This window comes from Physcomitrium patens, chromosome 1, assembly GCF_059467195.1.
Source record: "Physcomitrium patens ecotype Gransden chromosome 1, ASM5946719v1, whole genome shotgun sequence".
NCBI classification, from domain to species: Eukaryota; Viridiplantae; Streptophyta; class Bryopsida; order Funariales; family Funariaceae; genus Physcomitrium; species Physcomitrium patens.
In genome coordinates this window covers 13,283,629-13,355,717 of record NC_143410.1, presented here as the reverse complement: position 1 = coordinate 13,355,717, position 72,089 = coordinate 13,283,629, and the positions used below count along the sequence as shown (strand labels likewise).

At 33.4% G+C, this 72,089-nt stretch overlaps 2 protein-coding genes across 3 annotated transcripts; one reads left to right on the top strand and one right to left on the bottom strand.

Annotated features, from left to right (window-relative positions):
• The first annotated feature begins 46,512 nt into the window (after nt 1-46,512).
• LOC112280344 (BTB/POZ domain-containing protein At5g48800) lies at nt 46,513-52,610 on the top strand. 2 transcript variants are annotated; one of them, XM_024515746.3, is made up of 8 exons: nt 46,513-46,854; nt 47,185-47,872; nt 48,216-48,285; nt 48,794-49,182; nt 49,519-49,822; nt 50,231-50,548; nt 50,872-51,084; nt 51,607-52,610. In XM_024515746.3, the coding sequence occupies exons 2-8, from the start codon at nt 47,751-47,753 to the stop codon at nt 52,168-52,170; spliced, it is 1,980 nt and encodes a 659-aa protein (XP_024371514.1). In that variant the 5' UTR covers nt 46,513-46,854; nt 47,185-47,750; the 3' UTR covers nt 52,171-52,610. The 2 variants fall into 2 exon arrangements, with proteins under 2 accessions (XP_024371514.1, XP_090106621.1); XM_090250495.1 differs by having other exon boundaries at nt 46,523-46,662.
• Nucleotides 52,611-52,896: 286 nt separating this feature from the next.
• On the bottom strand, nt 52,897-62,036 carry LOC112280336 (uncharacterized). Its single transcript, XM_090250484.1, has 28 exons — nt 61,895-62,036; nt 61,264-61,399; nt 60,874-60,945; nt 60,623-60,694; nt 60,360-60,431; nt 60,181-60,252; nt 59,974-60,045; nt 59,756-59,827; nt 59,503-59,574; nt 59,203-59,271; nt 58,851-58,922; nt 58,651-58,722; nt 58,386-58,457; nt 58,107-58,178; nt 57,752-57,823; nt 57,532-57,603; nt 57,128-57,199; nt 56,861-56,932; nt 56,592-56,669; nt 56,377-56,400; nt 56,147-56,218; nt 55,941-56,012; nt 55,758-55,829; nt 55,510-55,592; nt 55,147-55,275; nt 54,625-54,963; nt 54,068-54,441; nt 52,897-53,703 (listed from the first exon to the last, which is right to left on the bottom strand). Exons 1-28 carry the CDS (start codon nt 62,001-62,003, stop codon nt 53,347-53,349), a joined length of 2,994 nt encoding a protein of 997 aa, XP_090106610.1. The 5' UTR covers nt 62,004-62,036; the 3' UTR covers nt 52,897-53,346.
• Between the last annotated feature and the right edge of the window lie 10,053 nt (nt 62,037-72,089).

Below are 72,089 nucleotides of genomic sequence, written 5' to 3'. Positions count from 1 at the left end.
TTTTTCTAAGCCATTTTTTATAGAAACAGACGCATCAGACTTTGCTTTGGATGCCGTATTCTCACAAATGGGAACAAATGATAAACTTCACTCAATAGCTTTTCATTCCAGAAAATTTTTAACAACCAAGATCAACTATGAGATCCATAACAAAGAACTTCTTACAATCGTGGATTTGTTTAAAAAATAGCACCATTATCTAAAAAGTGCTTCTAATCCAATCACAGTGTATACGAATCACAAGAACCTTGAATATTTTATGTCAGCACGTGTTTTGAATCATCACCAAGTCCGTTGGAGTATGTCTTTGTCAAGATTCAAATTCAAGATCACTTATCGACCAGTAAACCAATAAGATTTGTCAGATGCACTCTCTAGATGATCTTATCTTACACCAAAGAAAGGAGATGCTACTTTTAATCAACAACGAACAATTCTCTTGAAGTTAGAGCGTCTTCATCTTCGAGCAAATCAATACTAACTGTTGATTCAACTTTCATTAAGCAAGTTCAGTCAAATATATCTTTTAATCCTCTTATTCATGATATGAAGAAAAATCCTTCAAAGTCTCATGATACTTTCAAGTTTGAATTCAAGAAGAATCTACTATATTTTGAAGGACGCCTATATGTTCTAGAAGGTAAAGCTCGATTATGTGTTCTTTAAGCTCGTCATGACTTTCCAACAATAGGACATTTTGGGTACAATAAAACTTTGGAACTAATATCCGAGGACTTTTGGTGGCTACAAATGTGGAAAGCAGTCAAAGATTTTGTACAATTTTGTGATGTTTGCTCAAGATCAAAAACTCCTCGTCATCGACCTTACAGACTTCTTCAACCATTATCCATTCCAGAACAACCATGGTCTTCTGTTTCTATGGATTTTATCACAGAACTTCCAATCTCAAGTTCTTATGACTCTATATTTGTGATAGTAGATTGTTTTATCAAGATGGCATATTTTATACCATGTACAAAATCTATCACAAGTGAAGAAATAGCTAAGCTCTTTCTTGACAATATCTATTACTATCATGGATTACCCAAGGATATTATATCTGATAGAGGAACTCAATTTGTATCAAGATTTTGGCGGACTCTTTTTAAGATTCTAAAAGTGGATATAAAACTATCTTCGGTATTCCATCCTCAAACTCATATACAAACGGAGCATGTTAATCAAGTTTTGGAGTAGAATTTAAGATGTATCATTAACTACCAACATAATGATTAGAGAACTCTTTTGCCATTGGCAGATTTTGCTTATAATAACACGATACATTCTTCTATAAAATAAACACCTTTCTTTGCTAATTATGGTTATCATCCATGACTTGATACTTTTGACTTTTTAAAAGTTGATAATCGTGCTGTGAAAGATTTGGCAATTTATTTGTCAAAGCTACATGCAACAATGAAGGCGCAGTTAAAAGAAGCTTAAGAATAATAAAAGATCAATGTGGATGTCTATCGAAAGGAACAACCACCATTCTACATAGGCAATAAGGTATGGTTACTTTGAAGCAATATCAAGACCACTCGTCCTTATGACAAGTTGGACTATCAAAGGCGTGGATTATTTTCTATTTCTACACAAATCAATCCAGTTGCATATTGTTTACATTTATCAGAGTCAATGAAAATCCATCCAGTATTTCACGTGTCTCTTCTTGAACCATACAAGACAATGGACATACCAAGAAGAAGACAAGGTCCACCTCTTCCTATAGAAGTAGATAATAATGAAGTGTTTGAAGTGGAAGAAGTCTTAGATTCAAGGCGACACTGAAATAAATTGAAATATCTTATCCATTGGTGGGAATATGATATTAGTGAACACACATGGAAGCCAGTAAAAAATCTTGCAAATGCAGCAAAGGTAGTGGAAGCTTTTCATTGACAACATCCATCAAAATCAAGATGAAAACCTTCCTTATAAAAGAAACAAGATCTAGGCAAGATAACATTCTACTTTCAATCCTTGTTTGTAGCTTATTTGTAGTTGTGATACTAAAGAAATAGAGAACCAATAACCAGTGGATTCAACTCAAGAGCCTTCGTTTGCTAATCTATTAGATGAGACATTACGATTGTGACAACCTTCAAGACGATGCAATCAAGATGAAGATCTTCAAAAACGACATCTTTCTCTTGGAATAGATGGCGAGATACAACGCGTTTAGTATCACGACTTTGGAAGGGACTTCCGATGTTTGATGATTTTACTAGAGGTAGGAACAACTCCTGATGGTATTCCAAATATTTTATTCGAAGGAAGTTATGAAAGCCTCAACAATGATCAAATAACTAGGTGGTCTTTCCGCCCTAGTATGGAACACTACCGATGGTTGAAAGGCCCTATCAATCATCTTCGAAGAGAACAAAGATCAGAGTATGTGGCGAATATAATTTGTCGCATCATAGATTTCCTCAACATATGATTATTGCTCTTCATGGAACTCGTCCCTTGAAGGAGGGGATAATATCACGGACATACACATATAAGCCAATAATTACATGTATAAATAGGTAAAAGTAAGTATAAGTAGGTAAAAGTAAGTTAATTCTATAGTATTTGATATGAAAGCTTCCTAAAAGCTTCATAGACACTGCTTTGACTTTATAGGTGTCTTTAATTGACTTTTTGGATTAAAAACGTCGTCAACAAGTTGGCCTTGTGCCACACATATTGTTAGCTTGAAGACCAAGCTAACAATATGGTCCACACATAGAAAAACTTGCCTTGTAAGTCAAGGCATGTGTCCTACAAAGTCAACACATATTGGAGGTCTTATAGAACATCGCCACATAGCCCCTAATTAGATAGTATATATAGAGACAAGAGTGAAGTCTTCTTCATTCTTATCAACTCCTTTCTTGCTTCCAGTTTAGTTTCAAGGCTCTCTAGTTTTCTTGGCTTTTGGCAATAGCCATTCTAGTTTCTTTTTTAATATATATATCAAGTTATTTCTATTTTTTCATCTTTCTATGAAAGAATTCTCACTTGTTTATTTGTCTTTATCATATTCTTATCCTTCAGAATATGCTTTTATTTAAATCCTTTAATCTAGAAAAATATGTATGTTGGTGCCATTATGCACCCTTCTAGAAATGAGTTCTACAAGAAGAGATGATTACATGTTGGAAAAGTTTAAGAAACAAAAAATTGTATCTGCTACATATTTCGACTTTTGTTTCTTTTCTATATTTGTGGTTATCAAAATCTCTTGATATTACTTCTAGGATCTTATTATATTAAAAAAATTCTACAACTAAGAAATTTTAATAAGCTTGAAAAAACATATAGTTATGCATTATTTTTTAGCATCTTTTGAAATAGAGAAGATTGTTTTTAAATACAAACTTAGAAGTATCTTGAGATTTAAAAAGTTTAAATTTAATATCATAAATAAGAAGATCTAAGGATATATTTAATTGAACTTACTTAAAAAATATTGAATCAATAATCATTGTAAATTTTGAGGCTTGAAGATGGAATTCTTTTGTCTTCAGAAGAATTATTTGTTATTAATCAAAAACCTAGGTTCTAGCTTTATAAGTAAGTTTTTGAAAAATTTGGAATTATTTTCATGACTTAATTTATTTTTTCTATCTAAATCTTTGATCTTAGAGTCTTTTAAAAAGATAATTTTTATATAGAATGGCTTGAGCAATAATATATTCTAATGAATTTTTTTTTATCATTATCAATAATTAGTCTTTGAATATTTCTATTATACAATATTTTAATTCATATTAAAATTAATTGAAAAGAGCTTTTTCATTCCAATCTATGTTGCAAGTAAGGTTTTATAATTTAATAACATATATGGTAGTTGAATAGAAGTTTGGTCTCTATTACTTCTTCTTTTTGATAACTTTTTTGCACATATGGCTATCAATACATTAAAAATAAATTGAGATTATATAAGAGTTGTAAATAATTTTCTATCAAACATAAAAACCAAAATAGAGCATTTCTAGATGGAAATGCATCTGTGAATCTAATTTGAGTGAATCTATGATAATATTGTTAAAGATGCAATCTTAAATAGGACTTGACTTATTAGAGAAATCTTCAAAATTTTGATCTTATTCTGTTAAACTTCTTTGATATGCTAATTAATATTTCTCTCATATTTGTAGTAGTAAGACTTCTTGGATATAATTATAAAATTGACTTCCTTGCTTCTCTCTATTGCATAAATTTTTAATGCAGATATTAAATTTTATTGTTAACATCTATGGTTGACTTTGGTAATACAAGAAATTCCAACCTAAAAGTATTAATAAGCTTGTAAAGATTTGTAACAGTTTCAAATTTATTCTTACTTCCAAGTGTAGTATTTATAATTTGTTCTTCCACTTTTATAACTAACTTAAGAAATCTACAAGTCAAACTAAAAGAATATAATCTGTAATTTTTGATATTAAATGAAAATTTCTACAAAAAAAAATTATTATTTTTTATTATAAAAATAAATATTAAAAAATAATAATTAAAAGATAGATAGTTTACAATCTTTAATATACAATAAAAGAAGTAGATAATTTACTCACTTCTAAATAAAATAAAAATAATAAATTAACATTCTTATCAAATTATCAAAGATACAGTGACAAACAAAACCGAGTACAAAATCTGAACACTCATAGTTCATTGATCCTTCCAACTGACACATAAGTCAATTGATAGAATTACTTTTTTATTGTGTCTATTCATCCAGTCCTCTACATGGATAAAAAATCTCATTATCATTTGAGGTAGGGTTTATGAGAAAAGTGTTGTAGAAGCACATAGACGTATATACTCTGTTTTGGTTGCTTCTTCTTACTGAATTTCGAAATTTCAATGTACACTCCTTGTTGCAAGATTTGAGGGCATTTTTTGTTTGTTGTGTTGCTCTTGTTGTGTACTATCTATAGTAAAAGTTGATTTTTCAATTGTATCTCTATGCCTCGGTTGTGTGAATCATTGAAGCACTAAGCATTGGTGCAGCTTAGGAGTAGTGTTTTTATAAAAAAAGTTGCAGACTCACTTGGAATGAGTCAGTCTTCAGTAGCTCATCTGAGGAGGGAGATTAGTGGTGAAATAGAAAAGCAAAGAGGAGGACGTCCAAAGGTTTTAAGAGATCAAGAGAAGCGACTTGGTGTGCACCTTGTCACTGCTGGTTGTCTCAAAACGGCAAGTGCAACTGCAAAATAACTTCGAGAAAAAATAGGTAAATACTTCTCAGACATCACCTTGAGGCATCGTTTGAGAGAAGCTGGTTTGGGTGCTTGTGTGCAACAAAAGAAGCCTCTACTTGCCAAAAGACATGTTCTTGCAAGGTTGAGTTTTGCTCATAAATACAAAAATTGGACCGTTGATGATTGGAGACGGGTTATTTTCAGTGATGAGACAAAGATTAACCTAATCAACTCAGATGGTAGGTCTTGGTATTGGTTGAGAGAAGGAGAACGACCTGGACCTAAACATGTTAGTCAAACTGTCAAACATGGTGGTGGTTCAATTATGATTTGGGGTTGTATGACTGCTTTTGGGCCGAGTGCTTGGTATCAAATTGAAGGTAGAATGGAGCAACACTTGTACAAAAAAATTTTAGAAACCTACTTGCAAAGTACTACACAAAATTACAACTTAGATCCTACTAAAGTGGTTTTTCAACATGATAATGATCCCAAACATATGGCAAAAAGTGTTCAATTTTGGCTCTCTTCACAGCCATTTCAGCTCCTTCGATGGCCAGCTCAATCTCCAGATTTGAATCCAATGGAACATTTTTGGGTCCTTCTCAAACAGCGTTTAAGCCAAGTCACTCCAAGGCCAAGAGATGTTCAAGAATTATAGGAGAATGTTTGTAGTATTTACCCTAGTTTTGATGCAAAAGATTGTGAGAAACTATACAAAAGTATGCCAAGAAGGATTTCAGCTATTTTGAAAGCAAAAGGTTATTGGACTAAATATTGAAGTTTGAAGATTTTCTTTGAACAATACTGAGTACAAGACATAGTTGTTGATTTGACTTTGTAGAAGGATGTTTAGTTATCAATTTGATGTGCAACTTTGTACATGTGTACAAGACTGTGTGTATTATTCCATATAACTTTCAGATTTATAAAGCAATCATTGAAATTTCTGTAATTGCTCTTGAAAGTTGGCACTTCAGATTTTGTACTCGGTTTTGTTTGTCACTGTATGTATCACAAAGAACCAAAAAATCAATAAATTTTTGTATTACTAAAAAGAAAATCACTTAAAGATGGTATAATATTAAGAGTAGAATGGCTATTATCAAAGATAAGAAAACTAAAGATTCTTGAAACAAGACTAAGAATAAGAAAGGCATTGATAAAAATAAAAAAAAGGTTTATTCTTCCTCGTATATATACTATTTAACTAGGAGCTATATGGTTATAAAACTTTTAAAAAGTTGTATTGCAAGATATTATCAAATTTACTTATTTCTACTTACTTCTACTTACTTCTATTAAATTCCTTTAATTTAGATAAATGTCTATATCTATGATAAGCTCTAAAAAAAATGATGTAGTAGAATGCACTTTTTTCTACATAATATGAATACTAATGTTTCCTAAAATTGTTGTTGAATCTATCTAAAGAAGTGGCTTTTACAAAAAAATAAAAAAAAATAGTGTTAGAAAGAGCTAAAATAAATCATTAAATAATATAATTAGAATTAAATTTATTATAAATTTTATTTCTTTTTTAATTTTTTAAGTTCTCATAAATTTTTGGAATAGTTGAAATATAATCTATATTTGGGAGAGCAATGCTGAACCAACTTTTGAAACCCAACACATATAATTCATCTGTAGAAATCATTCTCGTCAGAAGACATGAATAAAAGCCAAGCCGAATCCCGCGTGCAGACAACCTGGACTCTGCTAGTTTGCTGGTTGTCTTCGACAATGGTATTAGGAAACGTCTTCTGCATCTGTGAGCGGTGTAGCGGATGGTCAATTTAAGCTCTCTAAACCGCCAATCCCCACCACTCATAGTTTAAGAGCCAATGATGCCGTTGATCAGAGTACTAAATAGTTAAATACGAAAACCTACAACTGCTCCTCTTACGCCAGGCTTTTCTCTTCCTACGCCACCTTGAGTTTTAAAACCTACACGAGTCCGCATTAAAAAAACTTCGTTTTTTCTTGAGAACAATCACTGAATCCGCTCCTCTAATCACATGAGCAGGCATACGATCGTTTCAATAGCAGAATAGAAGAAATTCTACAGGTTCCTCATTGACGTTTCCACCAGAACTGTTACCCTTCACTTCAACTTCTGCCTGCTCACCTCCACTAAACCCGTAGATTTCCGGTTCGTGTGTCTTACACTGCCTTAAATTAGACTGGGGATCATGCACTTCAAAGTGCTGTTAACTCAGCAACTGAAACATTAATCAGATTTATCAAACATGTGACAATCGACGTCTTCTCACCTCTTTTCATAGAGCTGAAGAGTCCCAACCACTGACCGCTTATGTTTCTCACTATGAGAGAAGCCATCCAGTCAAGTATATCATTCAACAACGACGAAGCAACTCTGTGTTGCATTCTGATCAGATTAGACATTGCGGAGACAGTCAATCATAATGTGTTTGAATGAGAGACGGAAACACGGAGGGGATGCGGTGTTATGGATTGGATATTGAATAGGCTCCTCTCAGTAGCGCAGCTGGTGTAGTGGTTTCACAGTAACCTCCCACGGTACTGACCGGGGTTCGGTTCCCCGGCTGCGCACGAAGATGGCTTGCAGTGGCAGACGTAGAAGCTACGCCCAACTGTTTACTGGCTGGGATTTTCCTATTGGTCGCGCATCTTGCATACATCCCCCATCGGCAGCGTGCAGAAGACGCTGCGCCCGGCGGCTCCCCGGCTCCCCGCGCCGTTTCGGGTTTTGCTGCTCCAGCAAGGGAGCAAGACGTAGGGCTCTTGCGGCACTGCGTCTTCCAATCGTACTGAAGCTTTGGAGCAGGTGGCGCCCTGGAACCGTGCCCGATCATATCACCCCCTACACTGACATGACTCCCCCCAGCGGCTCGAAACTCCAGTTCCGAGCACTCTCCGCAAACGCTATGGCTCATCTACCCACCGTCCATCCTCACCTCGCCGGCTTCGCTCCTGCTATCTACAACATCTCTCGTTCCGGCTATCTTCACCCCAAGCTTGCACAATATTCCTAATCATGATCACAAAACACATCAACCACCGTTGTCACGCATATGGAATACATTGTAAGTCATTTACACTCCTATTGTGGAGATCATCCTCCCAGATTACACGTCTCCACGGTCTGGCGGATCCAGAGCACACTAAAGACTTGCGGGTTTTGTCGCCATATTAGGCATCGCCAGTGACGCTTGTACAGAATCTCGAATTGCTTGATTAAGCTAAAATCGTCAACCCTACACATCAAGAACCCTCGGAATAAATTTTGATAGCCTATCAAATAAGGCTATCAATTTTTTATTTTTTTATTTTTTTTCTTTAGAAAATACAAAGAACTTGCAAGATTGTCATGCAATCAAATTAGTGACATGTGCATTGTTGTACCGTAGTTGCTTGTAGTATGTAAAAATTAATTAAAACATATATTACGTTTATAAGGATGTGGATTAGAGTGGTTAGTAAATAAATTTAAAGAGAGTTGATATAAGAAAATTTATTTAGAGGTTTATCTTTTTTGATTATAGTTTTTATATCATGTATGACTTTGATATTTAGCATAAAGCTTAAGAGAAGATTGGAGTCTAAAGATGAAAGTCTAAACTATTAAAAAGCTTATTGGGAAGGATGAAAGGAATGTATGATTAGGTGAACGCAAGGAGTGAAAATCTTCATCCCTATTGGTCAAATGTCATATCCAATGGACTTCAAGGATGCTGCCCAAGGCCTTATTAGGAATTAGGGTTTCTCTTTCAAGAATATTTGAGCTTTGGAGGCTAGATTCACCAAGTTTAAGTTTTTGGATATGGTTTTGGTACAAAATTTGTGTGATTTGGAGTTTTTATGAAGGAGTTATAGGCACTCAAAGTTAAGATATCAATTTCATACCTACTATTACTCTTTGGGGCATAATATATGCTTATGAAGAGTAACAAAGCATCAGCAACTAGATTCGCAGAGAGTACTTTCTTGGCTATATTTTTCATGTATTGTTTGATGAATTCTAAATCTAAATGAAGGAATTAGAGGGTGTTGAAGACGGCACATGTAATTCAAAGACAATAGGTGTAAGTCGTTTTATTGATAGTAATAATTGGAGCCATATCTTAAATATCTAGACGAATTTTTAGCTCAAAATTTCTATAAGTGCGTATTATTAGATTAAAAAGAAATAGATTAAGGTTTCATGGTATTTGAATACTTGATTTGTGAGATATGAAGAAAATTGCATTCAAGTATATGTAAGCAAGGATTTGAAGCTATTTTTAGGATTTTGGCAATATTTCAAGATTCGTAACGAATTTGCAGTTGAAATTTGTTTTAGTAGTTGTTGAAAGTATATTATTACTTTGTGTAAAATTTTAGTTTGTTTAGAAAGTCCAATCATGAGATATGAACTATTGAAGTTTAGAATTTTTTTTCTATAAGCATATATAAGGATTTAATTTATTTTATTATATATTTGGATATTTTTTTTTATACTTAGGCTTATGTATTGATATAATTGATCTAAAAGAAAAAATATTATATATATAAACTTAGAACTTTAATATCTTAGACTTGATTGAGCATTTAGTAGCAACTAAAAGCTCAATGCTTTCTTGAGGCAAAATCTCTCTTCTCTACAATGTCTTTTTTATCAGCATTATTTATAAACAAAATCCTTTGCACATAATCAAATATTATAATTGCAAACAATAAACCACATCTTAATGAAGGTTTATAAATATAGTGACTTTCAAAGAAATAATGTTCAAAGCAAAGGTTTGTAGCATGATTGTAGATGAAAGAAAAGAGAGCAAAGTAGAGATTGAGTAGAGTTTGGAGGAATTGAGGGAGATTAGTGTATGCAATATATAAGTAACGAAGCAAAAACAAAAAAATCAAGTCAACAACATATTAATTCAATAATAGTATAAGAATTAGGCAAAGCCAAATCAATATACATTGTTTTGACAACAAGAAGATATGATGATAGAAGGAAGAGACCACATGGAGATGACCACTACTTTTAATCTCATAGGAGATTCTATAGAAACTCTCACAAGTTTAACTTATTTCTTATATGCAATCTTTCACTAATGTTTTGAAAAAATAAAAGAAACATAAATTAATAACAACAACAACAACAACAACAACAACAACAACAACAACAACAAGTATTTGTTATATTGAAATCATTTAGCTTAAAAATTAATAAAAATTATAAAATATTTGAATAAAATATTTATATCATGAAATTATATAATACAACTTATGTATATATAAAGAGATTAAAAAGCTTTTTGATTGGTTGTAAAAAAAAATACAAAAACATATAAATATAATTTATATTAAAGTTTTTTTAACTTAATTATTTAAGTGGTTGTAGTAAATAAAAATTATGTATATAAATTATAATAAAAAACATAAATAATTTTTATTATTATTATTATTATTATATATATATATAAAAATTAAAAATTAAATTTTTATAATTTTTTTATCGCTGACAACACATGTTTCTATTAGTATGAATAAAATAATAACATCAATTGTTAAGACTAAAAACTCAATCTGAGATAATATTTTTATTATTTTTTTATTTTTTTTACTAGCAACATTCCAAGCAGATGTATGTTGATGTTGCCAAATCAAGATGACATTATATATTGTTGAATAGTTGTTCCAATGTAGACTAGATAATTAGATACACATCTCTTACTTTTATCATTGACATGGTTGACTACTCCTTGATGTCTTTCTATTATCTAAAGATTTTATAAAAACTTTTTAAATGTCATGGATGCTATAACTTTAATAGTAAAGATAAGTAGATTAGACACTTCTTTCAATATCTTTATTCTTAGATTCAATAGGCTTCCCTTCAAAATATTTTATGGTGATTGAAAACAACTTTAGAAAGAATGTATACAAGTATTGAGGAGATTATGACTTAAGATTTTTGAATGATACTTTATCCTTGATGATATCTCAAAGTATCACATGATATTTCAAAATATCACTTGATACTTTAAAATCATCCACCTTGTAAGGTGAGTGATTTTGAAATTAAAATATCACAAGAAAGATACATGAAATATCACAAATCATGTGGCTTGCTTCAACTCTCTACTTTCTTTGACTCTATACCATATTACTAATTTATCAAGCTTTTATATTGTTAAAAATTTGAAATCCTAAATCTCTTTCATTCTATACTATATCACAACCTTGCTTTTTCTTTATGCTCAAAAAATAACAAATTCTAAAACTTTTGGATTGTATACTATACTACAATCTTATAATGCCTCAATACTTTGAAAAAAAACGAATCCTTTATGACTTAGAAATATTTTCTACTTTCTTAGTTGATGAAGAATTTGATGAAATATTTGAAAAAAATAAAAAATAAAATAAAAAACATATTTGAAGACAATTTTTTTGAGTTCAATGATATAAAAGAACTTGCAATGGTTCATGGCACAATCAAAAACACTTGATATATGTTTATGTAAAATATTATACTCAAATTATCCAATTGGATTATGAATTATTTTTTATGTATTTAATTGTATATGATATATTGGCTATTTTAGGCAATGTATAGATAAGTGAATCCACAAATTTTGATTAAGAGCCATCAATGAATTTTAGTGCTACATAGGAAGTGTCTATTCTTTTTTTAAAAAAAATCCAGATAAACTTGTAAGATATATTTATGTATTAGAAGTTTTATTAATGCATGAATTAGACTAGTTTATTGCAATCAAGTTTAGGATTTACAATCTTTAGCCATCAGAGTTTTAAACACATGGTATTCTTTGTATATTATACAATTGAAACTAAAAAAATTATTTTAGTTCTCATCTCAATATTGTTTATCTTTGCTACTATATGCATAGATTGCAACCTTCTTTAGACGCATAATGAATAGTTTAAAAGAGTTACAAAGTTTATTCTTGAATGTTAAGTTGATATGTTAGGTCAACTTAATATCACTTGATATGTCACCAAAATATTAAATGATACTTCAAAAACTTAAAAGAAATATTTAAGTCTAAATTGTAATATTTGAGGTTGTGATATTTTGAATGATCCATGATACTTGGATTTCCAAAAACCAAAAACATGTGATATTTCGCTGCCAAAAAACATTAAGTCTAAATCCTCTTATTGTTTGTCTTTATTTAGATTTTTTTTTAATATTATAGCAACTATATTTATTATAAATAGATAGAATCAAAGTTCATATGCTATATATTGGAAAAAGAAATATTGGAACCTACAAGATAATTGATAATCAATAAGTGTATGTATTACAAAATGCAGTATGAGTCTAATTGATCTTGATTAAAATATACTTTTATCAACCTAGACGGCTGTATTGTTCAATATAAGAATGAAGTACATTGGTTTCTTAGAATTGATTTATTCTAAAATAGGTGGGCTAAATTTAGAATTTGAGATAATAGAATAAGTGGCCAATCAAAAGTTTTTATTTTATTTATTTGTTTGTTTTTTTTTTTTTTTGTCAAATGAATTTGAAGTTCAAAGTAAAGTGGATTTATTGAATGGCACTTTGTTGTCGTATTGTAATTATTTAAAGTATGTAAAAATTAACTAAAATATATAATATATTTATAAGTGTTGATGTGTATTAGAATGGTCAGTAGATTAATTTAAAGAAAATTGATATAAAAGAATTTATTTTGAAATTTATATATTTTCATTATAATATTTAAATTATATATAATTTAAATATTCAATAAAAAATTTAAATAAAAATATTAAGGCCCAAAGCTTATTTGGAAGGATGAAAGTAAGATATAGATGGATAAATGCAAGAGGTAAGGATCTTCATCTCTATTAGTCAAAAACCATGCCTAATAGGTTCTCAAGAAGTTGTCTACAACCATAATAAGGATTTTAATAACTTCAAGAGGGGCATTTGAATATCAAAACTAAGAGTCATAAGGTTTAGGATTTAGGCTATAATTTTTGCATAAATTTTAGAAGGTTTGAAATTAGAATGATGAAGTTATAGCCATTAGAAGTTAAGGTATCTTTTTACGATATATTGTTGCTCTTTTGAAGATACAAGGAATTATATGACAAATTTTGGAAATCAAAAGATGCGGCCATAAGGAAAATTTTAAGACCTATGTCTTTTGAAAAAGATTTATTATATTTGAAGTTTATATAAAGGAGTTATAGAGAGTTGAAGACAACATATATAATTCAAAAGTAGTAAATGAATCGTTTTGTTGATAGTGATGGTTGGAGCCATATCTTTAGTATCTAAATGAGTTTTTGGCTCAAAATTTCTAAAATTGTGAATTATTAGGTTAAAAAACTATATATAAAATTTTGTAGTATTTGAATTCTTAGTTTATGAGATATAAAGAAATTTCATATAGATATATGTAAATAAAAGTTTGAAGCTACTGGTAGGATTTTGATGATATCTCAAGGACCATAATGAATTTGTAGTTGAAATTTATTATGGTAGTTTTTTAAAGTACATTAATACTTCATATAAAAATTTAGTTTTTTTGGATAGTCCAATCATAAGGTATAATTTGTTGAAGTTTGTAAAAATTTCACCTTAAGAATATATAAGGTTTTAGAATATTTTTTTCACACTATGGATGATCTTTGGTACTTAGGACTTATGTATTGATTTAATTACTCCTATAGGAATAATTTTATATATAAACTTAGTACTTTACTATCTTGAGACTTGATTGAGTAATTAGTGATAATCAAAAGTTCAGTGCTTTCTTAAGCCAAATTCTTTCTATCCCCACATATTATGCTTCTATTGAAAGAGCTTTAAGGCACGATATTTTTCAACAAGTCAAAATAGAAGTTCAAATCATAGGATTAGTATTACTATATAGGATGGATGTTTATAATTTATTACTTGTATATGCTCAATTTATAGGAGAGAAGCAACAAGTGCATAGAAAGCATAGAAATACCTCCAAAGCTTTATAAGTAGTAGTGAATAAGGTTAGAAGATTTGATAGAAGGGACATTGGTAAGTTTCTAAAGATTTACACATGTAAAATGGAAGTACATCAAATTTTAGAAATGAAAATGATTACTACTTTTGATTTAGTAATGATACTAGAAATTAGAGAAATAATATAGGAGTTATATACTAAGGCTATATCATAGAAGAAAATTAAAAAACTCTTAAAAGATAAATTTTTTGTAGAAGATTTTGAGAGAATGATAAAATAAACCTTTTTGGAATGGATTGAATAAAGGCTAGGCAATCAAATGGCTCTAAATGAATTAATCAAGGACTTTGAAACTAAGTTTGAGTAATTATTATGTCAAGAGAAGTAGCTCTTGAAAAGAAAAAAAATTGGATTATTCTTGTATATAACTAATGAATATTTGGAGAACAAGTTACTCTTTTATCTAGCAGATAAGTTATTTACAAGTGATTTTATGAATAATTGAAGATTAATAAGAAAGATAGTGGAACTTTTGGCTAAACAACAAAAGTTTAGGACTCAAGGTTCAATATCAAGGCTAGAGCCAGTGCTTACATTCTAAAATCTAGTGCTACATCAAAAAATAATTAAGACTGTTAAAAACAACACTCTTCAAAAATTGATGAAGGGCATACATGATTTGAGGGTAGAAATGACTAAGTTGAAGAAATCCCAAATGGCAAGTTCATCAAAGAAAATTCAAAGCTCAAAAGGATTTATAGAAAAATGTATATGGTGTGACAATTCAAACTACAAGCATAGTGAGTGTGATAGTTAATAAGCTGCAATTAAAGATAGTAAGATAAGACTTACAATTCTCAAAAAGGTGGCATGAAAAAATTGGTAGAGGAGCAAATACCGAAGAATAATGCCATACAAGGAAAAAAAAAATTAAGTCTTATTATATTATAGTTGAGCAAAAAGTAGTTAAAGCTAATTCTTTACTAGCTATAGAAGCCATGATGAAGAAAGTTGAAGCTATTAGAAAAATAAGTAGAAAGAATGATTCAATTGATGCTATTAATATTAAAGATTTTTTATTTAGAAACAAATTTAATGATGATATGCATGATGCTATATTTGAAGAAAAAAAAATAGAGCTATTCATAAGGAAGATGTTGTTGAGCTTAAAAATAAGAGGATGTCTCCAAAGAACAAAGAAGCTTCTTGGGAGTAAAAACTAGAGAAGATGCCTTCTTCTACTTATCTTAGTTGTGCATCAATACCAAAAGAGTTGTAGAAGAAGAAAAAAGAGAAGAAAAAAGTTCACACAAGCAAATCTAAAGATAAGAATCTTACTTATAAGTTTCAATTTGATATTGAGACATTTAAAGATATGAAAAGTATTTTAGAAGAGAAGATCTTGAATGCCAAAATTAAATTTTTTCTAAGCGAGGTTCTTAGTATAGCCAAGAAAGATTTTTATAAGTTGATTATTAATGTAATAAAGAAGAAAAGATAGATGATAACTAAAGCTATTATAGTAGAGGCATTGAATATATAAATAATTATAGATGAAGAAGAAGAAATAAGATAAGTATTTGTATAATTTATAATACCAAAAATTAAATATAAGACAAATATAGGAGACGAGGCTTTATTTAAATATATTGAAGCTATAAAAGAGCATCAAATGGAATGCACATTTATGAGATCTATGAAAATAAAGAAGAATGCATAAGAAGCATGTATAAATACTTATTCTAAATATGATAATGATGGAATGAGAAGTAGTAGCTATTCAGTTTCTTATTAGATTAGAGCTACTATAAAAACATATGTGAGATTGGAAGATTGTAAAGATCCAATTTTGGCCTTAATTGATGATAGATCTGAAATCAACATCATGTTAAGGCATATATATAAGAAGAATAAGTGGCCAACTAATATCAATCATGGTTGGATAATTAGAGCTGCATACAATCAATAAGGTGATTTATATAGAACTTATTTAATTGCAAAGACTAGAATTAGAGATAAAAAATTAGATCAAATTTCTTTTGTATAAAATTATCTTACATATCCAATAATATTTGATCAACTATATATTACAGCTATTAGAATGGAGACTACAGTCCTAGATGATAGTATATATTATGCCAAGATTTGTAATTGGAATGGAAGAAAATTTGTATAATTTATTAATATGAAACTTATCCCTAAGAAGTACAAGGAACAATTAAGAGAGATATCTTTGGAATCAAGAAACAACTTTGTAGATTTTTAGAAAGCACCCTTCTAGGATGGAAATACATGAATGCAAATGAATTATTTATAAATTTTAGTATAAATAATATGAATTTTGAATTTTTAAACATGACTAATAATGGATTTGTGAGTATTCAAAGGATTAAATATTTAAGTTCTATAAATAAAAGAAAAATAAAGAAATATGATTTTTTTTTAAAAAGAATGGATTTAATTTCAAATAATGAAGCTTTAGTTGGAATAATAGAAGAAATAGGTTTAGAGGATGATTTGATAAAAAATTGGAGAATTTAGATAAAAGCATGGATAGAGATTCTAAAGTAGAAATATACTTAAAAATGACTTATGACGAATTAAAAAAGATGGTAGCGAATGGTGGGCTTGCTATAAGCTATGGCTTAAAATATAAGGTTAGTATTCAAATTAAATATAAAGCAATGATAAGAAAGATAAAACCTATAGCTACCTAGTTAGTAATTGATACTATAAAAGATATCAAGGAGGTAGTTAAACAGCCAAGTTTAAGAGAGATGTACAAAATTAGATATTAGTTTATTCAAGAATCATTAATTAAATTGAAGATTGGAAGGAATGATTTCTTGACATCAATAGAAGAAAATATGTTTCAAGAAATGCTTATTGAATATGATAAGGCATTTGTCTTAATTTCTAATAAAATTGGATGTATGGATCCTATTATTGTAGTACCTATAGTAATTTTCACAAAGCTATATGTTATATGGAATTTAAAGCCTATGTATGTGTCTAAAGCTTTATTTTTAAAATTAAAAGAATTAATAAAAGAGAAGTTGAAGATGGATATTTTGGAACCTTTAATTGCTCCCTATTTTAATAGATGATTCATAGTATCTAAAAAGTCAAGGGCATTAAGGTTCATTCAAGATATGTAACCTACAAACAAAGTGATTATTTGAAACATGGAGACAAGTCTTGTAGTAGATGAAGTGGTTGAGTAATTTTCAGGTTATGCCATTTATTCTATTAGAGACTTGTATTTTGGGCATGACCAATTTCAATTGGTTGAAGAAAGTAGGAATTTATTCACCATAAAAGGCTTCTTTGGATTTAATGAAGATGTGTACTTTACCTCAATGTGCAACTAATTTAGTAGCTCATATGTTAAATGTTATAAACCAAATATTGAAAGAATTTGTGCTTGAAAAAATCATTCTATTTTTGAATGATGTACTTATAAAAAAAAATAGAAAAGAAGACAAGACTAAGACTATAGAAGTTGAAAGTTGCAAAAAATTTGTCAAGCATATTAAAGATGTACCAAGAACATTGAAGAGATTAGAATCAGTTAATCTCATATTATCTTTGAAAAAATTAAGCTTTAGATTTGATGAGATTTTAGTAGTGGAATACATATGAGTCAGATATGATAGGAAATCAAACCTTGATAAAATTGATGCTATATCTAAAATGAGGGCTTATAAAAGTGTTACAAAAGTCAAAAGGTTTTTAGAGGTATGTATATTCTATTACATTAAATTGCCGCACTTTGTCCATATCTTAGAGCCACTATACAAGTTATTAAAGAATGGTAATGTCACAAATATATATAAATATTCTAGTAAATATCTATATGATTAGGTAGAAGTAGATAAAATAGATAAAAGTAGATTAATTTCATAATACCTTCTAGAAAAGCTTCTTAGAAGCTTCATAGATGTTGCTTTAACTTTACATGTGTTTGTAATAATTGATAGGTTAGAAACTTCATCAATAAGTTAAACAAGTATTGGTAGCTTATAAAATAAGCTAACTATGTGGTGTACATATAATAAACTTGCCTTGCAAGTTAAAATATGTGTCTTCCAAAGTTGACGTGTTTTGGAGGTTCTATAGGACATCACCATATAGCTCTTAGTTAAGAATATATATGGAGGCAAAAGTGAAGCCTTCTTCACGCTTGTCAATACCTTTCTGGTTCTTAGTCTTGTTTCATGATTTTTTAGTGTTATTTTTTTTAGAAATAACCATTCTAATTCAATATGATATCATCTTTGAGTGACTTTCTGGTTCTTTTCAGTATCACAAGAGTATATTAAGGATTTCTTTCTTTGAGATTTTTGTTCTTAAAAATTTGATAAGAATGCTAACTTATTGTTCTTATCTTGTTTTAGAAGTGAGTGACTTCTATTGTTGTGTTTTGAAGGTTGCAAACTACCCACCTTTAAACAAAAAAATCTTATTTTTTAATACTTATATTTTTTAAAAAGAGAGTAGATTACCTCTTATTATGGAAATTTTTATTTGATATTAGAGGTTGCAAATTATCCTCCTCTTATTTAACTTTTTGAACTTATTTGAATTGTTTATGGAAGGAAAGATTATGGATGCTATCCTCAATGGAAGTGAAAATAGATTTATAACTATTGTACATCTTCATGAGCTTGTCAACACTTTAAGAGTAGAAATCTTATATATTTCTAATAAGAATTATAGAGGTACTATTCCTACATCCATAGAAATAGTTCATAATCTGTGACAAGAAGTTGTGCAATTAAAGGAAGCAAGTAGATCAACCTCACAACCAAATCTAAGGAATTTTGCTTCTACAAGTATGATGGATACAAGAATTAGTATGCCTAAGAAGTTTGATGGAACAAGATCAAAATTTTGAAGATTTTTGCAATAAGTCAAGCTCTATTTAAGGTTGCATCTCTTCCAATACCTCAATGGATTTACTTAAGTAAGATTCATAGATGTACTTCTATTAGGAAGTGCTCTCTTTTAGTTTTTACTTTTAATAGAAAAAGATTTTAAAATCTTTTATAATTTGAATTCATTCCTAAAAGTATTTATGGCTACATTTAGAGAAAGTGATTGAAAAAGAGTAGCAAAGACCAAAGTCTTATCTTTGCAATAAGGATTACGGTTAGCCACCATATATGCTGCTGAATTCTAAAACCTAGCTTATAATAAAGAGTGAAATGACAGAGCCCTTATCAATGATTTTTGATATGAATTGAAGGATAATACCAAAGTTTTTTTTACTAATAATAACAAATATAAAATCTTTGAAACAATTTATTGTTCAAGATATTGCATGCAATAATCAATTATTTAAAAGATGTCAAGAACAAAAACTTGGCTGGAGAAAAATAAATCAAATAATGAGAGCAGCTTTTAAGTTTTAAATAACTTATTTATCAAGACTAAAATCAATGCAAATTGATGCAATATATTATAAACTCCTCAAAGAGCAAGAAAAGACTTCATGACATTAAGAAGACTTATGCTTATATTATGCAGAAGCTAAATATACTATTCAACATTGTCCAAAGAAACAATACAACCACAAAATGAGAAGCATGGTTACCAAAGAAGATGATGTGTGAAAAAACAAGTTTCTTCAACTATAATAGAGACCATGCCATTGAAATCTTTTCTAATTCCTAATAAAGGTCTTATTTTCTCCTCAGATCCTTCACCTTGTTTTACAATAAAATTTTATTTAGAACCAAAAAATCACAAAGTCTTAGCTTTGTTAGATTTAAGAGCCTCAACCTCTTTTATAGACAAAGATTTTATCAATAAAAAAGAGATATTTTTAATCAAGAAAACTAAATCTATATATGTAAAAGTTATAGATGATTGTTTGTTATCTTTTGGAGATATTATACATGAGATTGTTCCTTTAGAAGTAGTAATTAAAGATTATTATAATATAATAATATTTAATGTAATAAGATTTTTGTCCCATCCAATTATTTTAGAATTATCTTGGTTAAAAAAGTATAATCTTTAAATAGATTGGATTTTTTATAATCTTAATTTTTTTGATCGTTTAATCCAAAATCTTGTTATTCAAGTAGAAATACATAATTCAAGTACATTCAAATCTTTATTGATAGATACAAGAGCTTTTATGCATGATATAAAAGAAGGGTTATCTTTTGCTATAATGCCATATCTATTTATGATGGTAGAAAGACGTCAAATAATATTTCTAGTGAATATCAAGATTTTCAAGATGTTTTTGAAAAGAAGATCATAGGTATTCTTTGAGAGCATTGTCATTATGATTATTCCATCAATTGTCAAGAAAAAATTCAACCACCATTTGGATCAATCTATAGCCTATTATAAAATAAATTGGCTGCATTCAAGGAGTACATTGATGAGAATATGACTAAAAATCTCATATACCATTCTAAATCTCTAATCAGAGCTCTTATCTTATTTGTGAAGAAAAAAGATGGATCTTTGCAAATATATTTGGACTATTAAAGATTCAACAAAATCACCATCATAAAAGGTATCTTTTACCTTTAATTTCAAGACTTTTTGATCAATTTGATCAAACAAAGATCTATACAAAAATAAATCTATAAAGAGCATATAATTTGGTATGTATTAAAGTAGAAGATGAATAAAAAATTATGTTTCAAATCAAATATGAATATTTTGAATATAATGTCATACTTTTTGGACTCACAAATGCATCAATTGCTTTTCAACATCTAATAAATGATCTCTTTTGTGAATTTCTTAATGATTTTTTATTTGTTATTAGGATGACATTTTAATCTACTCTAAAATCATAGAAGAGTATGAAGTTCATGTTCATCATGTGTTATAAAATCTTAGAGATGTAAAAAATTATGTGCTAAAAAAAATATGTATTCTACATTACTCAAGTTGACTCCTAATGATATATCATTTCTAATGAAGGGCTAATAATGAATCTAAAGAAGATCTAGAATATCATAAATTGGAAGATTCTAAAAATAATAAGAAATATGTAATATTTTTTGGACTTTATCAATTACTATCACATCTTCATCAAGATTTTTTTTAAAAAAAATTACAGCTCTACTGATATGTTTGACTTATAAAGACAAACTTGAATAGAATAAAAAAGTCAAAGTATTGTTTGATGCTTTAAAAAAAGAATTTATTTTTATACTAAACTTATATAGAAGTAGTAATTAGTAGTCTCAATAGTTTAGTAATATTTAATGTGATTGATTCTCATTTTAACCCAATTATTTTAGAATTATTGTGGTTAGAAAGATATAACCCTCAAATACACTAGATTTCTCACAATCTTGATTTTTCCATAGTTTAGCTTAAGGTCCTAATAAACAAGTAGAAATCCATAAGTCTGGTACTTCCAAATGATTATTGATATGTGCAAGAATTTTCATGCATGCTGCAAATGAAGGGCTATCTTTTGCTATATATGTCACATCTATTATTGATGGTAAGAAGATATCAAGTGGTATTCGTAGCTAATATCAAGATTTTTAAGATGTTTTTTAAAAAAAGAATGTAGATATTCTTTCAAAGCATCATCCTTATGATTATTCCATCTATCTTCAAGAAAAAACTCAACCACTATTTGAACCAATCTATAGTCCATTACAAAATGAGTTGGTTCCACTCAAAAAATATATTGATGAGAACTTGGCTAAAAACTTTATACGCTATTCTAAATTTCCAAGCAGCACTCCTATCTTATTTGTAAAGAAAAAAAAACAAATCTTTTCAAATGTATATAGATTATCAAGAACTTAATAAGATCACCATCAAGAATAGGTATCCTCTATCTTTGATTTTAAAACTTTTTGATCAACTAAATCAAGCAAAAATTTATATAAAAATAGATCTATAAAGAGCATATAACTTGATCTACATCAAAAAAGGAGATGAATAGAAAACTACTTTTCAAACTAGGTATGGACATTTTGAATATAATTTCATGCTTTTTTTACTCACAAATGTACCAGCTGCTTTTCAACATCTAATGAATAATGTCTTTCATGAATTTCTTCATGATTTTGTTGTTTGTTATTTGGATGATATTATAATATATTCTAAGAATACAAAAGAGCATAAAATTTATATTTGTCATGTGTTACAAAAACTAAGAAATATAGGATTACATGCAAAGATGAAAAAGTATATATTCTATATTACTTAAATTAACTTTTTGAGGTATATTATTTCTAATGAAGGTCTTATAATGGATCCAAAGAAGGTCCAAACTATCATAGATTAGAAGATCTCAAGAATAATAAGAAATGTGCAATGTTTTTCAGACTTTGCTAATTATTACTAAATCTTTATCAAAAACTTTTCTCAAGTTACAACTCTACTTACATGTTTGACTTGTAAAGACAAACTTCAGTAGAATAAAGAAGCCAAAGCATCATTTGTTATTTTAAAGAAAGAATTTACTTTTGCACCAACTTTGTATTGTACCAATTTTTTTAAGGCGTTCTTTATGGAAACAAATGCATCAAACTTTGCTTTGGATGTAGTATTGTCACAAATAGAAATAGATAATAAATTCCATCTTGTAGCTTTCTATTCTAGATAAACTTTAGCAACCAAGATTAACTATAAGATCCACGATAAAGAACTTCTTGCAATTGTGGATTCATTTGAAGAATGGTATCATTATCTACAATGCACTTCAAGTCCAATTACCATATATACAAATCATAAGAACCTCAAGTATTTCATGTTGACATGCATTCTGAAGTGTTGCCAAGCTTATTGGAGTATGTTATTATCAAGATTTGATTTCAAGATCACATATCAACTTGGAAAATAATAAGGTTTATCAGATGTTTTTTTTAGATGCTCTTATTTTGCACCAAAAAAAAAGAGATGTATTTTTTGATTAACAAAGAATAATCTTCTTAAAGTCAAAGCATTTTCATCTTTGAGCAATAAAATTAACATTGATTGTTGATTTGACCTTTGTCAAACAAATTCAATCAAGTATGTCTTTTGATCTTCTTGTTTTTGATATTAAGAATATTTCTTTTAAATCTCATGATGTTTCTAAGTTTGGATTCAAGAACAACCTTCTGTATTTTAAAGGATGCCTATATATTCTAAAAAAAGAAGCATATTTACGTGTTCTTCAAACATGTTATGACTTTTCAGCAATAAGATATTTTGAATACAACAAGACTTAAGAGCTTATATCTAGAGATTTTAAGTGGCCGCAAATATAGAATGTGATAAAAGACTTTGTCCAATCATATGACGTTTGTTTAAGATCAAAAACTCCTCGTTATCGATCCTATAGACTTCTCCAACCATTGTCTATATCTGAACAATTATGATCTTCCATTTATATGGATTTTATTATAAATCTTTTAAATTCAAGTTTATATGACTATATATTTATAATCATAGATTAATTCATCAAAATGTAATATCTTATACTATGTACAAAATCTATTTTAAGTAAAAAAAAATAGCTAAGCTTTTCATTGATAATATCTATCGCTATCATAGATTGCCAAAAGATATTATATTAGATAAGAGGACTCAATTTGTATTAAGATTCTAGAAAATTCTATTCAAGATTTTAAAAGTGGATATAAAGCTCTCTTTTGCTTTTCATCTTCAAATTGATGGGTAGAAAAAACTAGTGAATCAAATTTTGGAGCAGTATTTGAGGTATACTATTAACTATCATCAAGATGATTGGACAATTTTTTTGTCCTTGGCAAAGTTTGCATATAATAATTTGATATATTCTTCAACTCAACAACACCTTTTTTTTCCAATTATGGTTATCATCCACAACTTGATAATTTTAACTTTTTGAAAGTTGATAATCTTATGGTGAAAGATTTAGCAAATTATTTATTAGAGCTACATGCAACAATGAAGACACAATTAAAGGAAGCTCAAAAAAGACAAAAGACCAATGCACAAACCTATCATAAGAAGCAACTACAATTCAATGTAAGTAACAAAGTATGGTAACTTTGTTGAAATATCAAGACTACTCATCCTTGTGATAATTTAGACTATCATAGGCTGGGATCTTTTCCTATTTGTGAACAAATCAATCATATTGCTTATCGATTACATCTATTAGAGTCTTTGAAGATCCACCTTGTATTTCACATATCTCTTCTTGAGCCATATAAGACAATGAAAATTTTTGAAAGAAAAAAAATGCCACCTCTTCCTATAAAAGTGGATAAAGATGAAGCATTTGAGGTGGAAGAAATCTTAGATTCAAAGCAGCGCTATCTTACAGCATGATTTGCTATCTAGGAATACACTAGGTATTAAGCTGTAGAGAGTTTAGCTTAAACTTTTGTATGAATCTTGTTTTAACTTCCAAAACTCCTTTAATTTGCATAAAATTCAAAATATAACAAAATCCCTTCAAAACATATTTTTTCCTTCGGCGAAAGATTTTCTCTTCTTAAATTTTAGAAATTCATAACTCTTGATCTAACTATTAAAATTATCTCAAATTTATAAGATAGGTATAAATCACCCTCAAATTTTACCACAAAAAAAATCAACTACAAATTCACTTTCAATCTTTTGGCATCTAAGAAATCATAGCAAATGCTCTAAATCCTAATTTACAAGTACTCAAGTACTATTTTCTTAATATCTCAAGAACTCAATACTCAAAAGATATCAAACTTATTTAAAAAGTTTACTAACATGAATTTACACATTCTTTGAAATTTTGAGCCAAAACCTTATCAAATTGCTCAAGATGTAGCTCAAGATACAACCACTAGTAAATTAGGTCACTTTCTATCCTTAGACTGCATGTGCTAACTTCAAAATTCAGTATCTCCTTTACTTTCACATGGAATCCAGCAAGCAATATGTAAAAAGTGTAGCCGCAAAAGTGCTCTCTCCAATCGCAATTGCCGATCCTCAATTGCCATCTTTACGCATGCATTATATCAAAAAGAGTGACAGTAGCTTCCAAATCAATACCTTTCCTTTGAGTGCCTATATCTCTTTCATATAAACTCCAAATCATACAAGATTTGTACCAAAACCATAGTCAAAAACCTAAACTTGCTGACTTTAGCCTTAAAAGCTCGAATGGCCATGAAAAACTAATCCTAATCCCTAATATGGCCTGAGGTAGCCTCCTCAAAGCCTATTGGTTATGATTTTTGACCAATAGGAATGGAGATTTTCATCATCCATCTCTATTCATCTATATTGATTCCCTAATTACTCCCTTTACTACCAAAATACCTCTTCAATCCTTTTTGTTATAAGATTTACATAATTTATGCTCTAAACACCAAATAAAAGAACCAAAATAAGTTTTCAAATGTCACCAATGTCTAACAAAGGTGACTCTAAATATTTAGAAGTTACTATCAACCAAAACCAATCTTAAAAGCCACTATCAAAAAAGGAATTAAAATTATATAAATTTTATAGTAATCTTTTTAAACAACCTCTTCTCAAGGTAATAATCAAATTATATTCTACAATCAATTAAAATCTACTAACACGGCTCTCACCATGGTACTTAATAAATTATATATTAAGTACCTAATTATATTATTTTTATATAGTAGCCAAACCACAACACGATAGTGGTCTACAATTATAAATATGAAATCATATGAACTTGAGATTGGAAGATCCGTAATAAAATCCATAGAAACAAAAGACCATGGTTGTTCTAAAATAGGTAATGGTTGAAGAAGTCTATAAGATTGATGGCAAGGAGTTTTAGATCTTGAACAAGTATTGCATGATTGTACAAAGTCTTTGACTACCTTCAACATTTGAGGCCACTAAAAATCTTTTGATATTAGGTCCAAAGTCTTATTTTATCAAAAATGTCTGGCTGCTGAAAAATCATGATGAGCTTGAAGGACACATAATTATGCCTTGCCTTTTGGAATATATAGGCAATCTTCAAAATATAGTAAGTTATTCTTGAACTCAAACTTTGAAGTGTCATAGGACTTAAAAGAAGTATTTTTGATATTATGAACAAGAAAATTAAAGGACATACTTGATTGAATTTGCTTGACAAAGGTTGAATCAACAATCAATGTTGATTTTATTGCTTCAAGATGAAAATACTTGGGCTTCAAGTAGATCATTCTTTAGTAATTAAAAGATACATTTTCTTCTTTTGGTGGAAGATAAGAACATCGAAAAAAAACGTCTATTAGACCTTGTTGTTTTTTGAGTCAATAACTAATCTTGAAATTGAATTGGAATAAAGACATGCTCCAATAGGCTTGATGATGATTCAAAATACATGTTGATATGAAGTACTCAAGGTTCTGATGATGTATATATACAATGATTGGACTTGAGGTGCCTTCTAAATAATGACGCCATTCTTGAAATGAATCCATGATTGCAAGGAGCTCTTTATGATGAATCTCATAATTAATCTCAGTTGCTAAAAATTTCTTAGAATAAAAAGCCATTAGATAGAATTTGTCATTTATTCACATTTGTGACAATACGTCACCTATAACAAAGTTTGTTGCATCTGTTTCTACAAAAAATACCTTAGAAAAGTTGATACAATGTAAGATTGGTATAGAAGAAAATTCCTTTAAAGTAGCGAATGATGCTTTTGTTTCTTTATTCCACTCAAGTTTGTCTTGATAAGTCAAACGTGTAAGTGGAATTGTAACTTGAGAAAAGTTATTAATAAAGATTTGATAGTAATTAACAAAGCCTAAAAAGTATTCCAGATCTCATACTATTCTTAGAATCTTCTAATCTATGTTAGTTTAGACCTTCTTGGGATCCATTTTAAGGCCTTTATTGGAAATGATGCACCCTAAAAGATCAACTTGAATAGTATGGAATACACACTTTTTCAACTTAGCATATAATCTTGCATCTCTAAGTTTTTGTAATACATGACAAACATGAAGTTCATATTTTTTTATGTTCTTAGAGTAGATTAGAATGTCGTGTAAATAGTAAACGAAAAAATCATCTAAAAACTCACAAAAAATATCATTCATAAGATATTGAAAAGTGGCCAGTATATTTGTGAGTCCAAAAGGTATGACATTATATTCAAAATGTCCATATCTAGTTCGGAAATCAATCTTTTATTCATCTCTTTCTTTGATATGAACTAAGTTATATTCTCCTCAAAGTTCTATTTTGGTATAGATCTTTGTTTGATTGAGTTAGTCAAGAAGTCCTTAAATCAAAGGCAGAGGTTACCTATTTTTGATGGTGATCTTATTGAATCTTCGTTAATTCAAACACATCCATAGAGATCCAACTTTTTTCTTCACAAATAAGATAGGAGCCCCGGTTGGGAATTTGGAATGGCATGTGAAGTTCTTTGCCAAGTACTCATCAATGTACTCTTTGAATACAGCCAACTTATTTTGCGATAAGCTATAGATTGATCCAAATAGTGGTTGAGTTTTTTCAAACAAATCAATTGAACAATCATAAGATCAATTCTCTAAAAGAATATTTGTATTATTTTTTTCAAAAACATCTTAAAATTCTTCATATTAGCTAGGAATATTACTTGATGTTTTTTCACCATTAGAAATGGACGTATGTCAAGGACAAGAACTCGATGAAAGCTAAAGAGTAAGTGAGACTTTTCTCAAAGAAATAGGACAAAATAGAAATATGTATATTAAGAAAGAAATTAGAATGGCTATTGCCAAAATACAAGAAAACTAGAGACCCTTGAAACTAGACTAGAAGCAAGAAAGGAGTTGACAAGAGTGAAGAGGGCTTCACTCTTGCCTCTATATATACTATCTAACTAGAAGCCACATGGCGATGTTCTATAAGACCTCCAATATATGTTGACTTTCTAGGCCACATGCCTTTGCTTACAAGGCAAGTTTTCTATAGAGGAACCACGTAGTTAGCTTGTTCTTTAAGCTTCCAACATGTGTGGCACATGGCTAATTTGTTGACCAAGTTTCTAGCCTAAAAGTCAACTATAGACTCCTATAAAGTCAAAGTAGCGTCTATGAAGCTTCTAAGAAGCTTCTCTAGAAGATATTACATAATTAACCTACTTTTATCTACTTTTACATACTTTTATCTATTCATATAGGTAATTATATGTATGTCCGTGACATAACCCCCCCTTCTAGAGACGAGTTCCATGAGGAGCGGTGATTATATATTGAGAAAATCTAATATGCGGCGAATTGTATTTGCTACATACTCTGATCTTTGTTCTCTTCGAAGATAGTTGATGGGTCCTCTTAGCCATCGATAGTGTCCCATTCCAGGGCGAGAAGACCACCCTGTTATTTGATCACTGTTGAGGCCTTCATAACTTCCTTCAAATAATACATTTGAAACACCATCAGGAGTCGTTCCTATCTCCAATAATATCACCAAACATCGAGAATCTCTTCCAAGGTCGTGATACCAAATGCGTTGTATCTCACCATCTGTCACGGACATACATATAATTACCTATATGAATAGATAAAAGTATGTAAAAGTAGATAAAAGTAGGTTAATTATATAATATCTTCTAGAGAAGCTTCTTAGAAGCTTCATAGACGCTGCTTTGACTTTATAGGAGTCTATAGTTGACTTTTAGGCTAGAAACTTGGTCAACAAGTTAGCAATGTGCCACACATGTTGGAAGCTTAAAGAACAAGCTAACTACGTGGTCCATCCATAGAAAACTTGCCTTGCAAGCAAAGGCATGTGGCCTAGAAAGTCAACATATATTGGAGGTCTTATAGAACATCGCCATGTGGCTTCTAGTTAGATAGTATATATAGAGGCAAGAGTGTAGCCTTCTTCACTCTTGTCAACTCCTTTCTTGCTTCTAGTCTAGTTTCAAGGGTCTCTAGTTTTCTTGTCTTTTGGCAATAGCCATTCTAGTTTCTCTTTCAATATATATATTTGTTTATTTACCTCTCTTTGAGTGAAGGCTCACTTGTTTGAATTGTTTTTCATCGAGTTCTTGTCCTTGAGAGATTGACAAGAGTACACTTACAATATGAGAGCTTTGTCTTTTCTTGATTAAGAGTGGATTACCCCTTTTTCTTGATAAGACATAAGCGCATTAGAAGTTGCGGATTATCCTCTTTTAAACTGATATTGTTCTTAGTATTTTCTTTGTTATCAATTCCTCTCTTCTATTTGTTTTGAGCGTTATTAGACATCTTCTCTTTTCTAAGTGCTACTATGGCAGAGCTTGGTTAAATGAAGAGTGCAATGGCACAGATGCAAGAATAATTGAGGGAGTTAATGCTTGCGATGCATCAACTCAATTTACCACCACAAGAAGCAACAAGAATGGTAGGAAGTGAAGATATAGAGATGATTGGGGCTGCTTCAACATCTGCACCAAATCATGTCCCTTCTCCCAGAATGGAACACCCTTCGAGTGTTAGAGAACCGAGAGTGGCCTTGCCCGAGAAGTTTGATGGTACCAGATCCAAGTTTCGAGGATTCATCAATCAGGTCCAATTAGTGATTGAACTTCAACCCCAGAGCTATCCAACTCCAGGGTCACAAGTTAGATTCATTGGTACACTTCTTTCAGGTTCAGCATTGCCATGGTTTTCATCTTTTCTTGAACGACGAGATCCAATATTGGATAATCTGGAGGCTTTTTTGGCGGAGTTTCGATCCATGTTTGGAGAACATGATGCAATTCGTGTTGCAACCAACAAGATCCATTTTTTGCGACAAGGCAATCGATCAGTAACATTATATGCTTCGTAATTTCGACAACTTGCAACTGATATCAAGTGGGATGATGCCGCACTTGTGAGTCAATTTCTCTACGGATTACAATATGAGGTAAAGAAATTGATGCTTAATTTACCTGATCCTCAAACATTGAGTCAAGCAATTGACTTTGCTGTGAAGTGCGACAATTGACTTTTTGAATTTCGATCTGAGAGTCGCACAAGTAGGCCTCAACGTTACTACAATTCAATGGCAACACCGACGTCTCCTCAACACATACCTTCAGAAGTAGAGGATATGCAAATTGATGCGGTACGTTTCAAACCTCTTACTGAGCAAGAAAAGTCTCGTCGTCGACAAGAAGGATTGTGCTTATATTGTGGAGAACCTAAGCACACTGCTCAACATTGTCCAAAGAAGCGACGTAACTACAAAATGAGGAGTACGGCTGTCAAAGTAGACAGTATGTCGGAAAACGAGTACGTCCAGCTACAATAGGGACCGTGCGGCTGGAATCTTGTACAACTTCTAATGAAGGTCCTATCCTCTCCTCAGAACCATCTCCTTATTTTATAATAGATGTGCGTTTAGGACCTAATAATTACAAAGCCTCTGCCTTGATAGATTCAGGAGCCTCAGCTTGTTTTTTAGATGAAGAATTTGCTAGATGTCATAGAATATCATTAATACAAAAAACCAAACCTGTTCACGTAGAAGTCATAGATGGTCGTCCGTTGTCTTCTGGAGATGTAACTCACGAAACACTTCCTGTAGATGTAGTAATAAATGGTCATAGTAGTTGCGTAATTTTTAATATAATTAGATCCCCCTCTAATCCAGTAATTTTAGACTTATCATGGTTAGAAAAGTATAATCCTCGAATAGATTGGATTTCTCGTAAACTTGATTTTCCTCGGAGCATTAGTAACAGTTCTATTAATCAAGTAAAAAACCATGAATCTAGTATAGTAAAACCCGCACTTATAGGTGCAAAAGCATTTATACATGCAGCAAAAGAAGGATCAACTTTTGCTATTTATGCTGCACCTATTTCTGAAAGCGTAAAAACTTCAAGTGGCATTCCAAGTTAATATCAGGATTATCAAGACGTTTTTGAGAAAAAGAATGCAGATATTCTTCCTGAGCATCGCCCATACGATTGTTCAATCGATCTCAAGGAAGGAACTCAGCCACCATTTGGACCAATTTACAGTTTATCGCAAGATGAGTTGGCTGAACTCAAGACATATATTGACGAGAATTTAGTGAAGAATTTCATACGCCATTCAAAATCTCCAGCAGGAGCTCCAATTTTATTCGTAAAGAAAAAAGATGGATCTTTACGAATGTGTGTTGACTATCGAGGACTCAACAAGATCACAATCAAGAACAGGTATCCATTATCTTTGATATCAGGACTCCTTGACCAGTTAAATCAAGCTAAGATCTATACAAAAATAGATCTAAGAGGAGCATATAATCTAGTACGGATCAAAGAAGGAGATGAATGGAAGACTGCGTTTCGAACCAGGTACGGACACTTTGAATACAATGTCATGCCTTTTGGACTCACGAATGCACCAGCTGCTTTTCAACATCTCATGAATGATGTATTTCGTGAATTCTTAGACAATTTTGTCGTCTGCTACCTAGACGATATCCTGATTTATTCTAAGAATGTTGAAGAACATGAAATACATGTTCGTCAAGTATTACAAAAACTTAGAGATGCAGGATTGTACGCCAAGATAGAAAAGTGTGTATTTCACACTACTCAAGTTGACTTTTTAGGATACATCATTTCAAATGATGGTCTTATGATGGATTCTAAGAAAGTCCAAACAATCATGGATTGGAAGATTCCAAAGACTGTAAGAGATGTCCAATGTTTCTTGGGATTTGCCAATTACTATCAGATCTTCATCAAAGACTTCTCACGAGTTGCAGCTCCACTTACACGCTTGACTAGTAAAGATAAATTCCAATGGAACCAAGAAGCGGAAGTAGCATTTGAAGCCTTGAAGACATCGTTTGTCTCTGCACCAGTCTTATATCGTGTTGACTTTTCCAAGGTATTTTTTATGGAAACAGACGCATCGGATTTTGCCTTGGGTGCAGTTTTATCACAAATGGGAACAGATGACAAACTTCATCCGATAGCTTTTCATTCAAGAAAATTCTCAGCAGCCGAGATCAATTATGAGATCCACGATAAAGAACTTCTTGCAATTGTGGATTCTTTTCAAGAATGGCGTCATTATCTAGAAGGTGCTTCTAGTCCAGTCACTGTGTATACAGATCACAAGAACCTCAAGTATTTCATGTCAGCACGCGTGTTGAATCGTCGTCAAGCTCGTTGGAGTATGTCTTTGTCAAGATTCGACTTCATTATCACTTATCGGCCAGGAAAACAACAAGGTTTATCCGATGCCCTGTCTAGACGTTCTTATTTTGCACCAAAAGAAGGAGATGCAGCTTTTGAGCAACAAAGAACGGTCCTCTTGAAACCGGAGCAATTTCATCTCCGACCAGTGAAATCAACACTGACTGTTGATTCAATTTTTCTCAAGCAAATCCAGTCTAGTATGTCCTCAGACCCTCTTGTTCATGATATCGAGAATAATTCTTCCAAGTCTCATGATTCTTCTAAGTTCGAGTTCAAGAATAATCTATTATATTTTGAAGGACGCCTATATGTTCCAGAAGGAAAAGCACGTTTGCGTGTTCTTCAAGCACGTCATGACTTTCCAGCAGCAGGTCACTTTGGATATAATAAGACTCTAGAACTCATATCAAGAGATTTTTGGTGGCCACAAATGTAGAAGTCAGTCAAAGACTTTGTACAATCATGTGATATTTGTTCAAGATCAAAAATTCCTCGACATCGACCTTACGGACTTCTTCAGCCATTACCTATACCAGAACAACCATGGTCTTCTGTTTCTATGGATTTCATCACAGATCTTCCAAACTCAAGATCTTATGATTCTATATTTGTGATAGTAGATCGTTTCACCAAGATGGCACATTTTATGCCATGTACAAAATCTATCACAGGTGAAGAAACAGCTAAGCTTTTCATTGATAATATCTATCGCTATCATGGATTACCTAAAGATATCATATCGGATAGGGGAACTCAATTTGTGTCGAGATTCTGGAGGACTCTTTTCAAGATTTTAAAAGTGGACATAAAGCTATCTTCAGCTTTCCATCCTCAAACTGATGGACAAATAGAGCGCGTAAACCAAGTCTTGGAACAGTATTTAAGGTGTACCATCAACTACCAACAAGATGATTGGACAATCCTTCTACCATTGGCAGAGTTTGCTTATAATAATACAGTACATTCTTCCACGCAACAAACACCTTTCTTTGCCAATTATGGCTATCATCCACGACTTGATACTTTTGATTTTTCAAAAGTTGATAATCCTGCAGCAAAAGATATGGCAAATCGGTTGTCAGAGTTACATGCAATAATGAAGGTGCAGTTGAAGAAAGCTCAAGAACGACAAAAGATAAATGCAGATGTATATCGTAAAGAGCAACCACAACTCAACGTGGGTGATAAGGTATGGCTACTTCGTCGCAATATCAAGACCACTCGACCTTGTGACAAATTGGACTATCGTAGGCTTGGCCCCTTTTCTGTTTCTGAACAGATCAACCCAGTTGCATATCGGTTACATCTATCGGAGTCAATGAAGATCCATCCTGTATTCCACGTGTCTCTTCTTGAACCATATAAGACAGTGGATATACAAGGAAGAAGACAAATGCCACCGCCTCCTATAGAAGTAGATAATAATGAAGAATTTGAGGTGGAAGAGATATTAGACTCAAGGCGATGCCGAAATAAGCTGGAATATCTTGTTCATTGGCGCGGATATGATATTAGTGAGCGCACATGGGAGCCATCCAGGAATCTAGCAAATGCATCAGCTAAAGTCAAAGTTTTTCATCAACGACATCCATCAAAACTAAGATGAAAACCTCTCTTATAAAAGAGACAAGATTGAGGCAAGATAACATTCAATTTTCTATCCTTGTTTGTAACTTCTTTGCATTTGTGACGCTAATTAGATGGAGAGCCAACAACCAGCGGATTCAATTCAAGAACCTTCGTTTGCTGACTTACCGGATGAGACATTGCGATTGTCACAACCTTCAAGACGACGCAACCGAGATGAAGACCCTCAAGAACGACATGTTCTTCCTCGAATAGATGGTGTCAAGGACAAGAACTCGATGAAAAACAATTCAGACAAGTGAGCCTTCACTCAAAGAGAGGTAAATAAACAAATATATATATTGAAAGAGAAACTAGAATGGCTATTGCCAAAAGACAAGAAAACTAGAGACCCTTGAAACTAGACTAGAAGCAAGAAAGGAGTTGACAAGAGTGAAGAGGGCTTCACTCTTGCCTCTATATATACTATCTAACTAGAAGCCACATGGCGATGTTCTATAAGACCTCCAATATATGTTGACTTTCTAGGCCACATGCCTTTGCTTGCAAGGCAAGTTTTCTATGGATGGACCACGTAGTTAGCTTGTTCTTTAAGCTTCCAACATGTGTCGCACATTGCTAACTTGTTGACCAAGTTTCTAGCCTAAAAGTCAACTATAGACTCCTATAAAGTCAAAGCAGCGTCTATGAAGCTTCTAAGAAGCTTCTCTAGAAGATATTACACAATTAACCTACTTTTATCTACTTTTACATACTTTTATCTATTCATATAGGTAATTATATGTATGTCCGTGACATTACCCCCTCTTTTAGGGACGAGTTCCACGAGGAGCGGTGATTATATATTGAGAAAATCTAATATGCGGCGAATTGTATTTGCTACATACTCTGATCTTTGTTCTCTTCGAAGATAGTTGATGGGTCCTCTTAGCCATCGATGGTGTCCCATTCCAGGGCGAGAAGACCACCCTGTTATTTGATCACTGTTGAGGCCTTCATAACATCTATTCGAGGAAGAACATGTCGTTCTTGAGGGTCTTCATCTCGGTTGCGTCGTCTTGAAGGTTGTGACAATCGCAATGTCTCATCCGGTAAGTCAGCAAACGAAGGTTCTTGAATTGAATCCGCTGGTTGTTGGCTCTCCATCTAATTAGCGTCACAAATGCAAAGAAGTTACAAACAAGGATAGAAAATTGAATGTTATCTTGCCTCAATCTTGTCTCTTTTATAAGAGAGGTTTTCATCTTAGTTTTGATGGATGTCGTTGATGAAAAACTTTGACTTTAGCTGATGCATTTGCTAGATTCCTGGATGGCTCCCATGTGCGCTCACTAATATCATATCCGCGCCAATGAACAAGATATTCCAGCTTATTTCGGCATCGCCTTGAGTCTAATATCTCTTCCACCTCAAATTCTTCATTATTATCTACTTCTATAGGAGGCGGTGGCATTTGTCTTCTTCCTTGTATATCCACTGTCTTATATGGTTCAAGAAGAGACACGTGGAATACAGGATGGATCTTCATTGACTCCGATAGATGTAACCGATATGCAACTGGGTTGATCTGTTCAGAAACAGAAAAGGGGCCAAGCCTACGATAGTCCAATTTGTCACAAGGTCGAGTGGTCTTGATATTGCGACGAAGTAGCCATACCTTATCACCCACGTTGAGTTGTGGTTGCTCTTTACGATATACATCTGCATTTATCTTTTGTCGTTCTTGAGCTTTCTTCAACTGCACCTTCATTATTGCATGTAACTCTGACAACCGATTTGCCATATCTTTTGCTGCAGGATTATCAACTTTTGAAAAATCAAAAGTATCAAGTCGTGGATGATAGCCATAATTGGCAAAGAAAGGTGTTTGTTGCGTGGAAGAATGTACTGTATTATTATAAGCAAACTCTGCCAATGGTAGAAGGATTGTCCAATCATCTTGTTGGTAGTTGATGGTACACCTTAAATACTGTTCCAAGACTTGGTTTACGCGCTCTATTTGTCCATCAGTTTGAGGATGGAAAGCTGAAGATAGCTTTATGTCCACTTTTAAAATCTTGAAAAGAGTCCTCCAGAATCTCGACACAAATTGAGTTCCCCTATCCGATATGATATCTTTAGGTAATCCATGATAGCGATAGATATTATCAATGAAAAGCTTAGCTGTTTCTTCACCTGTGATAGATTTTGTACATGGCATAAAATGTGCCATCTTGGTGAAACGATCTACTATCACAAATATAGAATCATAAGATCTTGAGTTTGGAAGATCTGTGATGAAATCCATAGAAACAGAAGACCATGGTTGTTCTGGTATAGGTAATGGCTGAAGAAGTCCGTAAGGTCGATGTCGAGGAATTTTTGATCTTGAACAAATATCACATGATTGTACAAAGTCTTTGACTGACTTCCACATTTGTGGCCACCAAAAATCTCTTGATATGAATTCTAGAGTCTTATTATATCCAAAGTGACCTGCTGCTGGAAAGTCATGACGTGCTTGAAGAACACGCAAACGTGCTTTTCCTTCTGGAACATATAGGCGTCCTTCAAAATATAATAGATTATTCTTGAACTCGAACTTAGAAGAATCATGAGACTTGGAAGAATTATTCTCGATATCATGAACAAGAGGGTCTGAGGACATACTAGACTGGATTTGCTTGAGAAAAATTGAATCAACAGTCAGTGTTGATTTCACTGGTCGGAGATGAAATTGCTCCGGTTTCAAGAGGACCGTTCTTTGTTGCTCAAAAGCTGCATCTCCTTCTTTTGGTGCAAAATAAGAACGTCTAGACAGGGCATCGGATAAACCTTGTTGTTTTCCTGGCCGATAAGTGATAATGAAGTCGAATCTTGACAAAGACATACTCCAACGAGCTTGACGACGATTCAACACGCGTGCTGACATGAAATACTTGAGGTTCTTGTGATCTGTATACACAGTGACTGGACTAGAAGCACCTTCTAGATAATGACGCCATTCTTGAAAAGAATCCACAATTGCAAGAAGTTCTTTATCGTGGATCTCATAATTGATCTCGGCTGCTGAGAATTTTCTTGAATGAAAAGCTATCGGATGAAGTTTGTCATCTGTTCCCATTTGTGATAAAACTGCACCCAAGGCAAAATCCGATGCGTCTGTTTCCATAAAAAATACCTTGGAAAAGTCAACACGATATAAGACTGGTGCAGAGACAAACGATGTCTTCAAGGCTTCAAATGCTACTTCCGCTTCTTGGTTCCATTGGAATTTATCTTTACTAGTCAAGCGTGTAAGTGGAGCTGCAACTCGTGAGAAGTCTTTGATGAAGATCTGATAGTAATTGGCAAATCCCAAGAAACATTGGACATCTCTTACAGTCTTTGGAATCTTCCAATCCATGATTGTTTGGACTTTCTTAGAATCCATCATAAGACCATCATTTGAAATGATGTATCCTAAAAAGTCAACTTGAGTAGTGTGAAATACACACTTTTCTATCTTGGCGTACAATCCTGCATCTCTAAGTTTTTGTAATACTTGACGAACATGTATTTCATGTTCTTCAACATTCTTAGAATAAATCAGGATATCGTCTAGGTAGCAGACGACAAAATTGTCTAAGAATTCACGAAATACATCATTCATGAGATGTTGAAAAGCAGCTGGTGCATTCGTGAGTCCAAAAGGCATGACATTGTATTCAAAGTGTCCGTACCTGGTTCGAAACGCAGTCTTCCATTCATCTCCTTCTTTGATCCGTACTAGATTATATGCTCCTCTTAGATCTATTTTTGTATAGATCTTAGCTTGATTTAACTGGTCAAGGAGTCCTGATATCAAAGATAATGGATACCTGTTCTTGATTGTGATCTTGTTGAGTCCTCGATAGTCAACACACATTCGTAAAGATCCATCTTTTTTCTTTACGAATAAAATTGGAGCTCCTGCTGGAGATTTTGAATGGCGTATGAAATTCTTCGCTAAATTCTCGTCAATATATGTCTTGAGTTCAGCCAACTCATCTTGCGATAAACTGTAAATTGGTCCAAATGGTGGCTGAGTTCCTTCCTTGAGATCGATTGAATAATCGTATGGGCGATGCTCAGGAAGAATATCTGCATTCTTTTTCTCAAAAACGTCTTGATAATCCTGATATTGACTTGGAATGCCACTTGAAGTCTTTACGCTTTCAGAAATAGGTGCAGCATAAATAGCAAAAGTTGATCCTTCTTTTGCTGCGTGTATAAATGCTTTTGCACCTATAAGTGCGGGTTTTACTATACTAGATTCATGGTTTTTTACTTGATTAATAGAACTGTTACTAATGCTCCGAGGAAAATCAAGTTTACGAGTAATCCAATCTATTCGAGGATTATACTTTTCTAACCATGATAAGCCTAAAATTACTGGATTAGAGGGGGATCTAATTATATTAAAAATTACGCAACTATTATGACCATTTATTACTACATCTACAGGAAGTGTTTCGTGAGTTACATCTCCAGAAGACAACGGACGACCATCTATGACTTCTACGTGTACAGGTTTGGTTTTTTGTATTAATGATATTCTATGACATCTAGCAAATTCTTCATCTAAAAAACAAGCTGAGGCTCCTGAATCTATCAAGGCAGAGGCTTTGTAATTATTAGGTCCTAAACGCACATCTATTATAAAACAAGGAGATGGTTCTAAGGAGAGGATAGGACCTTCATTAGAAGTTGTACAAGATTCCAGCCGCACGGTCCCTATTGTAGCTGGACGTACTCGTTTTCCGACATACTGTCTACTTTGACAGCCGTACTCCTCATTTTGTAGTTACGTCGCTTCTTTGGACAATGTTGAGCAGTGTGCTTAGGTTCTCCACAATATAAGCACAATCCTTCTTGTCGACGACGAGACTTTTCTTGCTCAGTAAGAGGTTTGAAACGTACCGCATCAATTTGCATATCCTCTACTTCTGAAGGTATGTGTTGAGGAGACGTCGGTGTTGCCATTGAATTGTAGTAACGTTGAGGCCTACTTGTGCGACTCTCGGATCGAAATTCAAAAAGTCGACTGTCGCACTTCACAGCAAAGTCAATTGCTTGACTCAATGTTTGAGGATCAGGTAAATTAAGCATCAATTTCTTTACCTCATATTGTAATCCGTAGAGAAATTGACTCACAAGTGCGGCATCATCCCACTTGATATCAGTTTCAAGTTGTCAAAATTGCGAAGCATATAATGTTACTGATCGATTGCCTTGTCGCAAAAAATGGATCTTGTTGGTTGCACCACGAATTGCATCATGTTCTCCAAACATGGATCGAAACTCCGCCAAAAAAGCCTCCAGATTATCCAATATTGGATCTCGTCGTTCAAGAAAAGATGAAAACCATGGCAATGCTGAACCTGAAAGAAGTGTACCAATGAATCTAACTTGTGACCCTGGAGTTGGATAGCTCTGGGGTTGAAGTTCAATCACTAATTGGACCTGATTGATGAATCCTCGAAACTTGGATCTGGTACCATCAAACTTCTCGGGCAAGGCCACTCTCGGTTCTCTAACACTCGAAGGGTGTTCCATTCTGGGAGAAGGGACATGGTTTGGTGCAGATGTTGAAGCAGCCCCAATCATCTCTATATCTTCACTTCCTACCATTCTTGTTGCTCCTTGTGGTGGTAAATTGAGTTGATGCATCGCAAGCATTAACTCCCTCAATTATTCTTGCATCAGTGCCATTGCACTCTTCATTTCAACAAGCTCTGCCATAGTAGCACTTAGAAAAGAGAAGATGTCTAATAACGCTCAAAACAAATAGAAGAGAGGAATTGATAACAAAGAAAATACTAAGAATAATATCAGTTTAAAAGAGGGTAATCCGCAACTTCTAATGCGCTTATGTCTTATCAAGAAAAAGGGGTAATCCACTCTTAATCAAGAAAAGACAAAGCTCTCATATTGTAAGTGTACTCTTGTCAATCTGTCAAGGACAAGAACTCGATGAAAGCTAAAGAGTAAGTGAGACTTTTCTCAAAGAAATAGGACAAAATAGAAATATGTATATTAAGAAAGAAATTAGAATGGCTATTGCCAAAATACAAGAAAACTAGAGACCCTTGAAACTAGACTAGAAGCAAGAAAGGAGTTGACAAGAGTGAAGAGGGCTTCACTCTTGCCTCTATATATACTATCTAACTAGAAGCCACATGGCGATGTTCTATAAGACCTCCAATATATGTTGACTTTCTAGGCCACATGCCTTTGCTTACAAGGCAAGTTTTCTATGGATGGACCACGTAGTTAGCTTGTTCTTTAAGCTTCCAACATGTGTGGCACATGGCTAATTTGTTGACCAAGTTTCTAGCCTAAAAGTCAACTATAGACTCCTATAAAGTCAAAGCAGCATCTATGAAGCTTCTAAGAAGCTTCTCTAGAAGATATTACACAATTAACCTACTTTTATCTACTTTTACATACTTTTATCTATTCATATAGGTAATTATATGTATGTCCGTGACAACGTAACATATAAAGCAAAAGATGATCTTTCTTTTGCAACATGCATGAAAGCTCTCACATCTATCAATAAAGATTTGGATGTAGTAAACTTTTGTACTTCTACTTTACTAACTTGATCTTGGATTATACTACTAAAAAAATTAAGATTACAAGAAATCCAATTTATTTGAGGATTATATTTTTCTAGCCACAATAATCCTAAAATAACTGGATTGGAAGGAGATCTTATTACATTAAATACTACTACATTGTTATGATCTTTAATTGTTACATCTAAAAGAGTAGTCTCATGGATAATATTTCCAGAAGGCAACAAACAACCATCTATGACTTCTACATGTACGGATTTAGTTTTCTTGACTAAAAGTATTTTTTTTATTTTTGACAAAATCTTTGTCTATAAAATAGGCTGAGGCTCTTAAATCTAATAAAGCAAAGACTTTCTGATTTTTAGGTCCTAAACACACATCTATTATAAAACAAGGTGAGGGATCTGAGGAGAAAATAGGATCTTTACCAGGTGTTGTATATGATTTCAGTCGCACGGTCCCTATTATAGCTGGTGAAACTCGTTTTTTGACACATTATCTTCTTTGGTAATTGTGCATCTCATTTTATAATTGTGTTGCTTCTTTGGACAATGTTAAGCAGTGTATTTAGCTTCTCTATAATATAAATAAAAACCCTCTTAGTGACGTCGAGCTTTTTCTTGCTCTGTGAGAGATTTAAAATATATCATATCAATTTGCATTGGTTTTGGCATTGATGAATATGTTTCAGAAAACTTGGAAGCTATGGCCATTACTTGACTTATTCCTCTTAAGCCAAGTCTTTATTCTTGATGCCTTTCAAATAATTGATTATCCCATGGAATGGCTTGAGCAATAAATTATTCTAAAGATTCTACTGTTGGTATTATTAATAATAAATCTTTGACACTATCCTTCAATCCATATCAAAATTTATTGATGAGTGCTTTGTCATTCCAGTCCATATTACAAACAAGGTTTTGAAATTTAGCAATATATGTGGTGGCTCATCATGATTCTTATCATAAAGATAAGAATTTGGTCTCTATTATTTATTCTTGATCACTTTCTATGAATGTAGCCATAAATACTTCTAAGAATGAATTCAAATCATAAAGGAATTACAAAACTTTTTCCATTAAAGGTGCAAATTAAAAATGAGCACTTTCTAATAGATGTATGTCTATGAATCTAACTTGAGTAAATCCATTAGGGTATTGAAAAGAGTGCAACCTTAGATAGAGCTTGACTTATTGCAAAAATCCTCAAAATTTTGATCTTATTCCATCAAACTTCTCAGGCATACTAATCATTCTCCTTGTCATACTTGTAGAAGCAAAACTCTTTAGATTTGATTGTAAAGTTTATCTACTTGATTCTTTCAATTGCACAACTTCTTGTCACAAACTCTGAACTTCTTTCACATGTGTAGGTATAGTATTCCATGATTTTTATTAGAAATATGTGAGATTTCTATTCTAAGACTGTTGAGAAGCTCATGAAGATCTACAATAGTTGTAAATCTATTTTCACTTCCACTAGGAGTAGCATCCATAATCTTTCCTTTTATAGGCAATTCAAACAAATCCAAAAAATTAAATTAAAAGAGGGTAATCTACAACCTTTAATAAAAATTTCTACAAAGATGGATAATCTAGTCTCTTTAAAGAAAGATCAAAGTTAGAAAACAAGATTTTTTTGTTTAAAAGATAAATAGTCTACAACCTTCAAAATACAATAGTAGAAGTGGGATAATTCATTCACTTCTAAAATAAAATAAAAATAGTATGTTAGTACTCTTGTCAAACTGTGAAGGATATGAATCTCAAAGAAAGAAAATCCTCGATACTCTCTTGTGTCATTGAAGAGAAGTAGAAAGTCACTTAAAACGTAATATAATATTAACTAGAATAGATATTGCTAAAAATAAAAAGACTATAAAGTCTTGAAACAAGACTAAGGACTAGAATGGCATTGACAAGAGTAAAGAAGGCTTCATTCTTACTTCTATATATACTCTTAATTAGGAGCTACATAGCGATGTTCTATAAGACCTCCAAAATGTATTGACTTTGCTAGCCACATGTCTTAACTTGTAAGGCAAGTTATCTATGTATGGTTAGTTTGTTCTACAAGCTACTATACTGAGTTAACTTGTTCTACAAGCTACCGACACATGGTTAACTTCTTGACTAAGTTCTCAATCTACAAACACATCTAAAGTCAAAACCGCATCTATGAAGCTTCTAGAAAGCTTCATTAAAAGACTTTAAGAAATTAATCTATATTTATCTTTTTCTATTTAATCATATAAGTAATTATTGAAGTAAATATATATGTCTGTGACAAAAACCTTCCAACTTTTTCTACCTACTTGACATCAATCATAATCTTAAAATTACATTGCCACTAAAGAAAGAGCTATAGTACTTTGTATAAAAGTACTTATATTTTGTACTTCATGTAAAATCTGCTTTAATAATTTTTTATCAATCTTCAATTGCATCAAAATTTGCCTTTGTATTTGACTATTATTTCAAGCAATTTCTATAGTGCTATCACTAATAACTTCTTCATATATAATATCATTATGTGTTGTACTAAAAATTCAATATAAATATAGCCTCAATGCATCAATATTATATATTCTATCAATATAAGAAGCTTCTATCATAGCTTATAACTTAAAAATATTATCAATTTTTTTAAATAGATATTTTTCAATGCTAGAAAGTCTTTGGCTATCCTAACCTTAGTCAATTAATTGCATCATAAGCTTTGAAAAATTGAATTTAGAATTGATACTCTTCTTCCTCAATTATATAATTTCATATGAGGAAAGATAAAAAATACATGGAAATTAATTAGAACTTGGAAATGATGCACAAACATCCATAAGAACTTACAAAGATCTATAGAAACTTGTAGAACTTATAAAAATCAAAAGAAATAATAGGAACTTGGAAATGCAAAGAAAACATATAGAAATCCATGAAAACTTCATAAACTCACAAAAATCTATGAAAATTCAAGAAACACATAGGAATTCATAAGAACTTTGAAATACTTAGGAATCCACAAGAACATAAAAAAAAAATTAAATTAAATTAAAAAAAAAAAAAAAAAAAAAAAAAAACTTTTCTATACCCAAAAGTATGTATTTTAATTATATATCTTTTTTATGATTCACTTCTCCAAATATTATAAAGATCCTAGATCCTTAAAATAATGAAGAATAAAACACCACTTTAAATATATTTTATCTCAAATTTCTTTTAACTTAGTTATTTAAATAGTTGTAATAAATAAAAATTATATTTTTTAATTATACTAAAGAAAACATAAATGATTCTATTGTTATGAAAATATTTTTTAATTTTTTTTGGTCAACTTTTCTATAAAAATGATCAAAATTTGACTGAACAACCACAAAGTAAAATTTTACAACCTTTTTCGTGGCCAAGAAAAGTGTGAATAAACCAAGATGCTTAAGAAATGGAACTCAAGAAAACGTACAGCCACTGGTGATGAGCACCTTGCAGTCTTTGCAGATGCTTAAAATGGAGAGCTTGAAAGTTATACCTGATTGGGGTGATTCTAAATTGGGGTAAAAAATTAAAAAAAAAAAAAAAAAAAAAAAAACTAAAATAAACTGGTTTTTTGCATTGCAGAGAACTCATTCTAAATCGTCACAAAATTTTAAGGTTTGCATTAGTTTGTTTAAAAAGAAAAATTAAAATTTTGTTGGGTGTCTACTCTATGCACAATCCTAAAAATAATCTTTAAACCATTCTACAAAAACGTTTGCTGTGTTTAATAGCATTCAAGCTGTTTTAAGTAGTTCTAAAAAAATGATTTTTCACAGAAGTGTAATCATTACACAATTGTGTAGTGGAATTACCGCAAAGTCAATAATCATTACACACTATACATCATGGTAGATACTTTTTAATTTTTTAAAAAAATTGGCTTCGTTATTAAAATTTCTAAAAAAATCTTACATTCCCAAGTGATCATAAAAATTTAATTCTTAATTTTATCAAAAAAATAATTCAACTTCATTCTTTTAAAGAAAATAGGCAAAGATCCTTTCTAAAGCATCCAATGCCGTCAAAATTCATAAATTTTGTAAATACTTCAAAGCAACTAATTTTTTTAAAAGACTACAACATAATATTCTTATATATTCTACATTAAAATAATTTAAATTTCATTATTTTATTATCAAAATAATGCCATCAAAATCTTCATTAAATTACCTATTGGGAACAAAAATAGATTTAATTATAAAATATATATAATATATTTTTAGTAAATATTTATAAATATAAGTATTTTTGTATATGTCTATATATATACATTAAAAATAAAAATAAATTATACAATATTTTATCTAGAAAGCTTCATAACATGAAATTTGAAAAATGGTTAATGAAATAAAAATAATTGTATGTATCTATAATAACACTTCAATAAAGCTTTTAGATTTTTTTTATCACTTTGGAAACAATAAATAAAAAACACTATATATATATATATATATATATATATACACACACACACACACACACACAAATGTATTATGAAACCCAAAGAATTTGATCTTGTTTTGTTTTGTTTCTTTTTTGAAATTTTGAATTTTTGTTAATGTTGCCCTAGACATATTTTTATACAGTGTGTTTTTTTCCACTTGCGTAAATGCATACTTACTCGCTAGATAAACACATCTTTCAATAAATGAATAAATAAATAAATAAATAAATCTTTATAAAAGAATCCCTTACAAAAGAAAAATACATTCATTTGTGCATGTCCTACATGCTGTTGTAAAATTTGAAGTTACGATTATGTAGTAACTTAATCTCTATTGAATTTAAGAATAAGGTTTTTGTTTTTTTACACATAATTTCACAAGTTAGCAAGTTACTATCGATTTTTTGACGTGTTGAACTTTGAACAAAGAACAACTTTTAAGCAATATTATTCTGCTAGGTTTTGAAATTTTGAACCTAATATTTTTTATTTTATTTTATTTTTCAATTATCAGTATCTGTGTGTGTGTACCTATACATACATACATAATGCATACCCATGTTCATGAATAGAATCGATTTTGTGGAAAATATTTAAACTTATTAACTTAAATTACATGTGACCCTAGAATTGACAGAAATGTTAGCGTTTTATACATATTTTTCATGGTCCATGGGTATGAAAAGATAATTAAATATTGTACATTGTAAAACATAAAGACATATTCTAACAAAGTATTTTCAGTAAATTTTGTATGTGATTGTTCGTTCTGTACATTTGCAACATCCAACAATATATATGTGTGTGTGAATACATGTACATACATATAACATAATTGTAAATCTGTGCAATGAATGTATATTTTGCAAATGCACTTTACATTTCTTATTTCTTATGACTCTAAGTGATGATTTTGCCAATATTTTTTAAAATAAACCACAATCAACACTAGCCACTTTTAAAGCTCATTTATGTAATGTGAGATCATTATTTATTTATTTATTTATTTATTTATTGTTGATATTGATGTATCTTGAAACCTATGGTAGTTCAGGTATAGAAGAAGTTGATTGCGAATCATACATATTATGATTATTATTATTATTATTATTATTATTTTGTTTTAACATGTGTTCAAGGAAAACCTACAGCTAACAGGATGTTATTTCCTTTACCGAAGTGGTGACACGGTGGCCATGCTGGATGGACGACTCTCAAGAGAGATGAAGTTGGGGCACGGCAACGAGGGAGGGGAAGGGATGAAGGAAGCGAGGAAGGAAGAAAGGGAGGGAGGGAAGGCGAGCATGGAAACTGGGAAAATGAAGGAGGGCAGGGGAGAGAGTCTAGGGCTGCGGGAAAGTGAAGAAGAAGAAGTAGGCTTCTCTTCTGGCGATCCGAGATGCGGGGGAGTACCCTTGCAGTTTCATGTGGCCTCTATTCATTCATTCCCCCTTGCTTCCTTCCTACCTGGTTTGCACGGAAACAACAAACAACTGTTGCTCGTTGCTCGTTGCTCCTCGTCTCAGCTTCTTCTACTCTCCCCCACCCTCCTCATCCATCCCATTGTTCCATGGATATTCCACTCAGCTCACGCAACACATACCCCCCCCCCCCGCCCCCCCCAACTCCTTCCTTCCCTTCCCTACCACTCCTCCTCTACTCTCCTGACTGCCTGTTTCATCAGGCCACCGACTCCCCGTCTCTTCACATCGGCAACCCTGCATTTCCCTCGTCCTTTCCTCCAGTAAATCCGCTTTTCTGGCCTTGGTGCGGTACTTGCGGGTGTAATGGTGCGTACTCTGAATTGTTCCACGTAGTCTGACGCGAAAGATTGTGTCCTCTGGATACATTTATGCATCCTTTCCGTCAGGATGGCTCGAGCGTGCCTGTCCCAATATTCTTTTGCCGCAAGCGCCGAAATCCTCGATTCTCCACAAAGAATGCACTGTCGTCAACCTGCAGTCTACAACATTGAAACATAGGCACTCCCCTTTCTCTGGCTGTGCAGTAGTCCTTTCCTACTTCTTACCTATTACTTTAAAATACTATAAGATAGGTGTTTTATCAGCAGCCATTGGAGTGAGTGATTTATGATTCTTCTCAACCCCCTTCAACTATTCTCCTACTGTTGTCTGTCACCGCTCCGCTTGCCATTTTATCAACCCCCCCCCCCCCCCAGTAGCTGGTCGATTGGTGTTTTAACCGACTGCGTGGTCAGAAAACTAGAGTTTTCTATATTTACATGCATGTGGTCCTCCCTGACGTGATCTCATGTGAAAAACTCATTTCATCCTACTTCTGTCCTACTACAGGTTTCATGCTATTGCGGCACACCTCTTCGTAGCTGTCCGCTAACTTGACATCTGCAAAACGCCTCTATCTCTCTGATGCAGCTTTCCTCTGCCAGCTTGTGATGCTTTGCACGAGAAATGGAATTCGGAGCTGCTGTTGAATGTGGCTAGTGATTTTTGGAAATCACGTAGAGGGTTCTTGTCGTCAGGCGACAGGAAATGCTTCTGATTGTCCACTTACTTCGCCATCCCTTTTTTTTAGCTCTGCTGCATTTTCATGTGGGCTCTGACGCCTTTCACTTAGGTTTATTATGAGCACTAGCCTGCTTGTGGTGGATTGTGCTTGAGGAGCCGTGATAGAAGGAAGTTGATACATTACCGAGAGGATTATGTTGTCCGAGAGGTGTAGTACGACAGAGCGGAATCGGAGGTTAGGAGTTGGTCATTAAGCTGTGCATTCGCTGTGGTAGCCGAGAAAACAGTAGTTTGGGGAGGGGAGGAATTGCAGCTGCAGTAGTTACCGAAAAGAAGGCAAGCTGGAGGAAAGAGGAGCAAAAACGGATTGGTTATCGAGAACCCGCGCAGATATGGCGGTGACGCCAAAGTTTGACACATTGAAGCCGCTCCCCGCCCGGCGGCACTCACTTGACGTTGTATCAGGACGAAGAACCTCACGTGCTAGTTTCTCTATGAAGCGCACGAATGAGTGGTAACTATCTCGTCCTCATCTCATTTGTCATTCCATAATTTCTCTTCTCGACATTCTTCTACCACTATCTAACATTGCTGTCTTGGTCTTGATTATCATAAGAATGTGTTCGCCAGACATCGTTAGGTTCACCTCAACTTTCTTCCACATTCTTCAACCCTTGAAATGCCTCCAGAAAATCTTGCGTCACTTCGACGCTAAGATTTTGTAACGAATTGCTAGCTGATGTGGAGTGAGTACTGCGTTCAACTTCTGAAGTCCTTGGAGAATATGACAGCGTCATGCGTAGGGATTTAGATTTGTTAGCGTGTACGTTTCTTATTGTTTGCCATATCTGTTGCAGGGTACTAACAACGGATGTTCCCAGCGACTTAGTTGTCGAAGCCGGGGGCATGAATTTTTCGTTACACAAGGTCAGTAATTGTGTCTTTTTCTTTGGCATCTCAATAGACTAGGACTTTCATTGGCTAGCTCTTGCACCTGTTTATATTCTCTGCGCAGGTATCTTTCTGTGGGAACCGCGAACAGATGTCCGTAGCAGGTTAGTTTTCAAGTTGCCTGCTACATTAAGCCTTTATAGGGGTTTGCAGCAACGAAACTTTTGATTCTGTAAGGAGGGTGCAAGTACGCGCTCATCAGAGATTGGCAGTGTCGTGTCGCTTTGTTGTACCACATCGTAATTCTGAGCAGGCTCCCTGAAGTGGTTGGCTGAATCTTTTTTACATTGATTAATGCCGCACTTCGCTTTGTAACGCTCTCCAGGGTTACTGCGTTAGCATGCAACACACTAAAACATGCTAGTTCTAATTAGTCGTAGATGTTCACATATTTTATTAACTGCAGTTTACCTCCAGAAGTACAGTATATTTGAATGGAGATTAGAGAATTGACGTTTTTAACTTCGAAATGGCTGTTTATCAGTTTCCACTGGTTGCAAGGAGTGGACGTATAAGGAAACTTGTACCAAATTTGGTAGACAACGAGAATCCCAACTTGCTGCGGCTTACTGACGTACCTGGGGGTGCCGAGGCTTTTGATCTAGCGGCTAAGTTTTGTTACGGCATCAACTTTGAGATCACAACGTCAAATGTAGCTGTATTGCGGTGTGCTGCTGAGTATTTAGAAATGACAGAACCTTACGGCGAAAACAACCTGGTGGCACGAACTGAGACCTTTCTCTCGGAGGTCGTCTTGCAAAGTCTGGCAGATTCCATTGCCGTTCTTCATAATTGTGAGAACCTTCTTCCCCTTGCAGAAGACCTGGGAATCGTAAGCAAATGCATAGAGTCTGCAGCAACGAAAGCTTGCAGGTGATAATTTGTTCCTTAATACTTTTACTTGTGACACGTTTAGTTCACCTTCTTTACGCCTTGGGCGGTATAACAGTTCAATTTTCTTCCCGTGATCCTGGTTGATGAATCTTGTCCTCTCTAAGGCTGTTTTAATTCAGTCACTTGAGTACTGATTAAGTGGTCTCTTGCAAGGTGTATGAGCATCTTAACACTGTAGCTTATTTAATTGTAAGTTGACGATTTTACCATTCTATGGCTACCTTCAAGATCGAAGTGTTTCTTTCATCTGATCAATAACAAAAGTTTGTAGAAACTTCTTTTGTATCTAAGAAGATCGTTTGCATCGATTTGCAGGGAACAGAACACCAATGCCATAGGTCGCTCTGAATTAGGTGGTTCAGGCCGCTCTGAGAATTTTAAGCTGTCAAGTAGCAGTAATTTTTCACATGCCAGCAAAGTTCCCATGGCGGACTGGTGGGCCGAAGATTTAGCTGTACTGCGCATTGATTTATACCAAAGGTTATTAGCTGCCATGAGAACGAAGGGCCTACGGGTGGAGAGTATCGGAGGGGCGCTCATGCATTTCGCTCATCGGTCTCTTAAGGGATTTAATAGGAAACAAAACGGGAGAAGTGATTTGAAGCCCCCAAAGATGAAGGTGCTACCTTCCTCTGTAATTTGTACATTTTCAATAAGGACTATGCATGTCAAGATTATTATGAGTTATGTATGTTGATAAGGTAGCTGCCGAAATCTCTACCTTCTACTTGAGCATATCCGGACTTACATTTCTATGAAATGATTCCTAATTCACATCATATTCATAGTGAAATTGAACAGCTGGTGAGCTCCTCTTAGGGGTACTTGGATGAATCCAGCCAGTACTGGTTATTGTGGGTTATCTTTTACTGGTTCCTTATTTACCGATCTCCTTAGGTATCTGCAGGTCACGAATATATACTGTTGTGAATCTTCTTGTGAAGGGTACAATGCTACCTCTAGTTTGGGTACTTCTTGTTTGTTTCAGTACTGAATGTTTGCTTTGAGCACCTTGGTCGCAATTCAGGTTCACGACACTTCTACAGCGATGGAGCACGAACAACGTATTCTAGTGGAAACCATCGTCAGCTTACTGCCTCCTGAAAAGAACACAGCTTCGTGCAGCTTCTTATTTGGATTACTTCGAACAGCAATTATGTTAGATACAACCTTGGCATGTAGACTGGATCTTGAAAAGCGAATTGGAATGCAGCTGGAGCAGGCAACGTTGGATGATCTGTTAATTCCTTCCTTCTCCTACACAGGAGATACCTTGTTTGATAATGACATAGTTCATCGTATTGTCGTCAACTTTCTGCAACAAGATGACAGTGATGATTTACAAGTATAAACATCCTAAACCGAAGATCAACATTTTTTTCCTTCTTCATTTGTTCTCTTTCTTCTTCTTCTTCTTCTTCTTTTTTTTCTTTTTTCTTTTTTTTTTTTTTTTTTTTTTTTTGTCGATTGAGTCAAGTATTGAGACCTGTCGATTGTAAAGTTGAAAACTGTTGTCATCGATTGAATATCTCATTCAGCTGCTAATCACTGTTGTGAGTCAGCTGATGTCGATACCCTAGCTTTATAGGTTCGAATGGTCAGTGGAGGTCGCTGTAGCTGCATGCACGGTGGTGTTATCCTGAGACACGTTATGGGTATTTTTGTCAGGTGGCCCACACCATGTACGATTCAGATAATGGAGGATCTCTTTCTCAAAGTGCGATGATGAAGGTAGCAAAGCTGGTTGATAGCTATCTGGCAGAAATTGCACCTGATGCAAACCTTAAGCTTTCCAAGTTTCTTGCACTCGCTGAAATCTTGCCTGATTATGCAAGAGTGGTGGACGATGGACTGTACAGAGCAATTGATATTTATCTCAAGGTACTGTAGCTATCAATGACCCTACTTTAGTCCTCATTTCGGCCTGCACCCCTCTATTCGTTTCATTGCACTAATCCATGAATCTTTCACGGGCTGTTTCAGCCCTGTAAGTTTTGATGTTTACAACACGCTAGGTAGGCATCTCTGATATCTGACGGCCATTCTGGATGAAAGCTAGGACCTTGTTTTGCATTTGGTTGTTTTAGAGATCTCGGGGCTGGATTTTTTTCGTGATATTTCGACTTCTTTTTTTACTTTGTCTTTTTTTTTTTTTTTTTTTTTTTTTTTTCTCAACAAGCTCACAGTCAGGCTGATTTCTTTTGAATTATGTTGCCATTTATAGACGGAATGCAACGGGATAAGTAAATATGCAAACTTGTAGATTTTGGAAACATCAGTTTGATATAATATATTGCTTGTTTGGCATGTTTCTGTTTTGAGCTTGTTTCGAAGTGGCATGCTGTATTCTTCCATCTCTTCATGACGCTCCTTGAGTCTGGATTACATGCTTCTGTCTTACAGGCACATCCAGCATTGTCCGAGGTGGATAGAAAGAAATTATGCAAGTTGATGGACTGCCAGAAACTATCACAAGAGGCTTGCACACATGCAGCCCAAAATGAAAGGTTACCGGTGCAAGTGGTTGTCCAAGTTCTTTACTTTGAGCAGCTACGAATGCGAAATGCGCTTGCGGCAGGAGCTTTTGCTGATGCGACGGACACTGGCGGCGGAAACTACCAACACCGGCTGGGCAATGAGAATCTGAGTGCTGCACATTCACCAAAAGATAGTTATTCCCTCATTCGGCGGGAGAATAGAGAACTCAAGTTGGAACTTGCGCGAATGCGGATGCGGTTAACTGACCTTGAAAATGATCATGCGCTAATGAAGCAAGACATGCAGGAGAAACCTGTAAAGAGCTCAAAATCAACAGTTGGTAGGAAATTAAGCAGATTAAACCCATTTGCTCGCAGAGACTCGAAAGACTTAAGCTCCAGTAATGGCAGTGCCAATCCTGTTCAAGTTACAGAATCTAATTCGCGAAGTGGATTCGGTAGGAGACCGAGAAGGCACTCAATCTCATAGTGATGGTGTTGCTTCGCAGCTTAGGGACAAATATACTGGTACCAAAATTAAGTTGAGGAAGTGATTAGTTTGCAGAAGTATGATAGGATGCCAACTGTTCATGTCATCGCAGCGTCTGTACATGTTATCGCAGCGTCTATACATGTGTACCATTATCATGTCAAGGTGTATGAGGTTAAAGTTTTCTCGTGTGCGGGTTCTTTGCTAGCCGGACCTGTGCAAGACTATGAATCAAGTGTATGTAGAAGGGAGGTTTAAATAGTTACAGGTTGAAAATCCTGCCTTTTTAATAGTAGCAAAGGTAAATTAGTTGGGAGCACTGAATTTTGGACATTAATACGTAGGCCATTTCCCTCATTACTTCTAAGTAGTGTACCCTGGATTTTTTGCGCTTTATATGAAGTCGTGAAATGGACGAGTAGGGAAAGCTCTTTGACACATGTTCAAGTGAGAACTTTTGACTTTGATGTGAGTTGTTAAACTATGGTGTACACTGCTAGAAGGAATGTCGGAGGGAATGGAATACCAAGTTGGTCAGGTACATCCAGTTCTAACATATGTTTCAACTGCTTTATGCAAATTATAATGAATAGTGTAATTTGTAGGGTAACTATGAACAGAGCAGAAAGAATTTTCTTGGTTTGAAAGTGCCTAATATTTGAAGTGTAGGAAAACTTAATTCATACAAACCCATTGAGTCGTGCAGGTGGCAGAGGGGCTGAGGTGTGATTGAAGGGCCAAAAGAAGGTTTATAGAATGACAGAAAAGTAAATCAAACCTGATAAATGGCCACTCGGCGTCTCGGTTTCTCTGTCGCTAATAGATCTTACTGGTTCGGATTGCTGTTTGAATGTATTCATACAGCACTCTTTGACTTGTATGTGACATGAGTCTCGCTTGATGATCAGTCCCAGCAGGAAGTAGAGTAATTCCAGTGGGCCACTGGGTGGCCTGATAGCAACCGAGCACTCAGCCAATTTCTACAGGTTCCGTCAGGGACAGAACAAATGCAGCTTGAGGACTCCATGATCTACCCTCATTGCAGTATCTCTACCATTCTATTTAATTTACTGACAGGGAATTTACAGGTGGACACAATGGGACTCGAGTTTTGTTTTTGTTTAAGAATTGGGAAGGTTGTTCAGGCGGAGAGTGGCCTCGACATTGAGTAATCTATCACATATTTCGTGAATTGATCACATTCTCAAACTGGTCCAGCAAGTCTCCGCCGGAGGAAGTGCTGTTGGCATTGATGCCCTCGGCTGGCTTAGCGCTGTAGGTGTCGATGTAACGCCGATGTTTGGATCCTGGCGAGGGATAGGTTGGGGGTTTGTAAGGGGATGACGCCACTGGTAGAAGTGAGCTCAGCACTTGAGCCACATCATACATGGTAGGTCGTTGTGATGGTGTTTGTTTTGCACACAACAGTGCCAGCTTCAGCGCCTTCTCAAGGTGGTTCATACTTGGACATGTTGCTCGCACGTATGGGTCCACAAACTCCAGCAGATTCTTGTCTTCGATTTTGGACCTCACCTGCAAGCCAGATACAAACAACGATGGTTAGCAACTATTTCGTTTAGAATCTGTAGAAAGGTATTCTGTAATATATCTCTACTATGACTTCCTAAGTCAAGAATGTAACACTGATAAGAACTACAACTAGGACTTCAACTCAGTTAGGTTCAATAAAGCATTCAGAGACAATCGGTAATTCTTTCACGTGTTGCAAACAACAGAAGTTACTGAATAAGCAAATCTCTCTCGTAAATGAAGTTATCTTTCTCTCATGAAAAATAATATAAAACAGCTTAGTGAAAAATATGTGCAGTTTCAGTGGTCTTTGTCACAAATGACAAATGAAGCCAAGAAGATTGTGTTGTCGCAGGGGTGGGCTTACCCAATCGAGTAAATTTACTTCATCATCAACGGCCTTTTTGCCCATGAGAAGCTCCAGAAGAACTATACCGAAGCTGTAGACATCTGACTTCTCATTCAGACGAGAAGTTTGGGCGTATTCTGGATCGATGTATCCTATCGTACCCAGCACAAATGTTGAGGTATGCGTCCGGGTAGGTTGAATGTTTTTAGCGAGCCCAAAATCACACAGGTGCGCCTCCATATTCGCATTCAGAAGTATGTTGCACGATTTCACATCCCGATGGATAACTTGAGGTTTACAGTCTTGGTGTAGGTATGCGAGTCCTTGTGATGCCCCCAATGCTATCTTCAGACGTGTGTTCCAATCCATCTTTTTGGACCGCTTTGCATGTCCTGAACATAACAGCAGAATCTTGAAGTGCTAAAAACATTCCAGTGTAAAATGTTCTTAAATTTTAATGACAATGCAGCCAATCTACACGTCCTCGTGCGCTTGGAAGCTCTACGAAATATCAATGAGATTGAACTGATGAAGAGGGTTCAATTGAAGGGGGGCAGATGAGAGCAGCTTCTCACCATGAAGATGGTCATACAAGCTACCGTACTCCATAAAATCGTAAAAGAGAAAGTTGCCAGCTGATGACATGGAGTAACCACGCAGACTCACAACATTACGGTGCTTGATGTTACCCAATGTTTTCAACTCTGTCTCGAATTCATGAATGTTTTGAGGATAGTAATTAAACAGCTTCTTGATGGCGATTGAGTGACCGTTCTTGAGAGTGCATTTGTACACAGTACTGGAACCTCCCCTCCCTGCCACGTACTTCTCGCTCAGATTCTCCGTCAGACGCATCATCTCCTCGTAAGACTGTGGCGCCATTCCCAAGTGAAATGTCACTAATTTTGGTGGCCCTGCTCATGGTGGATGTTTCCCCAATACTTGTGAGCCATCCCCACTGTTTCTATAATGACGCTGACTGTTGCAAAATAATTCCCACTAACAATTTATACTGCGTGAAAATACCTCAAATCCGTTCCAAGGATGCGTTGAAAGCATGTGCCCACAATTTATGCGCGTGAAATTTCAAAATGTACCTTGTGGTGCTTTAGACATCTTTAGAAGGTGACGAGGCCGCATGATGCGCATGGCTCCGAACAATAGAAGAGCGAGGAGGCAAATAACAGAGATCGAGATTCCCCATGCAGCTGTTGCTCCCAGTGGACCTAAGCATTGACGAGAGGTTTGTCTTCAGAATTGGCCACACGCTGCCGCTCCATGTGAAGTGAATGATTTGTATGAAGGTTACATCATTGCATCCACAACGTGAAGGACATTGTATGAAGGACACAACAGCAATGATCGTTTTAGCTGAGCCTCTACATTTGACAGTTCACGTTACATCATTTTTTACGAATTATACTTTTCACGTGAGTTGTAGTGGACTTTTGAAGGCGTACCATTCGTTCGAGATGCACCCTTAGGCATCGTCTTCTTGCACAAATTATTAATTGCAGTGCATAGCTGGGGATTGCCATAGTAGCTGCGTCAACCACGCCCAAAACCCATATTGAACACATATCGATATAGAACTTGACTGACAGCCTGTTAACCATCGACCCTGCCAATGCTCGTCAGTGCACATGATTATATTTTGCATCTGCTACCACTGCTAAATGTCGAAAACATGTCAATAAAACGGCATTACCTGCTAAGGGGAAACCTTGCGAATATGTCTGAAACAGGAACTTCTCCAGATAAATGGTTGTATGAAAGATTCCTGCAGCAAGAGACCGGTCTTACTAAAAGGCTGTATCAAAGATTAAAAGTTAGTACACAGGGATAGGAGCATAAAATGAAAGCTACAAACATTATTGGGCGATTCACTTACAAGTTCTTCAAGTTGAAGCAATTATTAAGCTGCCTTGGTATTGAACCTGAAAGATTGTTGAATGATAAATCTCTGCCAAACAATGAAGAACGTCAGAGCGAAGCTACTGAAAGATAAATGCCGAGCACCAACTTTTTAGACCAGCAGTAAAAAAAATGGAATAAAAATTAGGGCACAAGATCAAAGTTGAAGCCAGTAGTTCTTACATGAAATTCACTTCTTCAAGTTGGCCTAGCTCAATTGGTATTGGCCCAAAAAACTCGTTGTGCGAAAGATCACTGGAACAAAAACCCTTCATTAGTTGGGATCCAAATTGTACGTCGAACACTTATTCCTTCGTATAATCTCCTCCAAATGCGCCATTATGCTTTATGAAATGAGTTGTGACATGTGATTTATGTTGAGGACGGTAACATAAAAGGGACTTATAACTTACAGGTAATTGAGATGAGAGCATTGTCTGGAAAGAAAACACAAAATTGTGATAGTTAACTACGGTTAAATCAGAAGGTGCACTGCTATGTATATTTGCACAAGCGAAATAAAATGAAAACTTCCTCTCTTGACAGAATCTAACATAAAATGCGAACAGTGGTACAAGATGCATCCATCATGCGTGAGCCGCTAAAGGGAAAGGCAATCGAGACTCACAAGTAACTTAGGGTGGTCGAGTTACTCGTACCCCCTTGGACACCTATCGGGCCGCTCAATTTGTTGGCGTGCAGGTCTCTATTGGGCCCTCACAATCGCAAAGAGCATAGTGAGTCTGTAGTTAGAATAATTTATATCAACTAATTTAAATTTAATTCAGCCCAACCTTGATAGAAACTCGTTTAGAGTCTTTAGAAAACCTCAACATGACACACTAAGTTGTGAATCCATGGTAAGTCCACAGCCATAAATGAATAATGAAAACTTACAGGTAAAGCAGATGCTCAAGACTGCCGATGGAACTAGGTACCGGACCGGTCAGATTGTTGTGTGACAAATCTCTGCAATAAACAGCAGCTTCACCACTTCAAATCAGAATTCTTATGATCTGATCCTTCCAGAGGAGGCCTCTTGATTTTTCACTTGTAATAATTAAACAAATAAATAAAGAGAAATCAGGCGCACTAAGCACCAAACAGGCAGTCGTTGAATGTGTAGAGAATTGCGGCATTGACAATGTTCTTGAGAACACTCACAATTTGTCAAGATTGAGAATAAGTCCAACCTCTTCGGGGATAAATCCCGAAAAAGAGTTTGAGGAGAGGTTCCTAGGAGAACAGGTCACAAACCATTCAAATAAACAGAGCATGTTAATCATAAATCCTAATGACCATGGTTTTGGTTGAACCATAAACAATTACTAAGCTTAGTATACGATTGACCAAAGATACACTGCCTAATGAAAGATATGCTGGGTAATGAAGGTATTTCTGTCGGATGAATATTCAAACAGTAAAGAGATATATAAAACAAAAAGTAGATGATCCTGTCATATTTCATGAAGGGTGGTCGAGTTACTCGTACCCCCTTGGACACCTATCAGTAGAATATCAATTTCTTTTGCGAGCTATCAGTAGAATACAAATTGCATGGCACTTACAAGTTTGTCAGATTGGTTAGTTTCTCAAGATCTGGTAGGATGGTGCCATTCAGCCTGTTTCCATGTAAATCCCTGCACAGTCATGCCTATATTGCAACTCACTCGGGCATATCTGTTGATGTGGAGTGAAAGCTTATCTAAAAAACTTACGAGTTCATCAAAGCCTAGTACAACCTCTGCCTGCATAAGCGACAAGATATGAGGGAGCATTTCCACTTACAGAAGGTTCAAGGCTGCGAGGGAGCTGATGTTTCCAGGTATAGGACCTGTCAGTTCATTCTCAGACACCTTCCTGAAATTCAAGCAGGAACCATCATAATCGAAAAGTTAGAGATTTGATATTCTAAAAGTGGCAAGTACAGATTAAATCTTTTCACTCCCCTTGACTGGATCAAAGTGGAAAACCGTCATAAAAATTACAAAAACGGAACTAAGCTCACTGGCACCAAAGAAACTAAATGGTGTATCATTCACACTTATTACCCTCATAAAAATTCATCGACCAATATAAACTTCTGTTAACACCAAGTGAAATAAAACGTGTATAATTGTTGCAAGTAATGGATAATACTTACAATTCAAAAAGATCTGTAAGGGAACCAAGCTCAGAAGGTATTTCGCCAGTCAATTGATTGTTGTTCAATTCTCTAAAAAACACATTCAGGGGATGTGAGGTGTTTCTACTGTAAAGGTAGGACAGGAAACTGAGGAATGTTACGACGATGAATGCACCACATCTATGATATAAACTGATTCCATAAATTAAATAAAAACTAATTATCATACTCAAAGACTTCTTTCTAACAAATATAATGAGTGGTTTCAAGGGATAAGCATCTGGGGTCGTGCGTTACAAATAGTTTAAACGGGTCATGTTGCCCAGCTCTGCAGGTATCGAACCCGTCAAACGGTTGTTATAGAGGTACCTGAATATGGATGATTAAGCACTACGTTATTCACTTAGCACGTCACATCCGTCTATGATCCAAACTGAATATCTACAGATTAAATTTCACTCTGACATCACACAGAACTTGTAATCAACTTCTCAACTTCATTTTGCAAACAAGAACAAAACTTAAAAGCATATTGCAGAATATAGTTTGGTGAATGACTCACAATTTAGTAACTGAAGTCAGATTCCCAAGGATAGGTGGAATTGGACCCTCAAGATGGTTTGAGCTCAAATCTCTGAGACAAAAGCATTCAGTAAACGTCAAATGTTCTATGTTTCAGTGAAACTTTATTTTCCAATCCAAAATCATCTGCAACCTGCTCAGAAGATGAACTTGAAGATAAATTTAGAGGTTGTGATTTACAGGATGACAAGTGCTTGCATCAGCCCAAGCACCTCCGGAATTCGGCCGCTTAACCTGTTGCCTTCCAAAGACCTGATACACACGATTTATGTTAAGCACGCTTTACCCAGAAACGTAATAGCAAGCAATAATACCATTAGAAAAATTATTCAACCGACTTCATCAATAAAGAACAATGTATTGAAAATTGAACCAACGTGAACAATTTGGTTTTAGAAATTGCGAGCAAAGTAAACTACTCGAGATACCAGATACCTTCCGGCTTCCAGTATAAACCAATCGCAAAGTCATGACAACATTGTTAACAGTAATTCGACGCGAACAAATGTGAAATTAGAGTAAATTCACTTACAAGGTGCTCACTTGGAGGTAACCGATGTTGTACGGTATTTCTCCATTTAAGTCATTGCAACTCAAATCCCTGCAACCCAATATCATATCTTAGTAGAGAGGGAGAACTGGCAACACACACACACACACCCATATATATATATATATATATATATAAGATCGCTGCAAAATTGTGCTAGACATAGCGGAATGATCAATTTTAATATATATATATATATATATATAAGATCGCTGCAAAATTGTGCTAGACATAGCGGAATGATCAATTTTAATACATAAGGATTGCTTTGCAAAGACATACAAGATCTGAAAGGACGTGCAGTTTCCGATTCCATCTGGTATTGGACCTGTGAGGTTGTTGTTGCGCACATTGCTAGTATACATGGCACACCATATTTTAGGTCAGACATCTCTAAACCGTCTAGGATTACTTCAGAATCTGTGTTCTTCACATTCATTGAAGTTTACAGTTCTTTCTGAAAACAATCTGATTGGAAAAGTATAAAGTACAATACATTAAATGATGGAAATAAAATATGGTGTAGATGCTTTACAAGTAGGCAAGCTGGGTAAGCTGGCACATATCGGCGGACAAACTTCCTGTGAGATAATTCCCCCTGAGCATGCTGTAAAAAGACAACAAATAGTTCACAAGCAGGTCTTTCGACCACCGCAGTCACAATACCCACTTTGGTATAACTTTCCAACTCCTTCCAATCCTCGACTTCTTTGATCAAGGAAGAACAAAATTGAAGTAAAGTGAAGGGCTTACAGATACTGAAGGGACTCGCTCCAATAAATCAAGGAGGGTATCGGCCCGGAAAGTTCGTTCATCTGGAGATCTCTGGTCACTCACACGCAAATTTTCTTAAAATAAGAATGATAAAAGAATTCTGCCAGAGTATCAATCTGCACTTGAATCATATAATTACCATGTAGAGTAGTTACTAAACGCTTGTGAAGACAACGAATTACTTACAAATGTTCAAGGTTTGTGAGACTTGAAAATGTTGATGGAATCGGACCATTGAGATGGTTGTATCCCAAAGCTCTGCACACCACAATACTTTCTCAGTTGGTCAAACCTGTTGGGGTGTAAAAGCCAGTAACAAACTCAGAAATGTGTAAAGTTCTACGTTCAAAAGTTCGATGACTCACAGAAACTCTAGTTGTTGAAGCTGTGACATGAGATAAGGAATTTCGCCAGTCAGGTTGTTATATTGCAAATTCCTGTAAAAGTTCAGAGTGTTGCTTAGTTGTACAACAATAAGGAGGAGATATTTAATGCATGAAATGCGTCTCTCAACAAGAATTATCCATCTTGTTCACATAAATCTGAGAGCATCAGGTTCACATTTTACAATTTTCGAACTTAATGCAGGGTTAAAAATATAGATTCTAGCGTCCACCGAAAGCCTTACAAATAAACCAAGCTTATACAATTGCTTATCTCCGTAGGAATTTGCCCAGAAATATTATTCTCACTCATATCCCTGCAGCCAAAAATTTAGGATTAATGTCTTAAAACTGTCTGGCTGATCAATGTCAAACACCGAACACAGCATGAAAGGAGATATAACAGGCGGAGGATGAAAGCTGAGTGTTGAAAACTACATCTAGAATACAAATCTAATACGATTACCTGCACTGGGTCAATGCATTGGATACTCACAAATACTGAAGACTGTGTAGATTGCCAATTGCTGGAGATATTTCTCCTGAGAGAGCAAGAACTGAGATGTTTCTGCAGGATTGGTGCAACTCAACATTCAGAAATTAATCAATGCCGCTCTTTCACAGTTGGCCGTGTGAGAAATGAAATCTGATAACTTATTAATACCCACAATGCGTCATAGATGGTTGATAAATATTACTGGAAAGAAAATGCATCTATAAATATATTAGGGAACCTGAGGAAAATTTTAAGTATGCACAGCAAAAGATTGGCTGTTATATCCTAAATTGGCGATTGGAATGGATTAACAAAGAGGTTAAACATTTACTGGCTTGCTGAAGCTTGTCATGACACTAGATGAAAAGCCATGAGCGAGTGCAGGCTTACAAGTTGGTGACCAAAAAGGTGGTATTATCACAAGTTACTCCACGCCAGTGGCATGGGCTCTGACTTCCCTCGCTCCAGTCATACAGCTCCAACTCACCGTTCTCGAAAACCCTTTTCAGCTCAATTAATGCAGCAACTGCGCATTCCAAAGTATTTGATTTGACAAACTAAGGATTCATCACTCCTTTTGGCACCTATTTTGCTTTGTCGAAATGCGTCTAACAGCCAACTGTAACTGCTAATCGGCTAAAGTTTCTTCACCTGGACCAAATAGACTCGTTGCAAGATTGACAGCACTTCGTTGAATCCTGATCTCATATTTTTGGCTATTTGTAAGTAAATTAGACCCACGCATATCATTTCTGATTTGAATCCAAACTTAGGTTTTGAAAATCTACCATCTATAGTCATCCATAACATCTTAAACTCTTCCTTCAAGAACTTATATTTAGCTCAAAGAGTTTAGCGCAAGGACAACGAGACTAAAACATTTCACAGAAGTCGCGGAATAACCTCCGCGAAGAAAGGCCGCGACTGAGTCCTGTAGGGTAAATTTGAAAATCCTGCCAGGATATCAGTATCAAACTCGGTGGTGACAAAACATTAGACTAATTAGAAGAGGAGCTTATACCTTCATCTGCAATTGTCGTGGATGAGCATTTTAAATTCAAATAAAATGATGTAACAATCAGCAAGAAGCTCAAGCGCCGCACTAGTGCGAACCAATACCCTCCTGACATTGTCTCCGACTTTGTGTGTATTTATCTCTGAGGCTTGAAGCTGACCTTCAGTTCACTCTCACCATTTACTGCAAACCAAATGACATCGAGATATGCTTCTCATAGATTCTCCTATGCGCATGTGTAGTCCTAATCGTCATTGCAGGGAGAAGGAACTCGGTGGTACTCGTGCGAGGTGTGGCCTCCATCATCCATTTGCCGGCCCTTGCAGACCAGCGCTGACCCTGAACGCTGGTGATTCCGCCCACAAACAAGAAAACTGCATAAACCTCGCTTCCAATCGGACTCGAAATCGTGACTCTCCTCACATGGTACCCCCATCAGCGCGAACAAGCGTAACTGCTCTCCTGGACTTTGGCATTTCAGAACTTAAAAGGAAAGAGGAGAAGCCTCCAGCTGCAAGCAGATTAATCCTCCTTCACGTCAGAAAGTCATTGGTACTCTATATCCCCTTGCCTGGAAGCAGTCGCTCACTCCATGAAAGTCTATTACGCGAAAGGAGGAACTACTCTTCAGCCAAGGGACAGTGTTGATAGTGCGGAGGAAATGTGACAAAAAGCCACACTCTGAGTCTAATACAGGACAAAGGAATCAAATATCGCTAGTCTTGTTCCTCAGCTCCCAAAGCTCTAAGGTTGTGAGAGAAACGGTAACAGCAAGTTTTTATACAAGATGTTAATTGAGACACACGGCATTTCAAATGAACTACCGACTACAAGGCAGCTACGGGTAGCGGGTAGGATAACACAACATCTTTCGTAATGAAGCCATCTCCGGATTCATTCAGGTTTTAGAGCAGGCTGCGTAGAATCTTGGGCATGAGGAGAAAGCTCTGTACGTGCAGCAAGCTAGGCACTGAATTAATGTGGGAGTGAGAGGGATGGTGGGCACACTGGAGTGTAGACAAAATAAGTCAGGAGGGGGGGAGCAGTAGGGCCAGCCCATTCTTGATGACAATCATGAGCTCACCTTACACCTGCAACAGCTTGACAGCAACAAAAACCCAAGGGGGAGGGGGAGATGTTTGCTAGCCAGTGAATGCAACAGCAGCCTCAAATCTTATTAAGGGCGTAATTCATAATCTGTACTTACAGCAAAACGAACTGACAAGACCACCAAGAGAGGCGGTGAGTGAGATATGGTGCGACAGAGGGGTAGGACCCGAGGGAAGAGGTCGACGAGATTACAAAATGGGTGGGCAAAGGGCCGGCTAACTTCGCATGGCTTGGCTTGGGGTGTAGGTTAGGCTGATAGAGCACACGAGGGGGAGCGAGCGGTTAAGTTTTTGACAGGCAAGCAGGTAGGCAGGCAGGCCAGCGGTACAGCTTGAGCTCAGATCAGCTCATGAACATGTCACCGCAGCCGTTCCGACCCGAGCAGAGCGTCAAGACGTCGATCGTCCGTCCCCGCGTGACAACGAACGTCCTGTCATGCAGATGAGTGGGAGAGGGCAATGTGTAAATTCACGTTTCGCGGTTGAATTGCAATCATATGGTGCATTGCATTGCATTGAATCGCATCGGTGCCTGCGACAAGGAACGCAGCAGCGGCAGCAGCAGCTCGGGTAATGAGGCAGTGGGAGGGAGGGCAGAGAGAGAAAGAGTCAGAGGGGTGAGACAGACAGACAGACAGACAGACAGCGTGCAGGGGGGGGGGGGGATGCACTTCTCCCTGCTGTGCCCTGCCCTGCCCTGCCCTGCCACTGCATGGGAATGGGAATGGATCCATGGAACTGCCTCCCCCTCCGTGCGACCCTATGTCTCATCCACCCTCCTACTCCTCATCCTCCTGATTCATTCATTCCTTCCATGTCCTTCCTACTTCCATTTCATCCTTCCATATCTTTTCCCATTCATCCCATACACTAACCTTAATGCTTAGGCGCCCCTTTTTCTTCTTCCTCTCGTTCCTTTTCTTTTGTTTCTATTCCATCATTCTTTGTGCCATTCAAATCATTGCCTCCACAACTTTTGTGCATTTTCTTCATTTTTCCATGAAACCATGAAACCGCTTCTAAAAGCGTACCACATCTTCAGAAGTACATGATTGAATTCTATCTCTCTCTATATATACATATATATATATATATATATATATATATGTGAGCTTTGAATAATTATTATTAAATTAAAGAAATACTAGTAAATTTGTAGCATATAACATGGATCTATAACATCAAGATTGGATATCAGATCTATGATTTCTTAAAATTATAGTATTTTCATTTACTATTGTCATAAAAATTTATGCTTTTAAAAGTAGTCTCATATATACCTATATCTTAATACATATTAATACAGTATCCTTTAAAATAGAAAAAAAAAAATTACAAAAATTTAGGAATCAGGTTTTAAATTAAACTAAGTTGATTTAAAACTTAATTTCATAAAAAAACTAATGCATCACTATGCGAGTTTCAAACTGTGAAATAAATGTTTCAATACCAAGTCAGTTAGTAAAATTAGAGTTCATCGGTAATTTACAGTAGACTAAAGTATATCCTTTATGATCATTTTGAAAAATAGAATATTGAATTGAACCAGGATTAAAATTTAAAAAATTCATATAGTATATAAAATTAGTTTAATTTTTTTAAATAGGCGTGTTTATAGTTGATTTTTCTTTTAAATCCAAGCTAGAAAGAATATTTTTAAATGTGAATATTAGAGCATTATATAAAACAATCTTTGAATAATTTTAAGGAATGGATTACTTCTAATTAAGTGATGAAAATTTCAAGAAAAAAAAAAAAAAAAACAAAACAAAACAAAACAATACAAAAACATAAATGAAATCATTTGTGATTTAATAAAATCCTCATAGTAATACAGAGAACTTGATGTTTTCTAATAAATGTATGTATATATGTATTTCTTGTTATGAAGATTTAGAGTTTTAAAATTAATAAAATTATTTTTTTATATTATTTAAAATTTTACTTAATTTTTAAAAATTATATATTTCTCCAAACAATAATTGTCTTTCATTCTCACTTTTTATTTCTACTCTAAAATTGATGAAGCATTAAAAAATCATGTCAATTATTCTTTTATTTCTGTAGCAAGAATATTTTAAACAATAGCAAGATTTTACTTTTCCTTAAAGATATTTAGTGCTACTAGTATGGATTTTATATTTATTTTATGCATGAATATGTTTACTTGTAGCTTTTTATTTATACATTTCTGATGTTTTGAGTTTAACACCTATTATATGATTAACATCTGCAAATAAATGGTATATATGTTGAAAAGGTATCTTACATACTAAAAAATGTTTGAATGTTGTACAATGTTTACAATACTTTGAAATATATTAGTGTTTAAGTATTAATGCTAATAACTGTACATTGTCAAGAATATCTCATAATATGCAATGATGTTCATAAACTACAAGAGATTGCATAGTCATCCGTTTCCAGAAACTAAATACTCTATTTACTTGATTTTATTTATAATCTCTGAAAAAAAAAAATTAACCAAAAACAGAGCAAAATATTGAATAGTAATTTACCCAAAACTATTTCAGATAATCTAGGAAGTTGATGTATAAATTTTTTAGAGTAAGGTTTTGTATTAATGTATGAATAAAATTCTAAATATGCATTTTGTGATTAGTTCTATCAGCCAATTGATGTGTTGTATAATTAAAAATTAATGATTATAATTTCTCTATCACAAAGTATAAGGATATACACAATATTGATATTTTAATTCTATTTAAATTATCTAATTTAGAAAAAATGTTTTTTCCTCATAAAATCTATCAATCGAAATTGTATACTTAAAAATAAGAAAGTTTATTTTCATTTTCACATGTTATTTTATTTATTGTAAAATATATAGTTTTATAAATTTAAATTAACAGAAAAAGAAAATATTATATCAGAACATAAAAAAATTATATTTCATGATATCAGTAAGATGTAACGTGCATGACAATGACATGCTCTTAATGTAAATAAAAGCATATTCTTATTCTTTACATTATCTATTTTGGATATGATTTGTACATGTAATTTGAAGCATTTTTATTGTATTTCTCAAATACATTCAAAAGCCGTTTCAAGGAAAATGCAACAACCTCTTGTGCTATTATTCAACTTGATGAATTCTGGTGTCGTGTGCCTCAGTTTATGCTTATTTGATCCTTGTTGAATAATAACAGGTGGCTATGGTATTTATAATACAATTTTTAATTTTTAATTTTTTGTTAAGCAAGACTTCCTTCAATCTTATTGTTGTTGATACCTGATTATTTCATCATTTGTAAATTTTAAAACATAAAACAATTTATTTTTGTTTACAACACCTATGGGTCTATCAATACAGATTTATAATTTTTGAAACATATAAAGTAAAATTGTTGAAATTGAGTTTTACTGAATTAGATGTTAACTTTTTTGAGAAATTTTGTTGGACCTTTTTGAATTTGACATCTATTTATTGCACGTTTGACAGTGTTAATGCTGTCATCATAATAAAAAAATATTTAAATTTTACATCAATAAAGTTGTTTAATCAATATAATTAAAAATTTAACATAATGAATATAAAACTCAATAGTATATATATATATATAGTCATCATTAATATACATATTTATGGTTTTATTTAAGAATGTTGCTTATGCCACTATAATTTTTGCTATTGCCACCACAACTTGCCATCTATCTTGTGTTACACACCACAATGCATTTTTTGGAACATTAAAAGAATGTGCACTTTATCATTGTGGTGTTTACTAGCAATGTTTTGTGAAGTGCATTGTAGTGTGATAGAATTTTAGGGTAACTTGTGGTTACATTAGCAACAATTGTGATCACATGTGGTGGATGGCAAAATGTGTTTTCTAGTAGTGAAAGTTGTGGTGGCAATATCAACACCCTCATTTAAATTAAAAGCATGATATACATGATTGTGGAATAAAAATGATTTTTGAATGCTTATTATTTGTTATGAATAAATTTTAAAATTTAAAATAAAGCAAACAAAATATTTGTATATATACAAGATTTAATTTTATTTTGTGTCAAAATCAAGCATTGAGAAATCATGAAAGAAAACAAATGAACAGAAGGACAATGAACAAATCCAGGCTAATGTGTGCATTACAACCACACAAGTCAATGGATGGAATCCCAAGTTGGGACACCTACATATCTCTACCTTCCTACCAACCAACCAACCAACCAGGGAGGGGGTAGGTGGAAAGCCAATTCCACACCTAATTACTCACATTTGCACAGTGGCCAGTATTTGATATAACTTTGGTAATATACCATCTTAACATGATGGAGATTGTGGGTTCAAATCCCATTGCTCCAAAAAATATTATAAGATTTTTACTTTTTTTTATTTTATATTTAAGATAGTTCCATTTATTTTTAACTAAATGAAACTATCTATTTTTTTATTAAATATTTTTTTCAATTTATATATTTAGATTTCTGTTTTTTTTCACAAAAAAAATGCATTGTTTAAGTTAATTATTTTTTAAGTTTTTTTATTTTTAATAAATAATAAATTTCTTTTTTTTTTTATTGAAGTTTTTAAGAAGTATATTTTTTATATATATGATTGTAGGTTATAATTTTTATTAATTTATTAAATTATTCTGATAAATTAGAATCTTTTTCAGTTGTTGTGTAATAAAAGCTTTTTGAACGACCTGTTAAAATAGATTGAGCTAATGAAAAAGCTTTTATTCTAGCTTGTTTCCACCCCTCCCCCCCCCCCATCTTTCCACTCCTTGTAGGCAGTCAGTGAGTGAGTCAGTATGTGAGTCAGTGAGAGTGTTGTGCATCCCAATGAATGGAGGGGAACTTGAGCACCCATGGATTGATTTGTGGTGCTTGCATGCCCTGCTGTGCTGTGCCATGACACAACAAGGCAACGCATGCAGCCTCCTCTCCCTCCTTCCTCAATTTCACTTACTCACTCACTCACTCACTGGGTGTCCTGGCCCTGGTCCTGCCCTCATTGCCATTGCTATAAGTATTTGCTTATCAAGACCATCATCCTTCACATCATTATCATTACCATCACCATCACCATCACTGCCATCATTACATCTCTTTCTCTCTCTCACCCCATGAGTGTATTTCATCCAGGTTTACCATATTATTTTGCCCAACCTTCCTTACATTCTCTATCATGTTGTTCCTTCTTCCAGTATCTATTGCTTACGTAAGGTTTTATTTCCAATCATCTATGATTCATGCACTTTAGTGTTCACCACAGGCCTTGAATGGCCTGTCTTTGGTTCACAGAGGAAGCATTCACTATCCATAATAAAAGCAAACAGATGGCAAAGGGGCCATACCACAGAACCTGGGCTTGAATGCAAGACATGATTCTTCATAATTACAATGCTTGATGACACTTGAATGAACTCAATTCAGAAAGCCCTTTTTAAAAAAAGAAAGGATGATTCCTAAACTGTTCAAATACTAAATCAAGACATTGAAGAAAAAAAATAAATATATATATATATATATGAAATCAATTGAATACATGAAAAGGATAAGCACATTGTATTTCATAAACATCATATTCATTGAAAGAAGTAACATGTATTTCATAAGCATTATACTAAAACCAATTCTTTGAAGGAAAAAATTATATATATACACACACACACACTGTGATACCCCTCTCTCAACAAAAAAATAAAAAAAATAAACTACAAACAACATGCATCAAAATTCTCTTGATAATGGTACATTAGATTTATTAAAAATTTATTATAAGGAAGAATTCATCTCTTTGAGAAAAAAAAATTACAGCCATAAAAAAAATTACCTATAAATATTATTAATAGAATAATGTGACTTAATATGTTTTTAAATATATATTTTTAAATTTTTAATAAACATATTTAAATTACTTCCATTGCAATATATCTTTGAAATATAATTTTATAGTTTAAAAAGTATTTATAAAGTATTATTTCTCTTCATCATCATCATAATTTTTTTTCTTTTTTTCTTTTTATTTATTTATATATACGTGTTTATTTATATAAACTACACATGTTTTTCAAATATTAGTTTTGTTTTTATAATAGGACAATCACTTGTCAAGTTAGAAGTTTCATAGATATAAATTTGACTTTATATGTATTGATAGTTGATTGGTAGGATGAAAACTTGACTAACAAGTTAGCCATGTATTGCACATGTTGGTGACTTATGATACAAGTTGGCCATGTGGCACATATGTAAGAAACTTGGCTTGCAAGTTAAACTCATGTTTTATAAATTAGACACATGTTGGAAGTCCTATAGAATGTCACCATGTAGCTCCTAGTTAAATAGTAAATATGGAGGCAAATTTTTTTTTTTCATTTTTATTAGTGCATTTCTTGTCCTTGATAATTTGATAAGAATACTATTTCAGTATTTTTATTTTTTTAGAAGTGAATCAATTATCTTATTTCTTTTGTTATGTTTTATAGTGATGGAAGGAAAAATTATGGATGCTGTATCTAATGGAGGTGAAAATAGATTTGCAACTATTACAAATCTTCACTAGCTTATCAACACTCTTAAAGTGGAAATCCCTTCTATTTTTAATGTCCAATACAGAAGTAAAATTCCTATGCCTATTAAAAAAGTCAACAATGAAACTTAATATCTATGCCAAGAAGTTGGTCCATTGAAAGAAGCAAATAGATCAACCCTATAATTGAATCTATAAAGTCTTTTAAAAATAAATATAAGAGAAGGAAACAACATTATGTAAGAGAATTCTAATATAACAAGATAAAAATTTCAAGGATTTCTATAGTAAATCAAGCTCTACTTAAGGTTGTATACTTTCTAATATACAAATAGATTTACTCAAGTTATATTTATAAACATGCCTCGTGTTAAAAGTCCTCCTTTTTGCTTTCTATATTTCATAGAAAAGAATTCATAGCTCTTCTATAATGTCAATTTATTTTTATAAGTATTTATGATTATATTTTAAGAAAATAATAAAAAATATAGTAGAAATTAAATTCCTATTTTTACAATAAGGATCATATTTAAAAACTATATATGCTATTGAATTCCAAAATCATCCTTACAATATAGATTAAAATGATTAAATTCTTATCAATCAATTTTGATATTAATTAAAACATAATATCAAAGATTTAGTATTGATAATGTCAACTACAAACTCACTATAATAATTTATTGCTTAAGTCATTGCATACAACAATCAATTTTTTAAAAGATTCTAAGAATAAAGATTTGCTTAGAGTAGAACAAGTCAAGTCATGATAACAACTCCTCAGTTTTTAAGAACTTCTTTATTAAGGCTAAAACCTACATAAGTTTATATAATATATTTTAAATATTTTACTTATTAAAAATAAATACAATGTCCTCATGAAGGTTGGTGTTCATATTATAGAGGACCTAAGTACTTTGCTTAATATTATCCAAAGAAGCAATAGAATCACAAAATGAAGAGAATAGTTATTAAAAAAGATAATATATTAAAAAACAAGTATGTCCAATTATAACATAGACCATGCAGTTGGAATCTTGTATAATATCCAATAAAAATCATAATACCTTTATAGATTCTTCACTCTTTTTAAAAATAGTAATTTATTTAGGACTAAAATATTATAAAGTCTTTGCTTCGTTAAATTCAAAACCTCAACTTATTTAATAGACAAAAATTTGGTTAAAAAATAATAAATATATTTAGTCAAAAAAACTAAGTTTGTACATATAAAAGTCATAGAAGATTATTTTTTGTCCTTTCAAGTTATTATTCATAAAGTTATTTCTTTGGATGTAGAAATTAATGGATATAATAACTTAATAATATTTAATATTATTATATCTTCTTTTTATCTAAATATTTTAGATTTATTGATGCTAAAAAAATACGATTCTTAAATATACAAATTTTTTTATAACTTTGATTTTCTTTATAGCTTAATCTAAAACTCTATTATCTAAGTAAAAATTTATTTTTCTAATATAACCAAATTCTTATTAATAGATGCAAGAACTTTCATGGATGCTACAAAAATAATGTTATTTTTTAAAAAATTATTTATGCCAAATTCATTTTTAATAGTAAAAAGACTTTATGTTGCATTTAAAGCAAATATTAAGAATATCAAGATTATTTAAAAAAAAACATAGATGTTTTTGTAAACATTATCAATATATTTGCTTGATTGATTTTTAATTAAAAAAACTTAATTATTAGTTGATTGAATCTATAGCTTATCAAAACACAAGTTACTTGTATTCATTGATAAAAACACATCTAAGAATTTTATATTCTATTTAAAATCTCTAATATGAGTTCTTATCTTATTTGTAAAAAAATGATTGATCATTACTGGTATGTGTGGATTATCAAGGATTCAACAAGATTACCATAAAGAATAAGTTTTTTCTACATTTGATATGAAGACTTTTTAATCAGCTAAATCAAATAAAGATTAATACCAAAAAAAATATACAAGAAGCATACTATCAAATATGCATTAAAAAAGGGAATAAATAAAAGATTATATTTTAAACCGAGTTTTTATATTTTGAATAAAATCTCATGCTTTTTTAGACTAACAAATATACCAGCTATTTTTTACATCTTATAAATGATATATTTTGAGAGTTTCTATATAATTTTGTCACTAATTATCTAGATAACATTTTATTTGCTCTAAAAATATAAAAGTGCATTAAATTTGTATTTGTTATATATTACAAAAATTTAGAGATACATAACTATATGCCAAGATGGAGAAGTGTATATTTAATATAATTCAAGTTGACTTCTTAGAATATATCATTTTATATGATGTCTTTATAATGAATCTTAAGAAAGTTAAAATTATCATTGATTGGAAGGTTCAAAAAATAGCAAGAAATATCCTATGTTTTTTAAAATTTATTAATTATAATCAAATCTTTATAAAAAAAACTTTTTTAAGTTGCACTTCTACTTATATATTCAAATTATCACAATAAATTTGAGTGCAATAAATAAAGTAGAAGCATCATTTAAAGCTTTAAATATAATTTTTATTTTTGCACCAATCTTATATTACATTGATTTTTCTATA

Bases quoted from the DNA above. Each gene is read 5' to 3' on its own strand.
- LOC112280344 (XM_024515746.3), top strand. From the start codon at position 47,751: ATGGCGGTGACGCCAAAGTTTGACACATTGAAGCCGCTCCCCGCCCGG. The intron at 48,286-48,793 runs GTCAGTAATTGT...GCTGTTTATCAG, and splicing joins TGAATTTTTCGTTACACAAG to TTTCCACTGGTTGCAAGGAG. The intron at 49,183-49,518 runs GTGATAATTTGT...ATCGATTTGCAG, and splicing joins GCAGCAACGAAAGCTTGCAG to GGAACAGAACACCAATGCCA.
- LOC112280336 (XM_090250484.1), bottom strand. From the start codon at position 62,003: ATGTCAGGAGGGTATTGGTTCGCACTAGTGCGGCGCTTGAGCTTCTTG. The intron at 60,253-60,359 runs GTGAGTCATCGA...TGTGGTGTGCAG, and splicing joins CTTCAACAACTAGAGTTTCT to AGCTTTGGGATACAACCATC. The intron at 56,401-56,591 runs GTGAGTCTCGAT...TTTTCTTTCCAG, and splicing joins TCGACCACCCTAAGTTACTT to ACAATGCTCTCATCTCAATT.